Here is a 72,089-nt window from a genome sequence, read left to right as displayed (position 1 = left end):
TTCTAAGATATTTCTTTTATTGTAAAATTTATATGTAATAGATTTTTTTTAAGCAAAAGGCTTCAAGATATACTAAAAAACACTTTTTTTTTAATTTATTGCTTCTGCCACCCAATTCTTACCTTGACAAGTATATATGGTCTAAACCCTGTGTAGCATATGATTCACCTAGCTTTCTCACCTTCATACTTTGCTCCTAGTTCAGGATTATTAACTCAAACCATTTTTCAGTTTGCCCAATTATAAGACATATGCTTAGACAAAACATTGATACATCGAATCCCCACAAAACTCCCAAGTAGATTATGCTTTGATGAGAATAATACTAGAATTGGTGACTTCTTGAGAAGCCCTTGTGTGGTACTCCTTTTAGATATTTTTAAAAGAAAAAAATACAAAGCATGCTTAAAAATGCATAATTGCTCAAAAAGAGTGTCATCCTCTGACATATGGGATAGAGGAACAAAACATGTGGATCCTAAGCGTTAACTGATGCATGTGGATGGCTAAAACCAATCTTGGTTCCAAGTGAAAATGTGAAGATTTTTTTTTTTTTTTGAAAGAAGATGGCTAGGATTGAATGCAGGACGCATATGATGAAAGCTGTTTTTGATGGCATATTCAGTCATACTCTTTTACAAAGTAAGGGGGACCGTACAAGCTACAATTATCCATCAATCAACTCTTTGGATATGGCTGGCATATTGTCTCTTCTTTGAGATACCGTCTTCTTTATTTTCTTTGCATTTTCTTTTTGTAAAGCAACAAATCGGTGATAAATAGCTTTTTATTTCTATGGACAAGTTGGGCATGTTATCTGTTATGGCTTCCTCATATCACAATGACCTATGACCTCTTGACAAATAATCAACGCTACCTTAAAGTCTTTTACTGGTAGCACCAGTAAAGGTATTTTCCTGGTGGAAGATTTTACTGCACCAGTGAAAGGTTTTTATTGGCTCTTATATTATGCTAGTAAAAAGGTTTCACGGGCACAAAAGCTGCACCAGTGAAAGTGTAATTTACTGATAAAATGTAAATTGCGCTAGTAAAAGCTTTGCCGACAACACTTTTATTGGGACAGTTATGAGGCTAATGAAGGGTTTTACTGGCACAAACACTGCACTAGTAAAACTGAAATTTCCTGTAGTGCAGCCAACCTCTTGATCTGCTTATTAAGGTACTCACGTAGCCCCATGTATTAAAAAACTTCTAGCTTTAGGGTTTCCTGATCCATGCAAGTTTCTTAGTTCATAAACTGAGACGGAGCCCGTTGGTCAGAACAACAATTCTTGTCCTACTGGATCTTGTGATCTTTTTTTGTTTTTATAAAGACAAGGAACCCTCACTAACTACCACATCACTCAATGGACCTTCTTCTCTCGGCGAGATAAACTCTAGAGGTGGGGTTACCTACACCTAAGCCCTAACACAACCCATCAATTAAAGACACCCACACACCTCGTGGGAGTTGAAACATGAGACGAATTGGTCAGCACCTTCTTCCAGGCTCTCTACAACTGGAGTGATCTTGTGTTTATTTCATGACGTCATGACTTTTTTTTTATATGAAATCAGGTCAAGACCTTAAAAGTAGATCCACCAACTAGAGAGGCACGACTCATATCCTGAATCTGATCCAAATCCAATAGTTATGACGTGAAAGATGGCAGAGTTTATAGATTCTTTATCCCATAGGGGTAAATCCAGATAAGAAAGTACCCCAGCAAGGGCCTGGTGGTGTCTTGATATTTATGTATGCTTTCATTTTTACTTCTTCCTTGGTTGGGGAGTAGGATCCAATTTGGCCCACAACCAAAAGAAGATAAGAAGATACACGCCCTTCTAAAAGGAAGAAACCTTAGATAGTGATGAGACTTTTTTATCCTTTCTCTCTCTAATAATGCACTGGAATTGGAAGGATTGGAAAACGCAGAGAAGGAGCGTGCCCACGCACGGTGCAGACCTTAAATGGTTATTACTGTGTGGACCTCGCGAAGGCATCCAGTTGCAAGGACATGACATCACATGGTGACCTTGCATGCATGCCCTAAAAAGAATGAAGGTGCATTTTTAGGTCCTCATTAAGTAATTCACGTGTTTGAAGCATGTTTTTAACTTGTTTCTCAATTTCATTTTTTTTGCACTTGGGCGTACCGGTAAGATCTTATGTTGGTCGCGGTCTGTACAGGTAAGAGAAATAATGTTCTTGAGTACTTTTGGGAGAAGGCTTTTTAGGCTCCATAAAGACATCTTTGTCAGAATTAGTCTTGCCAAATATGAAGCTAAGGGTTCTTCACATTCTTGTGGTCCCTCGAGGGTGTGTAGAGTGAAGATTTGGGAGCCTTGCCTAGTCACCTTTTTCATTTGCATGATTTTATCCTCTTGGAGAGGAGTTTCCTTAGAGACACTAATCTCAACTTTTCTATTATCCTCATGGCTTTGAAGTCCCATGGTTGAATACAAGGCTTTGCAATATCCAAGACCAAGTCCACTCCATTCATGCATCCACAGTAAAGTTTTGCTTTTAGTTATCTACCACTAGACTCTGACATTTGCTTTGGCATTTGAGTTTTTCCTCACTCATTTGACTGTTTGTGCACATAAGAAATTGTGTGTGAAGTTCTGACCAATGAGTATCATGATTGGATAACTTTTGATTTTGCCTTATATCCTCATGGATTGGTGTTGTCTCGGACCGAGCCTTTGAAATGGCCCATGTGCAAAACGGAGCTCTACTGAGTGAAAAATGTATCGAGTGTAGGAATGCATGATATGTGTTGGCTTTATCGGTGACGTGCAGTAAAAACACGACACGCGATAGGCAACGATATCGTCATTAGTGCATCGCTGTGTGGCGACACAGACGTGAAGTATTGTTTGGTTAAGCAATGCCAGCGGATTCGAGGATGTTGCTTATGGAGATTTGGTTAAGGACCTCTTAGCTTGCAGGACTTTTTCACACGTAGTGTTTGGATGCATGGAGCTGCGTGCGGGTTAGGGCTAATTCTCCTAGAGATCACCTTATATGATTTCATCTGAGTATGGTGACTCAGGGCTAGGCGAGTGAATTTCTAAGCGACGACGAATGAGTTTGGGTGGTGCTCTTCGCTATTGTGTTCAATTCAACACATGAAAAAGTATTGGTGTGTGGCCTTTGGCCGTTAGGCTGGCCAGACTGGGCAGTCTTATGTGTCGCAGGTTTGCAAAATATTCTATACCAGTGTCAAATTTGTATCAAAGCAGAAAGATTCACAGAGACCTTATTGTTCATTGAGTGCAACGCTGAATGAGACAATGATGATTTATCTTGGTTATGCAAAGTTGTGCAGCCGAAGTGTTATTAACTGAGCACAAAAGCAAGATGTTGACAGGGTGGTATGGGTCATGTTGTTGATGGTAAGCAGAAGTGTAAGTTTGTTATTCAGTTAGCTAAGAGAACGTGGATAATCTAAAAACTTTTACCAATTGTGTGTTAGGTTTGCAGGTGGAAGGTGGAATTTGCCTTGTACATGTAGATAATGCATGTTGAATTCGACTGAATGGATTTTCATCTTTGGGTATGAGAGACTCAATCAAACTTTTATATTCTCTTCTAAGATTGCGGGTTAGCGGAGTGCCCATCCTAAGCAGAATGCTCGCTATTTTGGTCCCTTGAGTTGGCATTTCTTTTGTGGATTATGTGTTATTAACTGAGCACAAAAGCAAGAGGTTGACAGGGTGGTACGGGTCATCTTGTTGATGGTAAGCAGAAGTGTAAGGTTGTTATTTAGTTAGCTAAGAGAACGTGGATAATCTAAAAATTTCTACCAGTTGTGCGTTAGGCTTGCAGGTGGAACGTGGCATTTGCCTTGTATATGCAGATAATGCATGTTGGATTCGACTAAATGAATTTACATCTTTGGGTATGGGAGACTCAATCGAACTTTTATATTCTCTTCCAAGATTGTGGGTTAGCGAAGTGCCCATCTTGAGCAGAATGCTCGGTATTTTGGTCCCATGAGTTGGCATTTTCTTTGTGGATTATGTGTGCAAAAAAAGGTATTTGTGACTCATCGGTTTGGTTCTTAAGTTAACGTTTTGTTGGCTCTGGATGAGAGTTGCAACGTTGAGTCGTGTTGCCCCTGGTGTGGATGAGTGCCTAGGAAGACGCTTTGAATGTCCGCTTTGAGGTGATACACAAGTAAGTGTCCCCCACTTGAAGACTAGTTTAAATCATTGAAAAATCTCAAGTTGGTGCTTTAAGGGAGTTGATATCTTTGGGACACGCGTTGGTGGTCGTCCTTCTCTACGAGGACCACGACGGGCTTTGAATTGCCCTTGTTGGGGTCAAAAGGCACGCCGGCCGCCTAAGAACACCCATATTATTCATCTCTCTCTCTCTCTCTGGAGAACCTTGCCCTTCACCGATCTATTTTCAGGTGAACTCGGTTGGGATTTGGATCTGTTTCCTAGTGAGTGCAGAGTTTGACCATACTCCACCCGCTGATCATAATCTCTGCAGTGTCCTCTCTTTTTTCCACTTTTCAGCTTATCTTGGCGAGTGCAGGGTTGTAACAGGAGTCACTATTTTTCGATCAAAACTTTTGTTTACATGGGCTCTCATCAACATTGGAAGGAATCATGTCGAGCAACAAATGAAGAACAAACAAAAATGAAAAATCAACTTACGTCAACAGGCTACAATCAACAATAAAATAATTCAACAATATACAAAGAGGAATGCCGTTTAACAAGATATAGTGGACATCTGATAAATCAAGAACGACCCATCAAATATCTCTCAATATTTCTAACCCTCGAGGCATCAAAAGAAAAACTCATGTTGGAAATAAGAGAAAGCCAACAGATTTTGTGAAAAACTGTTAAAAACGTGAAGATCTTAGTGACAATATCTATAGCTCCCTGTCGAACAAAACGCGCCAGAGAGAGAGAGAGAGAGAGAGAGAGAGTTGGGGCTTCTATTCGACGGGAATTTAATGCAGAGGGCTGATGAGTGGAATCTAGCGGGCATATTTCCACTGCTATGGTTTGGATATCTAATAACCGGCTAGTTTAAAAAAAAAGATATCTAAGAACAAGCTGAGAGATGTCACGTTGATGTGAACCAGAGTTGGTGTTTGCAGTGCAAAACTCTATCAGTACTCTCCCTTACACATGGAGGATAGTTTCCTGTTTGGTTTAGGTCCTACGCCAAAGGATGCTTACCACGGTTAATGAACTCTCCACTTCTTGAACTTGAAAGTAGGGATATGCAAACGGATCAAATTCAGTATGCCATGGCTGTTCCGACTCGATCCATATCCAGCTTTCCTATGTATTTAGTTGATCTGGATCTGATTCATTTGCATCCCTACTTGAAAGCATTCATCATATCCACCTAGCCAGGTGCAAAGAGCCCTTGTGGATGACTACAAGAACACTTGCAATTGATTCATGAGAGAGATTTTTTGTCTCAATCCATATTGCTCTTATGGCCCCAAAATAGTGGTGGGTGTTGTGTAACTAGGTCAGTTCGGGTCTTATCATATCTGATTCCGAATCAGGTCCAAAAGTTAGACTCAAACCTGAACCAAACTAATTTGGCGTTTCGAACTTAACAAGACACATTTTATGGTTCTAGAATAATTTTGTAACAAGATAAAAAAATTAGTTTTGAAAATATTTTAATTTAATAGAATATTAACCTTAAAATCAATTTTTTTGTCTAAAATGGGTTTATGCAATGAAATGAAGAGTTTACACTAATCAAACTTATAGATTTTGATATGGTAGAGAAAAATAAATTTACCTTAACTAATCAAGTTAGGTTTAAATGTTTTATTTTGTTTTTTCTTCAATTTCCTTATTATCAAATTTTTTTGTACCTTATTTTTATTTAACTTTGGTTTGGTTCGAATCGGACTCAACCTGTTACCGAGTAAAAAGGGGAGAGGTCGGGCCATTAGGGCGCCCAACCCCTCTTATCCTTTTTATTCTCTTCCTAACCTGAAAACCCCTTCCCTTCTTCTCCTCCTCCCTCTTCCCTAACTCCATCTTTGTCGTCGACCTGTGCCGCCGTCGTGAGCTTCGTCTGTGGTGCCACCTCCTTCCTCTTTTCTTCTTTCCCTTCCCTCTTCTTTTCCTTTTTTCTCTTGTATTTTCTTCAGCTCGGGTGCAGGTCGAGAACACCACAAGGCTTGGTCGTTGTTGCCGGGATCCACCGCAGCGGTTCTCATTTGTAAGCATCAGGATTTCCTTTTGCCCTTCTTTTTTCAACTGTGCAGACGGTGCCAACGTCGAGAGGCTGCCATATTTTGACCCAGTCGAGCCCCATCTTTTGTCGAAACTTCTCGTCCATGTCATGGAGGTACGCTCTTCAGTAGTTTGAGTTGGTTTGGGCATTTTAATGAATTTGTATGATTCTGATTATTGAAGGCCCTCCTCGTTTTCCCTGTGCTTCATGTTTATCACATAGGCCCCTGCCTATGTACGGAATTCTCTTTTTTAGCATTATTGAGTCAGCATTTGCCAATTTCTGCTTCTTTTCTTGTCTTTTATTGAGGGTATATGTGTTCTCTATAAATGGGTGTTTTTACCTCAACCGAGCGACCCTAATCAGGGTTTTGCAAATCACACATGGGTGTTTGCTCAGTAACCCAAGGCCAACCGATCGTGTTCAATTCTTTATTTTTTCTTCCCTTATGCTGTTAATGGGCTGAAATACATATATGTGTTTGATTGGATTTTTATTCACTGATTCTTCCTTTTTTTATGTTGGCCGATTCTTACTGTTTTTATGGCCTAGCCTACGCACCTGATTCTCGACATAGGGAATTGTGCAGGGCTGCCATGGTGCTGCAACATGTATATTTATCTTTTTAGCAACCGCTTTGTGTGGGTTTTTTCCATTTTGGATCATATTTCCAAAGGAATATGAAATCTCCTTTGAAATTGAGTGCCTTGGTTTTCATGCCATCATAAGGGGGCGATGTTTTGAATTGCATGCAGTCATGGGATTAATTACTCCACACGACTGTCCAATTTTGTGAGCATGCTACTTTTTTATTTTCGTAAATTGGGTTACCAAATCACGTTTTAAATTTTGTTGTCATACGCTTGAGCAAAGTTCGATAAGTGTTCATGGGGTGTGTGTTTTTATTTTCGTAAATTGGGTTACCAAATCACGTTTTAAATTTTGTTGTCATACGCTTGAGCAAAGTTCGATAAGTGTTCATGGGGTGTGTGTGTAGTTGTGGCGCTCTCTCCTTGTAGGAGAGACGATTAGATAGATCATGTCATGTGGCAGTTCCACTAGACTTTCAGAATCTTGAGTTCCATTTTACTTTTCATCGCATCGAAAAGGTAGGATTCCTAACCTAAAATTTCAGAATGTTATTCATGTTGTATGATAGAAATCTAAAAGTTAGTTTGCACGTACACTGAATTCATAGCACAGTCATATTATTAGAAAATGTTAGAATTATATTGTATTGTCTCTATAAATATGCATTGCAGATGCGTAGTTGAGCTAATTTCATGATACTTAATGCTAAGCATCGCATGCGGCTAAAAATGTTATTAAAAAAAATACAAATACAAAAGCATGCAAATCATGTAACTACCTGTGGTAAGTAAGTGGTGCAAGCGCATCACAGGTTAATTACTTTTTTGAATGCAACACTGTCCTGTTCACACACTGTTATCATGCAAAATTTTACTTTTGCACTTTAACTGACCTTTTAAAAAGTTTTTAGAAAACTCGCCTCCATTTTGAGAAATATGGGAAAACTTGAGAGAGGGAATTCGTCCGTCGGTAAGAGGTTCAACCATTCCTTGCGTCTTTACCAGGAGTAATTGAACCAAGGATCAAACAATATGCCTTATTTTGTTCAGTTGTTTAAGAAATTATTCTAAATCCTAGAATGCAGAATTAAATCATACATATGACATGATTTAGAAAATTTTGTTAAAAAACATGATGCATGCAGAAATTACTTTGAAAATGCTTTGAAAAACATATATTTTAAGAAATCAAATTTCTGAAAGAAAGAACCAGATGATTGGGTGTGTGGCCCTATGATGCAACCTAAGTCTAAATGATGCATGGATGTAGTTTTATCAAAATTCTTTTTGAAATATTTGAGAAAGAAAGAGAAAAACTTTTATAAATCTATTTTATTTTAAACATTTATTTTGAAATAAAATAAGGTTTTTGTGCCTTATAGAATTTGAATAAGATAAATTTGCCACATATCTATGACTATGGCAACAAATATGTTTTAAATATATCCTATTAAATGCTAATAAGAGAGATTAGAAAATACTTGAAAAGCTTTTGAAAATATGTAATGATTTTAGAAAATATCCTAAGAGTGTAGGCTTTTGTAACTTAAAAGAAATTAATAAATTTGAATTTCATTAGTATTCTGACTATAGTCACAAATATGAATTCCACTAAGTTTATTAACTTCTTAGAAGAAGGTGCGCGTGTCATTCGTGCTTCACCAATATGGAATTTTAGAATATGCATATGCATGACAAACTATAGCAATTAATAATAAGAAATTTAAATTATATGCTTATGAAATCCTAAACTATGCATAAAAGTAAATTTTCACTAATTTTTATCTTTAATTAAAATTTATAGTGAGAATTAAATAATAAAAGAAATAAAAGAAAGAGGAAAGAAAATAAAATCTTGAGCTTTCTTGCAAAATTAGCAAACATGTTAGTAAAAAAACATAGGCTTTTCTAGATTTATCCAACAATATCTAGAAATTGAGATATTTTTATCCTGAAATAAGCCTTTTCTATGCATTCATAAAAAAGTTCTTTAAATAAAATAAATAAAAATGCATGATTTAATAAACTATAAAACTAAACTAATTATAAAATAAAAAAACTAGAATTAAAGGCAAAAAGACTAAAAATACCCTTGAAGATTGATATTAATTGCAAAATAGTGTTAAAAATCAGGGTTTCAGAAAATACTTTTAAAATATGCCTAATTCAAATACCAAACGAACTCGAAATGATGCCAAATCGGGTGGAGGGTACTCTGACATGATCAAGAAAATAATCAGATGCTAAAATCATAAAACTATTTATAAAAATGATAAAATAAGCAAAAAAAGATCGAATTTACCTATATTTTTTGCAGAACTCGGCCATGCAAGAAATCATTTCTTGGAAAATAGCAAGATAAAATTTTAAATAACCTTAAAAAAGTTTAGAAATTGACATGAACATTGTTAATAACAAAAAAAATTAGCATGCAATCGAAATATAAATTTAATAAACATGCAAGAAAAGAATATTGAATTAAAAAGTAGTAAAGCATTGCATAACAGGCTATTTTGTACCTATCATAATTTCAGGCTGTAATAAAATAGTAGACGGTCATGAAAATTTATAAATTTTCCAGAGACAAACTAGACATGACAATGAAAAGATATCTTTTTATAGATCAGAAAAACAATCTTCGGTTAGGGAGATATGATTCTGGCAAGATGCTTCTGATTCTGCACAATTCCTGATGATGCAAAAAAAAATAGATTCTGGTTTTTGACTAAAATAAAATAGCAAACGATCAGAAAAAATCACCAAAAACACACAAAAAAACTAGGCATGCAGACTGATAGGTCACTTTTTATGGATCAAAGAGATCATTTTCGGTTAGGAAGATATAACTCCAGCAAGATGATCCTGGATCTGAACAATGCTTGACGATTCAAGAAGAATAGGTTCTGGTTTTGGGATTAAAATAAAATAGCAGTCAACCGTAAAAAATCATCAAATTTAACCAGAATAAAGTAGACATGCAGACAAAGAAGCCACTTTTTACGGATATGAAAAACAATCTTCGGTTAGGAAGATATGAATATGGCAAGTTGACCCAAATTCTGCACAACGTTTTGATGGTGCAGAAAATAAGTTTTGGTTCTTGATTTTAAAAATGAATCAGCATATGCCCAAAAATCATGACATTTTGTCAAATTCATGTAAGCATATGAATATACCACTAATAAAAAATTTAGATTAAAACAATGAAAATATGATCATAAAATAATGATGTTAATGCGAGGCCAAAATCAAGATTTATGCATGACTGTTAAACGAGATTAAAAACCTAATCTAAACATGCATAAAGAAAAGAAAACACAAAAGCTGGATGATCTTGATGTTGTATGGATAAAAACAATAACGTAAATCTAAATCTAAGATGCATAAAATAAATAAAGAAATAAAAATAATGAATGCATGAGATTGATTTTTAATGTAGCCAATTAGAAGGAAGAACTCGGTTTATGAAAAACTGAGTTTCAATCTTTTTTTTATATAAAAAAGAAAATAAGACGCAGAATCTATGTTAATAATCAACAAAGAAAATAAAAGAGAGGGAGAGGGTATACTTGAGATTCCTCCTTTGATGCTGCAACCGAAGAAAAGGAAAAAAAACAAAAAAAAAAAGATAGAAGAAGAAGGGGTGGTACTTTGGGGAAGAAGGAGGGAGCCAAAACAAAGAAGAGGGAGAGTTGAGGGCTTCTTAGTTGTTGTGCTTGATTGTATGGCATGCTGGATGTCCCCCCTTGGGCCTTCATTTATAGGAAAATTCTGGAAAAGATAGGGCTCTAGGGAGTTCTTAATTAGAAAACTAATTAGGAAAATTAAGGCGGGTGATTTTCTCAAAGGAGTCCTATTTGAAATATATGTTTTTGACTTTTCTTATTTCAACCTAATTAAAACTTTAAACAAGGAAATCCAAATATGGCACCACCTAGATAGAGTCCACATTTGATTTTAAAGCAAAATAAGAGGTTAAAAATAGAAGGATAAAATCAAGGGATAAAAAGTGAAAATAAAGTCCTAAATCAACTAGTTTTCTAAAATAACAAAAATATGAAAATCAAATGAAAGAAATGACCAAGAAGTGACGCCACCTAGGTGGGTCCTATGTGACTTGAACTGGATCTAGATCCTTTTTCAACTCAATAAGAATCCAAACCAAAATCTAATTTGGATTCGAATCTGATAAAAACATCCTCACTTGTTTCAAAAAATGAAGCCTTTCAAAACATCAAATGTAAAACACTAGGCTTAGATTATAAAATTTAAACTTTGAGCATGGATTTGAAAATAAAGATTTAAATTTGGATCTAGATCTGAAACTTTGAATAATAAAAAGAAATGGATCTAGACCTCGAATGAGGGATGAAATGAAGAGACTGAGTCCCAAATGGGGAGTATGATGATCAGACTCTGGGTATGAACACTAAAATAGATTGGATAGAAAGATCTAGGTCCAGGATAGAAATTGGATATTGGGCATTGGATCTAGTACTAGATCAATGAATTGGATCTCAGATATATACAAGATATCAGACACCAAAATTGATTTAAGTTTGAGCTAGAAATGACCCTAGCTCAATAATCGACAAGACTGCTCCTCTAAATGGCTCAGAGGGTGGGCCCAGTGGCAGAGTGAGTTCAGAAATGGATTTGGAAAATTTGGGGTGTTTACACACACTCACTTAGTTGTGGATATCTAGGACCGTTGACGATTGTAGTTCGAAGATCATGTTGGACATGGTTGTATTTAGCGAGATATTAGAGTGTGTTTGTCGCAGTAAAATTTGTATCATGAAAACATGCCTAAAATAAATGTATCATGCTTGCGAATAAGATTATATTTTTCTGTATATCTTGTTAATGTGTGCAAGTATGATGTGATGTGTGTTGCACATGAAATAGTGAAATTATCTATGCATGCATAATAGCTCATGTGAGTGCATCTTGTGTTAAGCATGTTGAGATTAAATCGTGCATGAAATCATGTTAGAATTGAATCATACATGTGAGCATGTATAGTTGAATCATGACATGATAGAGTCATGCATGAAAGTAAATATAAATTTGTAATGAACATGCATGAGAGCATATAAATTTGAATTATGCAAGTGACATAGATTTTGATATCAGACATTAGAGCATGTAAATTTGAATTATGCAAGTGGCATAGACTTTGATATCATGCACGAGAGCATGTAAATTTGAATTATGCAAGTGACATAGATTTTAATATCATGCATGAGGGCATGTAAGTTTAAGTTATGCAAGTGGAATAGACTTTTGAATTCATGCATGAGGGCATGAGAGGGTTATCTTATGAGAATATAATGCTTAGCTTTAACCTATAACTTAATAATAAAGATAACCCCGGACCATGGGTCAATTTGAGGCACTAGCAAGTCCAGGCTCTCTGAGATGGTTGAATATGTTTTGATCTTGTGTCCTCTCGAAAGAGAGAAGGGCGATACAAGCCTTGTGAGACATGTGTTTTGTAGGGTTGAAAGCATATCTTGTCTCCGTCTCACGAAGGTTAGGGAATAGGTCTACCAATAAGTTCTAGGTGGTAGGACCACAACTCTGTAGAGTTAGGAATACATGACCAATTTTTTGTCGGTAATTTTGGTTTGGCTTAGGCCAAGACCTGGAACCATGGGTCTATCCTCCCACCGCTGTATTGCAGGGTTGAATCGCTCGAGAAAAAACTAGTTAAGTCATAGGAAGAAAATAAAAATGCATTGAATAATTAATACTCGTATGGTTGTTTCTGGATGTCTATACCCTCTATTATACTAGATGGGTTCGAATAAGCAAGAGAATCAATTAATTAGATTTTCTAGGATAACTGTTTTCATATGCATAATCATACATTGTGAACATGTGAAGACTTTTAAGGTTTTGCATGATTATTATATATGAATTTGTTATATGTGAATGAAAATACATGTTTATATTTGGTCAGGTGATTTGACCTATTAATACAAGCCAAGAACTTGATTGATGCACGTGAGGTGCTTGTATGTATAGCACATAGGAAAGGTCGTGATAGGACATGTTCTATTATTATATTTGAATGCAAAGTGCATAAATGTTCTAATAAATGACATGTGAATCTATAATTGAAATAATGCATGCCTTAGTCATAAGTTGGACATGAGCATGTTTCTTTTGAGGTCGAGATAGGACATGTTCTATTATTATATTTGAATGCAAAGTGCATAAATGTTCTAATAAATGACATGTGAATCTATAATTGAAATAATGCATGCCTTAGTCATAAGTTGGACATGAGCATGTTTCTTTTGAGCATAAAGAAAGTGAATGATAACATTGTATAATAGATTGCATTTTTACTTTACTTTGGAGTATGCCATAAATTGTTAGTTTCATACATTTATGCAAATGATTATCATATATATGAATGGTTATGAAATTGAATGTCATGAATTAAAATGAGAATGATTTTGAGTTTCTCTGCATACAAGTGATGTGATTATGAATGCCATGTAATGAATGATGGTTTATGTGGTTGAATATCATGTTCTTATTATGATGTAAATTTCCTTGACTCTCACTTTTTAAATGATGAAAATTACACTAGATTGCATTATTTCAACTTGAATTTCATTCTTCAAGTTTAGTTTTGGTTTTCTACGAGCATGTGGATGATGCCCTATAATATTTACAGATAACCTCGTAGAGGATTGAAGTGAAGTGCAAGTTGTTGTGTGACTGCTTACCTACTACAGTCTCTAGAAGACTTAGACATTTTGGGAGAGTTATAAACTTATCAAAATTTATTTTTTATGTTTGGATCTTTAAACTTGAAGAATTGTAATATTTTGGAATGAGAAGAATGTTAAATTTTGCACTTTTCATTTATGCAATGATTATGCTTGTGATTTAAAAATTTTGAATTCTAAAATAACTCCTCAATTGTCTTAAACCTTAGATAAGTTTTGTCTTCCGTATTTTTTGTATTTTTTTTACATGCAAGCATTCTTAGAGTAATAAACTCAATCGAGATACATTTATGGATGATTCTGTACCGGATATGATATTACGAGGCTAATATACACTCGCGTTATACACTCACGTTTGCACTCACACTACAAGAAAATAGGTTGTTAGCGACGGACGTTAGCGACGGAAAGATTCCGTCGCTAGTTAGCGACGGATTGGCGAGCGACAAATATTCGTCGCTATTATCACTGAATCTTAAGAAAGTAGCGACGGAAGATAGTCCGTCGCCTAGTCCGTCGCTAATTAGCGACGGATGTTGCGACAGATTGTTTTGTCGGTACGATCGCACCATTTACCGACGACGTTAGCGACGGAAACTAGTCCGTCGCTAACTAGCGACGGATGTGGCGACAGAATATAATCCGTCGCTATTTTCGTGAATTTGATTTTACGTTGGCTTAGCGACGGAATTAATCCGTCGCTAAGCCGTCGCTAACTTTCGAATAACCCTAATCCCAACCAGGTTTTCCTTTTCTTCTTTCGCTGCTCCTGCGCCGGTCCCGCTCCCGCCGTTCGCCGGTCCCGCTCCCGCCGTTCGCCGGTCCCGCCGTTCGCCGGTCCCACCGTCCGCCGGTCCCACCATCCGCTGGTCCCACCGTTCGCCGCCCGGAGAAAGGTAACGCCCTCCCCCTCCCGTTTCCGGCAAGGGGTTAACCCCCTGCGTGCCGTTTCCGGCAGGGGGTTAACCCCCTCCCGGTTCACACAGGGGGTTAACCCCCTCCCGGTTCACACAGGGGGTTAACCCCCTGCCGTTTCCGGCAGGGGGTTAACCCCCGTTTTCACACAGGGGGTTAACCCCCTACCGTTTCTGGCAGGGGGTTAACCCCCTCCCGGTTCACATAGGGGGTTAACCCCCTGCCGTTTCTGGCAGGGGGTTAACCTCCTCCCGGTTCACACAGGGGGTTAACCCCCTGTCGTTTCCGGCAGGGGGTTAACCCCCGTTTTGACGTAAGGGGTTAACCCCCTGCCGTTTTCGGCAGGGGGTTAACCCCCTTCCGGTTCACGCAGGGGGTTAACCCCCATTTTCACGCAGGGGGTTAACCCCCTGCCATTTCCGGCAGGGGGTTAACCCCCTCCCGGTTCACAGGGGGTTAACCCCCTCCCGTTTCCGGCAGGGGGTTAACCCCCTCCCGGTTCACAGGGGGTTAACCCCCTCCCGTTTCCGGCAGGGGGTTAACCCCCTTCCGGAAAACGGAGGGGGTTAACCCCCGCGTTTTTCGGCAGAGGGTTAACCCCCGCGTTTTCCGGAAGGGGGTTAACCCCCTGCATTTTTCGGCAGAGGACCCTTGCCCCTTGCCTTTCCGGTAGGGGGTCGACCCGGGCAGGGGGTCGACCCCCTGTCGGAACAGCAGGGGAGTCGACCCCTTGTCAGAACAGTTTTTTTTCCGTGGTGACTTCATTTTAAAAAATTGTTTTTTTGTGCAGATTTCTCAACGGAACCAACTCGTGCTCGGCCACCTGTGGTAAGTAAATGACAAAAACAATGCAAATCGGGTAAATACCCGTGGTGAGTAAGTGATGCAAACGTATCACATGTTATTTAATTTATTGAATGCAGCACTTTATTGTTCACACACTCACTTAGTTGTTGATATCTAGGACTGCTTTGTTGGAGTTCGGAGATCATGCTGAGCATGATTTTAATGTAGAAATATGGAAGTGTTCTTATTTTTGGAGTACGGAGTCCATGCTAAGCATGGTAGTAGTTAGTGAGATATTGAAGTGTGTTTGCTGCAGGTACATGTTTGCCATTTATTTGATATGAATGATTATGATGTATTGCAATATTTGATGTAATTGTATCCATGCTTGCATGTAGTTACTTTCAATTTGATTTTGACTTCCATGTTAAATTTTATAATAAAAGCATGCTTCAAATGATTGTATCATGTCATTAATAGTTTGCACATGAAAATATTAAGTTATCAATGCATGCATCAAAATTCTTGTTATTGTTTGACATAGTATATTGCATGATAAATTTGATATTTTCTTCATCGTCGCATTCTGATTGTTTTTTTCTTAATTCGTTAGGATACTATTCGTAACATCATACGACAGAATGACTGCAAACCGTGAATGGATGTACCGTAGGATAGTGGACAATGAGTTATCGCATGAATATATGGATGGTGTCGATAGTTTTATTGAATTTGCAACGGCGAGTGTCAGTACGGTAGATCCCACAGGTCGGATTAGGTGTCCCTGCAAGATTTGTAAGAATAATCGATTTGTAGAACCTCATGGCGTTAGACATCACCTATACAGGAAGGGTTTTGTGAGTGATTATCAGAACTGGGCGTTTCATGGAGAAGAATTTAGAAACGATTTTGATGCACGGGTGAATGTGGTGCACGATAATCCATATACGAATTTGATATTTGATGCTGCAGGAACAGAACTGGGTTCTGCTATGAGTTCTAGTGATGTAAGAACTGTCGTAGATGAAGAATCACCAAACGATGCAGCTAGTAGATTTTATGATTTACTTAAAGATGTTGATGAGCCACTTTGGAACGGTTGTGAGAGTCACACTATCTTGTCTGCAGTTCTTCAACTAATGAATTTGAAGTCCGAGTATAATTTGAGTCAATCATGTTTTGACCGTTTGTGCATGATTGTGAAGAGTATGTTGCCTAAAGATGAGAAATTGCCACAAAATTTCTATCGTGCGAAAGTTATGGTCAACGCTCTAGGTATGGGTTACAAAAAGATTGATGCTTGTCCAAATCACTGCATGTTGTATTTCAAGGAGCAGGAAAACGACATATCATGCCCGTCATGTGGGCATCCTCGGTTCAAGCCAAAGACAAGAGGCAATGGTAGCACGAGATCAAAGGAAGTTTCATACAAGTCGCTCCGCTACTTTCCTATCACTCCTAGATTGCAGCGATTGTATATGTCTTCAAAGACAGCTAAACACATGAGATGGCATGCAAATAAAGTTCGACACGATGAAAACAAGATCACGCATCCTGTTGACGCTGAAGCTTGGAAGCACTTTGATCGTACTCATCAGAACTTCGCAATGGAAGTGCGAAATGTTAGACTCGGTCTATGTACAGATGGATTTAATCCATTTGGGGGTAGATCAACTCCATACTCATGCTGGCCAGTATTTGTAACTCCATACAACCTTCCACCAAGCTTGTGTATGAAACGTCCAAATCTTTTCTTGTCTCTGTTGATCCCTGGTCCGACCTCACCTGGCCAAAATCTTGATGTATATCTAAGGCCATTGATTGATGAATTAAAAGTACTGTGGGATGACGGTGTTACCACGTATGATGCCCACAAAAAACAAAATTTCAACATGAAGGCCGCTGTTCTATGGACAATCAGTGACTTCCCTGCATATGGTATGTTATCTGGTTGGAGCACACATGGGAGGTTGGCTTGTCCGTACTGCATGGAGGATTCCAAAGCTTTTAGATTGAGGCATGGAAGGAAGCCTTGCTGGTTTGATTGCCATCGTCGATTTCTACCCAGCGATCATCCGTTCCGACGTCAAAAGAATGCATTTACAGCAGGCACAACTGAAATGGAAGGTCCATCCTCAAGATTGTCTGGCATAGAGATTTTAAGAAGATTGCGATACTTTCCAAATGTATTAACAGATGCCCGCAGTCCTACACCCTTCCGTGGATTTGGGAAGGAACACAATTGGACGAAAAAATCTATTTTTTGGGAACTACCGTATTGGCCGACCCTATTGATACGACATAATTTGGATGTGATGCATGTAGAGAAAAATGTGTTTGATAATGTGTTCAATACAGTAATGAATATTAAAGGAAAAACGAAGGATAATCCGAAGGCCCGTATGGATTTAAAATTAATATGTAAAAGACCAGAATTGGAACTCAAAGAGTATAATGGCAAAGTACTGAAACCAAAGGCGAAGTACGTGCTCGGACCTGATCAAATAAAACATGTATGTCAATGGTTGAGACAACTGAGATTTCCAGATGGATATGTCTCTAACATTGCTCGGGCTGTGAAGATTGACGATGGACAGTTATATGGGTTGAAGAGCCATGATTGTCATATCTTTATGCAACGATTGATACCCCTAGCATTCCATGATATGTTAGACAAACCTATATGGGGGGTATTGTCTGAGTTGAGCGGATTTTTCAGAACATTGTGCGCATCGGAGGTCATTGTATCAGATGTAAAGAATCTCGAGGACTCTGTCATCACCACTGTTTGTCTGTTAGAAAAGATATTTACGCCAGCATTTTTCGATGTTATGGAACATTTGATCATACATCTGCCATATGAACTAAGGGTTGGTGGCCCTGTGCAATATCGATGGATGTACCCATTTGAAAGGTATATGTTTTTTTATATTTGTCTCTTTAATGACAGATATTTAAAATTTGAAATGTATATTCTTGTCAGATGCATGTTCGACCTAAAAAAAAAGGTTCGTAATAAAGCAAGAGTAGAAGGCTCTATTTGTGAGGCGTACACTTTAGAAGAGATTTCAAATTTCTCATCTATGTACTTCGAACCTCATATTTCAACACGTTACACATGCCCGCCCCGTAACGATGATGGAGAACAAGTAACTGTAGCTGACAAGCTGTCGATATTTCAACGACTTGGGCATGCATTTGGTAGTTGCCGATCAAGGCTATTGACAGATCGAGAGCAAGATGCAGCACACATCTATATTCTTTTTAATTGTTCAGCGATCGACCCATACATCGAGTAAGTATATGTATATGCAACTCAATTATAAATCCTTTTATGTTCTATATGTGGATACATGGCTCGGTAATATAAGTATTTGTGGTTTGCAGACGATTTGATCTGGAGTTGCAAAGCAAAGTTTCACATCTCACTAATGCAGAAGTACAAAAAGAACGTGAAACTAAGTTTGTGGAGTGGTTGAAACAGTTGGTAAAGAAGCTAACATAAATTTTGTACTTATAAACAACACTAAGTTACTTAATTGATCGTGATCACAATAATTGTTTATGTCTGTGCGTAGGTTCGCCATGGTGATGTTAAAGATCAAGGAATATGTGATTTAGAAAATGGTCCGACCAAAGTTGTGCAATGCTACAACGGGTATATCGTAAATGGTTATCGATTCCATACAAAAGACTACGGTATAAACAAATCAACGATAAATAGTGGCGTGTGTGTCAAGGGTAGCAGCTACGGTGAAAATGAACATGATTACTACGGTGTTATAGAGGAAATAATGGAGTTGACTTACTTAGGCATGAATAACAGGGTTACGGTATTCAAGTGTCATTGGTTTGATCCAACTGCAACAAGACTCGACAAAGCTTCAGGCATTGTGGAGGTGAATCATAAATCCAGGTTTGGAACATATGAACCATTCATATTAGCCTCGCAAGCTCAACAAGTTTATTATACTTCATATCCGAGTATAAAAAAGTCAGATAGAAATGAATGGTGGGCAGTTTGCAAGGTGAAATCCAAACTATACCCCGAGTATGATCAGTTACAAGAAGATGAGTTAGCTGAAGACAGTGATTACTATCAATCAGATGATGTCTGTGACTTCGCTTATGGTCACGATGTTGCGCATGATATGCATGTCATATCTCCATTGGCTGATGAAACATTCATAGAAGAATGTGATCCAAATGATGTACCAAGTGGATGGGCAAACAATGAAGAAGAAGAAGAAGAAGAAGAAGAAGAAGAAGAAGAAGAAGAAGAAGAAGAAGAAGAAGAAAGTCAAACTAGTGACGAGGAAGAATTCTCAAGCTAGTGAAAAAAATCTTATACTACAAACCTCTATTTAAATGCATTGTAATACTTGATGTGAGTTGTATTGCAATACTTGGTGTGAATGATTAAAAATTTTATTTCAATGTATTGTAATACTTGATACGAATGATTCGAATGCATTGTAATTTATCTGAATGTATTATAATTTATGCAATTAACGAATGATTTGAATTAGTGCAATACTTGATGTCAATGATTTGAATTATTTGAATGCATTGCAATGCTTGATGTGAATGACTTGAATGCATTGTAATACTTGATGTGAATTATTTGAATGTATTGTATGACATATGTTATTTGTTAGAATATGGTTCGTGGAGGTTATAGTGGTCGCTCATCCAGTAGTAGCCAGGCTCAACCTTCATCTTCACGGGCTCCTGTGATAGGTATATCATATAACTAATTAGATGCTTGATTAGTTCAAATGCACATTCTGAGAACTTGGTGTGTATTTTTTTACAGATGATGTTGCGCCTGTATACGACCCACCTACACCAGTTGATCGCACAAGTCAACAGCCAACACAGGAAACAGGGTCTTCACAGGCTGGCACAAGAAGACTCATTCGAATAGTGTATATCGATAATCGACCGTAAGTATTTTGTTTTCAATTATTGCATATCTTTTAAATATTTTATATTGATATTTACTGTGTAACAATTCATGTGCAGCACGAGGTTTGAGCCACAAGAAGTAGTACGGGAGATTAGGAATTCACTTCTTCAACATCTACCAGGACCAGTTGCTCAATGGAAAGAGTACCCAAAGGAGGTATTAGACAGATTGTGGTCCTCATTCATGGTATACAGTTGTTCCTCATAGTTAATGTGTTTCATATTTAATTTATTTAAGCAATGTCTACTAACTTTCTGAAAATATTTGTAGGCTTCGAATCGCTTTGCAACTACGGTGGAAGAAAATGATGCAAGGAAGGTGTGGCAGAAGGTGGCTGCCAATCGATTTGCAGACATGCTGCACACTATGAAGACTGCAGCAAAAAAAGCATCTGGCGTAGTAGATGATCCATTACTGTGGAAGGGCCATGGTCCTATTACTATCAGGAGAGATTACTGGGATGAAATGTGCGATATGTGGGCGGGAGATGCATTTAAAAATCGCTCTGCGAAGGCTTCACAAAATCGATCGAAGATGCCCGAAGCCCATCTACACACAGGTGGATCTAAGACATTTGGGAGCCACCTAAAGAAAATGGTAACTCATCAATATATAATATTAATTTTATAAGTATAGTTGCAAATTTGTGTACTAAATCTTTTGTCATTTAACTTCGCAGGAAGCAGAAAAAGGAGGCAGTGTACCATATAAGGATGTGTTTGTAGAAACACATAAACGGAAGACCACGGGAGTCTTCGTATCAGAGAAGGCGAGAACGACAACGGTATGTATTAATTCTATTAATAATCATTGCAATATATATGCAAGTCATCATAATGTTATCATTAATTATTAATGAATACTTTAAACATTATTTTGTAGGAGGCATATGAGCAACAAATGGTAGAGCGATATGGTGAAGACGCTACTCAGCATCCATCATTTGATCCTACAGCATGGGTGACTGCAGCAGGTGAACCCAAAAAAGGTCGCGTGTTCGGGTTTGGGAGTAATATGAACACTTCACCAGTTATTGGTTCTTCCAGTTACGGCTCACCAACTTCTTGCGCCGACATAAGCTCCAAGCAGCCGACTATTCTTTCCGGTGATGATGTACGCGAGATCATTAATGAATCACTGAATAACTACTTCCAATACACCGTCGCCCCCTTTCTCCGAAATGAGATCAAGGCCGCTGTTCAGGATAGGGGATCTTCGATTCCAGGTCCCTCTCAGGTATAATCACATATATAGTTTTTTTGACTATCTTAAAGCACATCTGAGCATGGTAGAATCACATATAGAGTTTTTCTAGATGCCTTAGAACACATATGAACATGCTATAATCACATATTCAATTTTTTTACTACCTTAGCACACATATGAGCATGATAGAATCACATATATATATATTTAACTTTTTGTCTGTCTTAGAGCACATATGAGCATGATAGAATCACATATAAAGTTTTTTTGATTGCATTAGAACACATAAGCATGCTATAATCACATATTCAGTTTTTTTACTGCCTAAGAACACATATGAGCATATTATAATCACATATTCTGTTTTTTGACTGCCTTAGCACACATATGAACATGCTATAATAACATATAGAGTTTTTTAACTGCCTTAGAACACATATGAACATGTTATATATCATTTATGATAGAATCACATATAAAATTTTTGGCTTTGCCTGCCTTAGAGCACATATGAGCATGCTATATTCACATATTCAATTTTTTTACTGCCTTAGCACACATACGAGCATGATCGAATCACATATATAGTTTTTTGCTTGCCTTAAAGCACATCTGAGCATGGTAGAATCACATATAGAGTTTTTTTATATGCCTTAGAACACATATGAACATGCTATAATCACATATTCAATTTTTTGACTGCCTTAGCACACATATGAGCATGATAGAATCACATATAGAGTTTTTTTATTGCCTTAGATCACACATGAGCACATGATAGAATCACATATAGTGTGTAATTTATTTCATTATATTTTGTTTATCAATACTGACTGTTCTTTTCTTGTGTAGGCTGCTAGCGATAATCAGGGTAGTGGAGCTGAAGGGACAGATAAAGACAATGAACAAGAAGACGCACAAAATCTTGGCGATGATTAGAGGACTGTGTTGAAGAAGTTCTATTTTTTTTATTTTTCCTAATTGTAATTGTTGAATTGTAAATAATTAAACTTCTTAGTTTTAAGGTGGAACGATTAATTATTATAGATACTTGTTATATGAATTTTTTTGTGTGGTTTGTTTTTTATTTACAGGAAATATAAATTGTACAGGAAATATAAATTGTACAGTTCTCCGTAATTAATTTTTAAATAAATTTTTTTTGATTTTTTTTCGTTTTTGCGACGGATGATTCCGTCGCTATTCATATTAATCTAGCGACGGCTTAGCGACGGAATTAAATCCGTCGCCACGCCGTGGTCGCCGTTTAGTACCGGCGGATTGGCGACGGAATATAGCGCTCGTTATTCCGTCGCAATTAGCGACGGACTTGGCGACGGAATAATTCCGTCGCCAGTTAGCGTCGAAATATTCGCGACGTAAGCATACTGTCGCCGCGTTGTCGCTAATCCGTCGCTAACATGGTTAGCGACGGATTAGCGACGGATTAGCGACGAAAGGTGGTCGTCGCTAATCTACTGCTCTGTTGTAGTGTCAGGTCGGTCGCCTAGTATTTGGAACAATTGAAATGTGCTCAAAGATAAACTTGTTGACATATTACTTTTGAGAACCATGTGAATTATTTATAATGAATAAAAAGTTTTAAATTTTTCTCAAAATTTTGGGTTTGAAAAAGTTTTAAAAGGTTGGATTTTTTAGGGATGTTACAAACACAACAGTAAGTTATTTTTATTGGTTTCTGTCTAATAATGTTACACCTAACAAGATGAACATCACCTAAGAACTCACTAAATGTAGAGGATGATGCAGTGTTCGGGCAGAGTATTTTGCAAGGAACTTACCCTTGTTTATTTATTTCATATGAAAGCCCACGGGCCCTACCAATGTTTTCCTGCGGGCATTTTTTTTGGTCACTCTGAAAAGGAAGATCATTTCATACAAAATGGACTTCTTACCCTTGTTTTGGGCTGAATTAAATGCCCATTTTATGTGATGGGAGTTTTGGGTTGTTCCTAAGGTTTCTTGGACAATTATTTTTTTTATCTAAAGACACCCTTTATGTGGTTCCTGGACAAGTGTGTCGGAGACAGAAAACTTCACCTATAGGGCTGTTGCTACTTGTCCCTTCATTTTTTTTGAAACGCAAGCTTGGGTTAGGCAGACCCTTACCAAGTTCATTTAATTAGAAATTTTCAGTACAGTGATTCACATATCACCTCAACCAATCGGGGGTTGTCCATACAACATTTTTGGATCCTTGCGTTTGCTAATTTTGCTAGATGTCTTGCTATACAATTTGAATTAAACTTTGATCTCTGTACATTTAACCTATCAAACCCCATAAAAAATTTGTCCCACCTATTGCGGAATGTTTTGAGACCGATTTTTATCTTTCAAAAACTTGTTTGTTATAGCTACTAGATCAGCCCTCCCAAATTCGAAAGCAACCTTGGAACATTGGCCTACCAAAGACAGAATCATTGGCCAACCACAACATTCCTTATCATTCAAGCTTGTATTTTTGGAGAAACATCCTGCTGCAACAAAGCATCCTGTATGATATCCAAACCTCCATGCATTCTGATAATTCTCACATCTGTACCCAGCCCGATTGAGACGGAAACCAACATGCCAAACGCCTCCACCGTGTTGCTTTTCAAGTGTTTCATGGGGGGACAGGAGCAGGTCTAAGGACCTTCGATGCCGTTTATCATGGAAATGGAGTAAACCAGAAACCCATCTAAAGGATGATATTTACCTAGATAGGCCTCACAAATTTTTTTGATGCCATTAGCATTTGTTGATGAATGGCATTAATGATGTAAATTTGGAATGCTGAAAATTGCCTAAAAAAATAAGTAATCAGTGGCGTTCAAAATGAACAGTATCCACGTGCCTTGGGACAGTTTTTTCTGTCTAAGGCTCCCTGGACGTCACCCTGACACAATCTCATCCATTGACCCACCACCCTTATCTTATTAGGGAAAAGCCAAAAAACATGAAACAGGTGGGCCTCTCAAAGACTTTCTTTCAACTGTTCAATTCTCATGGAGCTCGATTTCCTTTGTTACCTTAAGTAGGGGTGGACCTCAGGCCAAGCCCGGCCCACTATTGGATCGGGATGACTGGGCCATTGGCTCGTTTACTAATGGGTCAGGTTTTGGCCCAGTTTTTAACGAGCTCGGGTTTGAAGAGAAGCCCATAGCTTAGCCCATTGGCCCAACGGGTCAATGTGAAGCCGGCTTAGTCCAGCCCGGCCCGGCCTGGCCCAATCTTAAAATGCACAAATGCTTGACTGAAATTATAGGTTAATGAAAGAATAGCAAGTTCCCACGCAACTGATTCCTAATTAGTGCAACTAATTAAGTAAATAATAATAGTTATTCAAGTTACTATGTAATAATTATTTTGTAATATTTTTATATTATTAAAAAAATAAATAAATAACTCAGGCACATCGGCCCAGGCCAGTATGTAACGGGTCAGGTTTTATCCCGGTACCTAATGGGCCTGGGCCTAAAATCATGGCCCAAACCCGGCCTATGGCGGGCTGGGTCGGCTTGACCCAGCAGGCAGCCAGGTCGGTTGCCCACTCCTAACCTCTCTCTCTCTCTCTCTCTCTCTCTCTCTCTCTCTCTCTCATTGCACAGATAATGTAATCCACTGCCTAACCCCAAAACACTTTTGAGGCCTATTATTAACCCGTGTTCTGCGGTAAGATGTTTGTTTTTTTAAAGCAAACTGGGGTTAGGCAGACCCCTACCAGTTATACACTCGTTTTCTGCTCTTTTTTTTGTTGCTCTTTTTTTTGTTGCTCTATTTCTAAAATATATTAAATACGTTTCTTTCAAAAAAAAAAAAAAATACTTTTTTGGGGATTATCGTGGCACCTCTCAACTTGTAACAGGTTGTCTCTACTATAGTTACCGGAAGCTTCTGGTTACATGAGAAAACTCACTTCTCCCGAAAGTTCCCTTCATAAAAGAGAAACTCATCATCACTTTCTCAAAAGAAGGGAAGCTTTGAAAAACCTGCTTTCAACATATAATAAGCTTCGTTTCTTCTTTGTTTCTCAAATCGATTTTCTTTCACTTTCTTAGGGCCTGTTTTCATAGCACAAAAAGCTAAAGGTTTCTGCGAAAATGCACGGTATTCCAAGCATTTTCATAAAGCTCACGATGGTTATGCAAACAGAGAAACCTTCTTCCGTGCAGGAGGCCCCAAATTAAACACCTCCTATGCGATTTTTTTTACAAATAAAATGGTGATCAATTCGTTATTAATAATGTTTATATTTCTTTCATGGACTGCATTTTTTGTGTTATGTACATAGAACTGTCCTGCATGAGTTTTATAGGTCTGATCACTTAGGAAAATCTATGACAATAGAATTGTATTATTTTCCTAGCATACCCGGTTCTTGGGTCGGATCTCTGATGAAAAAAAAATGATGTATGCGTTTGATGATTTAAATTGTAACCGCAGCAACCCTTCCAGTGAGGGGGGTTGGACTTGATTTCCGCAAAAGAGAGCTCCACAATAACGCTTCCAGTGGAGCTCTCTTCCGTGACACAAATGCACCCTTAATGTTGCCCTCTCGCTTCTTGTCACTTCCTACTCACTCTTCCCTCACTTCTTATATATTTTTTATATTAAAATAATTATAATTTTGAATAACAAACATGCATGTTGGTTTTTATATCCGTTTATATTTGTATTCATGTCATCTATTATTTACTTTCATCTGTGCTTCATAGCTTCATATTATTGCTTTCTATGTGTTTTTATTTTTATTTTTTGTACACTGGCATAAGTGCTTCGTAACTATAAGTAGCTTCTCATTTCATACTACTTTTTTAAGACTCTCTTCCATCCTTCCACTTCACGCATTGCTTCTCATATTCTCGTTAATTATCCAAAAAAAAAAATCCATACTCATATTATGAAGGATATACTTAGTTTCATAACTCTAAGGCGTACATCATCTGACAACACTGCCATAATTTTATTTCTCACATAAAAGCACAAAGAAAAGTAAAAAACATTGACAAAAGCAATAGCACGATGCCAAGGCAGCATCACGAATCACAACACAGAAACAGTACTCCCCAAGTTCCATTTATTCCATGCCCAAAAGGCTACTGTAGGAAGAAGAAGAGCTACTAGTTTTCAACTGGGCATGGCTTCTCACAATAGCATCGCCTTCGGAAGCCCCCGCAGTCTCCACTAGAGAAGCCTTCAGTCTCGCAGACGTTTGCACAGTTTCTGTCACTGAAACACAGACCGTGGAACTTCCCACTTGGTGTTGAACAGGTCCTTGCCTCGACCTTTTCCACCCGCCCTGCTCAATTCGGTTAGAAAAGAATTAGATGTTGCCAATGCCTTCAAATTAATCTAGATATATACTTGTAGAATCAATGTTCCCTTCCTTGTTCAGTTTCACATGGAAAAATAGTTGTTTACTGGCGAATGTACGTGTAGGAATTTTGGATCGGGATGTGCGCAGTGAGGGATAAATATTCCTCCTCCTTAGGTGTAGCCGTTTACAATCCAATCTTTATTATATTTTAATATATGTTTAATATATTTTAAATCATTTCAATACACAAGTTTTGTGCTTTTCATGAGTTACGAGCCTACCAATTTGTGGCTCTTGGGATTCTAATTGTGAGACAGTTATGGTTAAAGAATCAATTCAGTCTAAGAGAGAGAGAGAGAGAGAGGTGTGTACCGAAGGCCAGTAGAAGCAAGGCGAGCAGAAGGAAGGCAGGGAGAAGGCTTCTACTGCTCTTGGAGGACGCCATTGTTTTCTATGGAGAACACCCCCTCCCTTACACCCCTACTTATAGGAAAGATGACATCTTTCATGGGCAAAACTGTAATTTAATAGTGAGAAAAAAGTGGACGTTTTATATCAAATAATTACATAAACGCCATTCCATGGCAACATTGCTTTAGGATGTCCAGTGTCTAGACTAACCAAATTAGGTCCACACAAAAAATGCATACTGATGCCATTGTGCGAGTGAATGCTTTCTTCACAAGACACGTACACGCACTCGGACTCCATGCAGGGCGCATGTATGCATGTTTAGTCTAAACCTAGTTACCGGAAGCTTTTAATAAAAACTTCACTTTCTATAAATCCATTGTTGAAATGGGCCCATTTATAACCTATTTACCGTATGAATGCATGAACAGGGAGATGAAATCGGCAAATTATACGACAACATCATCCTCATGAGGACATTGTTGAAATCGGCCCATTTATAACTAGGGGTGCCAACCGATCGGGTTTGGTTCAGTCCATATGAGACTAAACCCAGATTTGATTTGAGATGCTGGTACCAGGTTTGGACTCAAATCTAATCGCACCTATCATAAGGGAAACCATACCTGGATCCTTTATAGATTACACGAACCAGACCCGGTAACATAGTATTCCTTTTATCTTTTCTACGTTGAAATACTGTGGAGCTTAATCGCAACTTGGGTCAGGAGCTGTTCTGGTATGAAATTTCACAAACCATACCCAATTCCATAAATTAATCGAACCCTTTGAGTTTGATCCAGATTCTAATCAGACCTCCTTATTTATCACCAAACCCTGACCTTATAGGATTTGGTATGGGTCGGGTCCAAGTCAAAATGCGACCCATTGACACCCTTATTTATAATGTCATTGCCCCTCCCCGATGCCATTTTGATATCCATCACTTCTCCCAAACCATCATCCAATTTACAGAGATGACTGGGATTCCATGAATCCCCCATTGCCGCTCCCAACTAGGCCTCCCAAACAGAGTCTAAAATTCACTTTGAAGCATGAAACCATACTCTATTCAAGCCCAAAAATTGTAGTTGAATCTCACTTCCTCCAACATAAAATTGTAAGTTTTTGTTGATGCTGGAAATACATTCTATATTTAAAAAATTGTGTTTTTTTTCTAAGATATTTCTTTTATTGTAAAATTTATATGTAATAGATTTTTTTAAGCAAAAGGCTTCAAGATATACTAAAAAACACTTTTTTTTAATTTATTGCTTCTGCCACCCAATTCTTACCTTGACAAGTATATATGGTCCAAACCCTGTGTAGCATACACTACAAGAAACCTGCGGATTAGCGACGACCTAAATCCGTTTCTAATCCGACGCTAATCCGTCACTAAACAGTTCAGCGATAGATTAGCGTCGGATTAGACGGATAACTTTCATCGCAAAATTTTTGACACTAAGTAGTGTCATAACTTATCCATCGCTACTTTCGTTGCTAATTTGCGACGGATTAGGGACGAACATGATCCATCGCGAGTCCTTCCCTATTTTAAATTAGCGATGGACATGATCCATCGCGAGTCCTTCGCTATTTTAAATTAGCGATGGATAATATTCGTCGATAATCCGTCGTTAAATTTTAAAAAAAAATGCTCTCTGTCGGCGCGTTCTCTGGTAAGGAGCAATTTTTTTTACACAGAACCGGCGCGTTCCGGCATCGGGACACTCTTCCGCAGCGAGCCAGACATGGCTGGAGAAGAGACGCGGGCAGCCGCAGGAAGGAGACCGACAAGCTCCGTGTCGACGGCCAGAGGACCATCTAACAGAAATTGGCGGGGTCGGCGTTGATGAATGTCATCGGCGTCTTCTTCGACACCCGGGACTTTCTCTTGGAGATCCGTCCGGTGGGCAGAGGGGCGATGGTGGTTCGACGGGCGGGAGGGAGGAGGGGGCCGTCCATCTCGGAGCTGGTGGCACTCGTGGTGGTGAGGGCGTTCAGCTTGGGAAGGGAGGCGAGGGAGTCGGAGTTACAGATTTCAAGCTGGAGCGTCCGAGTGAGGGCGTCGGTCACACGGCTTATGAATTTCTCTGAAAACCAGGAATCGACGGTCAGCGAAGGCCGGAAGGCCCACGTGTCAAGACTTGAGCAGTTTTGGGACGCCATTGATTTCTTCTCTCTTCCTTTCCTTTCCCTTCAGAAACACTACAAGAAAATCGTGGATTAGCGATGGTCTCTATCCATCGCTAATCCGTCGCTAAGCCGTCGCTAAACAGTTTAGCGACGGATTAGCGATGGATAGAGACCATCGCGAATTTTTGCTCGCTAATTAGCGAAAAAACTTATCTGTCGTTAATTCCGTCGCTAATTTGCGACAGATTAGCGACGGATAATGTCCGTCGCTAAGCTGTCGCTAAATTTTAAAAAAAAAAAAAAAAAACGATCCCTGTCGGGCGGTATTTCGGCAGCAATAAGTCGGACTTATACCACACCCGACAGGCATTGCACAGAACCAGTGCTCTCCAGCGTCGCCGTCCTCCGTGAACCGGCGTCATCGTCCTCCGTGAACCAATGCTCTCCGGCATCGTCGTCCTCCGTGAACCAGTGTTGTCATCCTTCGTGAACCGGCGTCGCCGTCCTCCGTGAACCGGCCTCCCGCACCGATGCCTCGAGGTTAAAGTGGTTCGATTCTCCCTCCGACTTCACCCCGGACGGAAGGACGATCGCAGAGGAGAAAGACAGCATTCGGTCTTCAATATTGTCGTTCCTTGACAGTCTAGAGGTCGGCCACTTCTTCTCATCCACTGCAGTTGTTGGCACCGCCATCTTCGGCTCCAACAAGCTGCCAAAAGCTGAGGTTCCGGCCACCGCTTTTGCGTCTGCCTCGTCGCCGTCCTCCGTGAAATGGCATCCTCCGTGAGACGGCGTCGCCGTCCTCCAGCGTCCTCCGGCATCGCCGTCCTCCAGCGTCCTCTGACGTCGTCGTCCTCCGGCGTCGCCATCCTTCGTGAAACTGCCTCGTCGCCGTCATGCTCTCCGACGTCGCCGTCCTCCGAAGAAGTCGGTTTAAATCGAGCGCGGTCGATTTAAATTTCGAACGTGGAGAGAGGGAAAATTTCGCGCTCTGTTAAATCAAAAATTAGCGAGGGATTTAGCAAGGGAATTTTCTCGTCGCTAATCCGTCGCTAATTAGAGAAGGATTAGCGATGGAAAAATTCTCTCGCTAAAATGTTTTTCTTGTATTGAGAATTAGCGATAAAAAAATCATTGTCGTTAATCTGTCGCTAATTAGCGACGGTTAGCGATGAAACAACTTTCATCGCTAATTAGCGACGGCTTAGCGATGAAACAACTTTCATCGCTAATCTGTCGCTAATTAGCGACAGATTCATGAAAAAAGTTTTCTCTAGCTAATCTGTCGCAAAGTTGCGACAGAAAAAATCCGTCGCAAATTTCCATCGCTAATTAACATTTTTCTTGTAGTGAAAGTTCACGGCCAGAGTTCCAAAAAAAATCTCGAAATGCACCTATGCTTTCTTCTTGATAAGTAGATCGCAGTTCAGAGTTCGAACGGAGGGAGGGAAAATGGAGGGAGGAAAACTTTCGAACGGGGGGGAGGGAAAATTTCGCGTCTCAGGTGTCGAAAATTAGCGATGGAATTAGCGAGGGAATTTTTTCATCCCTAATCCGTCGCTAATTAGTGACAGATTAGGGACGGAAAAATTCTCTCGCTAATTCCGTCGCTAATTAGAATTTTTTGTAGTGTTTTGGCGACAGAAAAATATTATTGTTAATCCATCGCCAATTAGCGCCGGATTTAGCGAGGGAGATATTCTCATCACTAATTTTGTAAATATTTCGAATGTTAGCGATAAATAGTTTTCTCTCGCTAATCCGTCGCTAATTTGCGATGGAAAAAATCTGTCGCAAATTGCCGTCGCTAATTAAGAATTTTCTTGTAGTGATATGATTCACCTAGCTTTCTCACCTTCATACTTTGCTCCTAGTTCAGGATTATTAACTCAAACCATTTTTCAGTTTGCCCAATTATAAGACATATGATTAGACAAAACATTGATACATCGAATCCCCACAAAACTCCCAAGTATATATGCTTTGATGAGAATAATACTAGAATTGGTGACTTCTTGAGAAGCCCGTGTGTGGCACTCCTTTTAGATATTTTTAAAAGAAAAAAATACAAAACATGCTTAAAAATGCATAATTGCTCAAAAAGAGTCTCATCCTCTGACATATGAGATAGAGGAACGCATGTGGATCCTAAGCGTTAACTGATGCATGTGGATGGCTAAAACCAATCTTGGTTCCAAGCGAAAATGTGAAGATTTTTTTTTTTTTTTAAAGATGGCTAGGATTGAATGCAGGCTGCATATGATGAAAGCTGTTTTTTATGGCGTATTCAGTCATACTCTTTTACAAAGTAAAGGGGGACCGTACAAGCTACAATTATCCATCAATCAACTCGTTGGATATGGCTGGCATATTGTCTCTTCTTTGAGCTACCGTCTTCTTTATTTTCTTTGCATTTTCTTTTTGTAAAGCAACAAATCGGTGAAAAATAGCTTTTTATTTCTATGGACAAGTTGGGCATGTTATCTGTTATGGCTTCGTCGTATCACAATGACCTATGACCTCTTGACAAATAATCAACGCTACCTTAAAGTCTTTTACTGGTAGCACCAGTAAAGGTATTTTCCTGGTGGAAGATTTTACTGCACCAGTGAAAGGTTTTTATTGGCTCTTATATTATGCTAGTAAAAAGGTTTCACGGGCACAAATTAAAGCTGCACCAGTGAAAGTGTAATTTACTGATAAAATGTAAATTGCGCTAGTAAAAGCTTTACCGACAACACTTTTATTGGGACAGTTATGAGGCTAATGAAGGTTTACTGGCACAAAAACTGCACTAGTAAAACTGAAATTTCCTGTAATGCAGCCAACCTCTTGATCTGCTTATTAAGGTACTCACGTAGCCCCATGTATTAAAAAACTTCTAGCTTTAGGGTTTCCTGATCCATGCAAGTTTCTTAGTTCATAAACTGCGACGGAGCCCGTTGGTCAGAACAACAATTCTTGTCCTACTGGATCTTGTGATCTTTTTTTGTTTTTATAAAGACAAGGAACCCTCACTAACTACCACATCACTCAATGGACCTTCTTCTCTCGGCGAGATAAACTCTAGAGGTGGGGTTACCTACACCTAAGCCCTAACACAACCCATCAATTAAAGACACCCACACACCTCGTGGGAGTTGAAACATGAGACGAATTGGTCAGCACCTTCTTCCAGGCTCTCTACAACTGGAGTGATCTTGTGTTTATTTCATGACGTCATGACTTTTTTTTATATGAAATCAGGTCAAGACCTTAAAAGTAGATCCACCAACTAGAGAGGCACGACTCATATCCTGAATCTGATCCAAATCCAATAGTTATGACGTGAAAGATGGCAGAGTTTATAGATTCTTTATCCCATAGGGGTAAATCCAGATAAGAAAGTACCCCAGCAAGGGCCTGGTGGTGTCTTGATATTTATGTATGCTTTCATTTTTACTTCTTCCTTGGTTGGGGAGTAGGATCCAATTTGGCCCACAACCAAAAGAAGATAAGAAGATACACGCCCTTCTAAAAGGAAGAAGCCTTAGATAGTGATGAAGCTTTTTTATCATTTCTCTCTCTCTAATAATGCACTGGAATTGGAAGGATTTGGAAACGCAGAGAAGGAGTGTGCCCACGCACGGTGCAGACCTTAAATGGTTATTACTGTGTGGACCTCGCGAAGGCATCCAGTTGCAAGGACATGGCATCACATGGTGCCCTTGCATGCATGCCCTAAAAAGAATGGAGGGTGGTGTATGTTCTCCCCCGATGATTCACTGAATCCCACGTTTGTGTTTGGGGGTCTGAATGAGAACCACGTATACAAGCACATGGGGCTCGTATTCCCGTGTATGTTGACATCACTTAGCATTAGAGTATGGTGTGGTTGCAAAGACTTAAGTACTCTTTCTTGCTATTCTTCTCATAAAACGACGGTTTGAGAAAATGATAAAAATGCCCCTCATTCAAAAAAGAAAAAACAAACGGTTCAAAAAAAGGACAAACATGTCCTCCATCCAGAAAGTCGAGGATGATGTTGATTCTTTAAAGTCTACACAGCAAAACGAACCTTAATCGTTTTGCCGATGGTGATCCGACGAAACGATGGTGAGCCGACGATCCGATGGTGAGCCGACGATCCGATGGTCATCCGGCAAAACGAACCTGAGCCATCGAAAATATATGTTTGACCTTTTCATCGTCATCTTCTTCTTCTTTCTTCTCTGTAAAACCCTCTCTCTCTAGAGAAGAAATCAAGGGAGGCAAAGAGTTCTCCCTGGAGAAGGCCATGAACATCAACTCTCTCACTCTCTCTCCCTTCTCTTTCTACTTCTGTGCACATCCAGCAGATGATCCTACATTGCTCCATCAAACACCGACTGACCTGCACACTGACTGTAGCATCGTTCAACTTGATGAGATGTGGAGCCTGATTCATAGTTTTTGCCCTTACAGGAGGGGGTTTGAGGGCTCCTCCCAGCGTGGGTAGCATCATTCAACTTGATGAGTTGTGGAGCCTGATTTAGAGTTTTTGCCCTTACAAAAGAAGGGTCCGGGGGCTCCCTCCCGGCGCGGGTCCTGCTGCGCGGTCAGCTGGCGGGGGTCTAGGGGGGACCAAATTTTTTTGGAGTCTTATATAATTTTTTTATTTTCTTTCCCTCTTTTAACTATCGAAAAAGAGCAATAAAGTGTTTTGTTTAATCGTGTGGCTCATGTTTCCTTCGGTTGTTTCTTGCTTGAAGTTTTCGTAACACCCCTTCCCACGATTTTTCTATTTTTTTTGTTTCTTTCCCACAATTTTTTCAATGACTCCCCTACAGCGATTTTTAGTATTGTCGGGTCTCCAAGAGCCCCACAACGATTTATAGTGTTGTCCGGTCTTCCAACAGCGATTTATAGTACACTACAAGAAAATAGGGGATTAGCGACGGAAACATTTCGTCGCTAATTAGCGACGGCTTAACGAGAGAAACAAATCCGTCGCTAAGAACCGTAATATTTATGAAAATATCGACGGAATAGCTTCCGTCGCACAATCCGTCGCAAATTAACGACGGCTTAGCGACAAAATGTTTGGTTGTAATAACCGCGTATTTTAGCGACGGATTTGGCGAGGGAAAGTGTGTCATCGCTATTGAGCAACGGATTTAGCGACGGAATATTTTCGTCGCTACGTAGTTATATTAATTTCTGACGGCTTTGCGACGGATTTAGGCCGTCGCTAAATCCGTTGCTAAAATACGCGTAAATCCCTAATCAGAGCCCTCTTTCTCTTTTCTGTTCCGCTGTTCCCGCCGGCCGCCCTCTCCCTTCTGTCGCCCCATATCTCGCCTGTTGGCGTCTCTCCGGCCCCCACCGCCCGCCGCCCGTCGCTCCCCGACCTGCCGCTCTGCCCGTTGCCCCCGGTCCGCCGCCCCCCGACCGGCGTCTCCCAGGTTTTTCCGATAAAATACCTTTTTTATATAAAAGGGGCGGATGCCCCTTTTAGTTTTTCCGACAGGGGGTCGGCCCCCCTGCCTCGTTAGTATTTTTCGGCAGGGGGGCCATAAAACGCCATGGCTAGTACCCTTGACCCCATGGCCTATACTGAGTTCGGCTTATGCAAAGGAGATAATTGCCACAAGAATTGAATCCAAACTGCCTGTCTAGCAGCTGGTTCCGTTCCAACTCCGCTAACCGCTAGGGTCATTGACTATTGATTCATACAATGATGGCATCCATCGCGGAACTGCCTTTCTTGAGCTTCAAAGAATTTTGTTGAGCTCTGGCTGAGAACCAAACAACCCATCCATGGTGGTTGGATGACATTCATTGCATTAAGGAATGACAGCTGAGGGGGATCCTGGCGGTATCATAAAGAGGGCCTCGTTAACAACTAGGCCCATGCACCCTTGTGCCCTAGGCATGCCAGGCAAACCTGCATAAGAACTTGTAGCACAGGAAGCCTTCTAATCTTTTTCCTTGTTTCCCTCCTTTTTTGAGGACTTCTTTTTACGTCCAACACTTGGGTGACTTCACGTTACGCTTCCAATTCTTTCATTCAAACATGGTTGCTATACAGTATTCAATCAGTCAAACCTTACAAGATGGATCCATTTACTACATGATTTCTATATCAAAGCAAAAGCAACAAAAAGCTTATGTTTTCACACCAAGCCACTGACCGTTCTCTTCCAGAAATGGTCTTTAATATCATTTAATAGTTGAGAACATGTAAATAAAGCTAACAAAACATCTCAACTATATACATATATATATTATGAAACATTAAATATTTCAAAAATAAACTATATCAGTTATATATTATGGAGAGAAGATGGCCAAACACATCACAAATATGATACTTGATGTGAATGATTTGAATGCATTGAAATACTTGGTGCGAATGATTTGAATGCATTGCAATGCTTGATGTGAATGACTTGAATGCATTGTAATACTTGATGTGAATTATTTGAATGTATTGTATGACATATGTTATTTGTTAGAATATGGTTCGTGGAGGTTATAGTGGTCGCTCATCCAGTAGTAGCCAGGCTCAGCCTTCATCTTCACAGGCTCCTGTGATAGGTATATCATATAACTAATTGGATGCTTGATTAGTTCAAATGCGCATTCTGAGAATTTCTAATATATTTTTTTACAGATGATGTTGCGTTTGTACACGACCCACCTACACCAGTTGATCACACAAGTCAACAGCCAACACAGGAAACAGGGTCTTCTCAGGCTGGCACAAGAAGACTCATTCAAATAGTGTATATCGATAATCGACCGTAAGTATTTTGTTTTCAATTATTGCATATCTTATAAATATTTTATATTGATATTTACTGTGTAACAATTCATGTGCAGCACGAGGTTTGAGTCACAAGAAGTAGTACGGGAGATTAGGAATTCACTTCTTCAACATCTACTAGGACCGGTTGCTCAATGGAAAGAGTACCCAAAGGAGGTGTTAGACAGATTGTGGTCCTCATTCATGGTATACAGTTGTTCATCATAGTTAATGTGTTTCATATTTAATTTATTTAAGTAATGTCTACTAACTTTCTGAAAATATTTATAGGCTTCGAATCGCTTCGCAACTACGGTGGAAGAAAATGATGCAAGGAATGTGTGGCAGAAGGTGGCTGTCAATCGATTTGCAGACATGCTGCACACTATGAAGACTGCAGCAAAAAAAGCATTTGGCGTAGTAGATGACCCATTACTGTGGAAGAGCCATGGCCCTATTACTATCAGGAGAGATTACTGGGATGAAATGTGCGATAAATGGGTGGGAGATGCATTTAGAAATCGCTCTGCGAAGGTTGCACAAAATCGATCGAAGATGCCCAAAGCCCATCTACACACAGGTGGATCTAAGACATTTGGGAGTCACCTGAAGAAAATGGTAACTCATCAATATATAATATTAATTTTATAAGTATTGTTGCAAACTTGTGTACTAAATCTTTTGTCATTTAACTTCGCAGGAAGCAGAAAAAGGAGGCAGTGTACCATATAAGGATGTGTTTGTTGAAACACATAAACGGAAGACCACGGGAGTCTTCGTATCAGAGAAGGCGAGAACGACAACGGTATGTATTTATTCTATTAATAATCATTGCAATATATATGCAAGTTATCATAATGTTATCATTAATTATTAATGAATACTTTAAACATTATTTTGTAGGAGGCATATGAGCAACAGATGGTAGAGCGATATGGCGATGACGCTACTCAGCATCCATCATTTGATCCTACAGCATGGGTGACTGCAGCAGGTGAACCCAAAAAAGGTCGCGTGTTCAGGTTTGGGAGTAATATGATCACTTCACCAGTTATTGCTTCTTCCAGTTACGGCTCACCGACTTCTTGCACCGACATAAGCTCCAAGCAACAGACTATTCTTTCTGGTGATGATGTACGCCAGATCGTTACGGAATCACTAAATAACTACTTCCATGACACTATCGCCCCCTTTCTTCGAAATGAGATCAAGGCCGCTGTTCTGGAAAGAGGATCTTCGATTCCAGGTCTCTCTCAGGTATAATCACATATTCAGTTTTTTGTCTGCCTTAGAACACATATGAGCATAATCGAATCACATATATAACTTTTTGTCTGCCTTAGAGCACATATGAGCATGCAATAATCACATATTCAATTTTTTGACTACCTAAGAACACATATGAGCATGATAGAATTACATATAAAGTTTTTTGCCTGCCTTAGAACACATATGAGCATGCTATAATCACATATTCAGTTTTTTGACTGCCTAAGAACACATATGAGCATGTTATAATCACATATTCTGTTTTTTGACTGCCTTAGCACACATATGAGCATGATAGAATCACATATAGAGTTTTTTTATTGCCTTAGAGCACATATGAGCATGCTATAATAACATATAGAGTTTTTTTATTGCTTTAGAGCACATATGAGCATGCTATAATCACATATAAAGTTTTTTGGCCTGCCTTAGAACACATATGAGCATAATCGAATCACATATATAACTTTTTGCCTGCCTTAGAGCACATATGAGCATAATAGAATAACATATAGAGTTTTTTGTCTGCCTTAGAGCACATATGAGCATGCTATAATAACATATAGAGTTTTTTTATTGTCTTAAAGCACATATGAGCATATTATAATCACATATAAAGTTTTTTTATTGCCTTAGAGCACATATGAGCATGCTATAATCACATATAAAGTTTTTTTATTGCCTTAGAGCACATATGAGCATGCTATAATAACATATAGAGTTTTTTTATTGCCTTAGAGCACATATGAGCATGCTATATGCACATATAAAGTTTTTTTGCCTGCCTTAGAACACATATGAGCATAATCAAATCACATATATAACTTTTTGCCTGCCTTAGCACACATATGAGCATGATAGAATCATATATAGAGTTTTTTGCCTGCCTTAGAGCACATATAAGCATGCTATAATAACATATAGAGTTTTTTTATTGCCTTGGAGCACATATGAGCATGCTATAATCACATATAAATTTTTTTGTCTGCCTTAGAGCACATATGAGCATGCTATAATCACATATTCAGTTTTTTGACTACCTAAGAACACATATGAGCATGATAGAATCACATATAAAGTTTTTTTTACTGCATTAGAACACATATGAGCATGCTATAATCACATATTCAGTTTTTTGACTTCCTAAGAACACATATAAGCATGTTATAATCACATATTCAGTTTTTTGACTGCCTTAGCACACATATGAGCATGATAGAATCACATATACAGTTTTTTTATTGCCTTAGAGCACATATGAGCATGCTATAATAACATATAGAGTTTTTTTATTTCCTTAGAGCACATATGAGCATGCTATAATCACATATAAAGTTTTTTTGCCTGCCTTAGAGCACATATGAGCATGCTATAATCACATATTCAGTTTTTTGACTGCCTAAGAACACATATGAGCATGTTATAATCACATATTCAGTTTTTTGACTACCTTAAAACACATATGAGCATGCACAAATCACATATAGAGTTTTTTTACTGCCTTAGAATATATATCATTTATGATAGAATCACATATATTTTTTTTTCCTTTGCCTGCCTTAGAACACATATGAGCATGCTATAATCACATATTCAATTTTTTGACTACCTTAGCACACATACGAGCATGATCGAATCACATATATAGTTTTTTGCTTGCCTTAAAGCACATCTGAGCATGGTAGAATCACATATAGAGTTTTTCTAGCTGCCTTAGAACACATATGAACATGCTATAATCACATATTCAATTTTTTGACTGCCTTAGCACACATATGAGCATGATAGAATCACATATATAACTTTTTGCCTGCCTTAGAGCACATATGAGCATGATAGAATCGCATATAGAGTTTTTTTATTGCCTTAGAACACACATGAGTACATGATAGAATCATATATAATGTGTAATTTATTTCATTATATTTTGTTTATCAATATTGACTGTTGTTTTCTTGTGTAGGCTGATAGCGATAATCAGCGTAGCGGAGCTGAAGGGACAGATGAAGGCAATGAACAAGAAGACGCACAAAATCTTGGCGATGATTAGAGAACTGTGTTGAAGAAGTTCTATTTTTTTATATTTCCTAATTGTTGAATTGTAAATAATTAAACTTGTTAATTTTAAGGTGGAACGATTAATTGTTGTAGATTCTTTTTATATGAATTTTTTGTGTGGTTTGTTTTTTATTTACAGGAAATATAAATTGTACAGGAAATATAAATTGTACCGTTCTCGGTATTTAATTTTCAAATAAATTTTTTTCGTGTTTGCAACGGATTAGCGACGGAACCATCCGTCGCTATTCATATAAATCTAGCGACGGACTAGCGACGGACGTAAATCCGTCGCCAAGCCGTGGTCGTCGTTTAGTACCGGCGGATTGGCGACGGAATACAGCGTTCGTTAGTCTGTCGCAATTAGCGACGGACCTGGCAACGGAATAAATCCGTCGCCAATTAGCGTCAAAAAATTCGCGATGTAAGCATACTGTCTCCTCGTCGTCGCTAATCCGTTGCTATGCCTCGTAGCGACGGATTAGCGACGGAATGTGGCTGTCGCTGATCTATTGCTTTGTTGTAGTGGTATTGTTGGGCCTTCCTACAACGATTTATAGTGTTTTCGGGTCTCCAACGAGCCCCACAACAATTTATAGTGTTATCCAGCCTTCCAACAATGATTTGTAGTATTGTAGGGCTTTCCTACAGCGATTTGTAGTATTTTTGGGTCTCAAACGAGCCACACAACGATTTATAGTGTTATCCGACCTTTCAACAGCGATTTTCGAGTCCCGAGACCCGCGCCAGGGGGAGCCCCCGGACCCCCCTCCTGTAAGGGCAAAAACTCTAAATCAGGCTCCACAATTCATCAAGTTGAATGATGCTACGCACGCTGGGAGGAGCCCCCAAACCCCTCCTATAAAGGCAAAAACTATGAATCAGGCTCCATAACTCATCAAGTTGAACGATGCTACCCACGCTGGGAGGAGCCCCTAAACCCCCATTCTGTAAGGGCAAAAACTCTGAATCAATCTCCACAACTCATCAAGTTGAACGATGCTATCCATGCTAAGAGGAGCCCCCAAACCCCCCTCCTGTAAGGGCAAAAACTCTTAATCAGGCTCCACAACTCATCAAGTTAAATGATGCTACCCACGCTAGGAGGAGCCCTCAGACCCCTCTTTTGTAAGGGTAAAAACTCTGAATCAGGCTCCACAACTCTTCAAGTTGAATAATGCTACCCACGCTGGGAGGAGCCCTCAGACCCCTCTCCTGTAAGGGTAAAAACTATGAATCAGGCTCCACAACTCATCAAATTGAATGATGCTACCCACGCTGAGAGGAGCCCCCAAACCCTCCTCCTGTAAGGGTAAAAACTCTGAATCAGACTCCACAATAGTCAATGTGCAGGTCAGTCAGTGCTTGATGGAGCAATGTAGGATCTTCTGTTGGATGTGCACAGAAGCAGAAAGATAAGGGAGAGAGAGAGTGAGAGGGTTGATGTTCATGGCTTCCTCCAGGGGAGATTTCTTTCTCGGATAATCCTGTAGTGCAGAGACTGAGTCTTAAATAATCATCTTCGGGGCACTTAAGTCTTTACAACCACACCTTTTCTAGAATCGTCATTTTTTTTTGCACCAATGGAGGGGAGGGTACTTAAGTCTTTGCAATCACATCAAACTCCAATGCTAATTAATGCTGACAAACATGGGGATACGAGACGCGCGCAAATGCTTAAATACGTGGTGCTTTTTGGGACCCCCGAGCATGAGATGCCCTATTCGGGGGGGGGACATATAACATGCATGAAGGTGCATTTTTAGGTCTTCATTATGTAATTCACATGTTTTTAGTTACTGAATCGAAGCATGTTTTTAACTTGTTTCTCAATTTCATTTTTTTGCGCTTGGGCGTACTGGTAAGATCTTATGTTGGTCGCGGCCTGGATAGATAAGAGAAATAATGCTCTTGAGTACTTTTAGGAGAAGGCTTTTTAGGCTCCATAAAGACCTCTTTGTAAGAATTAGTCTTGCCAAATATGAAGTTAAGGGGAGGGTGTGTAGAGTGAAGATTTGGGAGCCTTGCCTAGTTACCTTTTTCATTTGCATGATTTTATCCTCTTGGAGAGGAGTTGCCTTAGAGACACTAATCTCAACTTTTCTATTATCCTCATGATTTTGAAGTCCCATGGTTGAATACAAGGCTTTGCAATATCCAAGACCAAGTCCACCCCCTTCATGCATCCATAGTAAAGTTTTGGTTTTAGTTATCTATCACTAGACTCTGACATTTTCTTTGGCATTTGAGTTTTTCCTCACTCATTTGACTGTTTGTGCACATAAGAAATTGTGTGTGAAGTTCCGACCAATGAGTATCATGATTGGATAACTTTTGATTTTGCCTTATATCCTCGTTGATTGGTGTTGTCTCGGACCGAGCCTTTGAAATGGAGCATGTGCAGTGCGGAGCTCTATTGAGTGAAAAATGTATCGAGTGTAGGAATGCATGATATGTGTTGGCTTTATCGGTGATGTGCAGTGATAACACGACACGCGATAGGCAATGATATCGTTGTTAGTGGATCACTGTGTGGCAGCACAGACGTGAAGCATTGTTTGGTTAAGTAGTGCCAGCGGATCCGAGGATGTTGCTTTTAGAGATTTGGTTAAGGACCTCTCAGCTTGCAGGACTTTTCCACACATACCGTTTGGATGCACGGAGCTACGTGCGGGTTAGGGCTAATTCTCCTAGAAATCACCTTAGGTGATTCCAACTGAGTATGGTGACTCAGGGCTAGGCAAGTGAATACTTAAGCGCCGACGAATGAGTTTAGGTGGTGCTCTTCGCTATTGTGTTCAATTCAACACATGAAAAAGCATTGGTGTGTGGCCTTTGGCCATTAGGCTGGCCAGACTGGGCAGTCTTATGCATCGCAGGTTTGCAAAATATTATATACCGGTGTCAAATTTGTATCAAAGCGGAAAGATTCAGGGAGACCTCATTGTTCATTGAGTTCAACACTGAAGGAGACAATGATGATTTATCCTGGTTATGCAAAGTTGTGCAGCTGAAGTGTTATTAACTGAGCACAAAAGCAAGATGTTGACAGGGTGGTATGGGTCATCTTGTTGATGGTAAGCAGAAGTGTAAGGTTGTTATTCAAGTAACTAAGAGAACGTGGATAATCTGAAAATTTCTACCAGTTGTGCATTAGGCTTGCAGGTGGAATGTGGCATTTGCCTTGTACATGCAGATAATGCATGTTGGATTCGACTGAATGAATTTGCATCTTTGGGTATGGGAGACTCAATCGAACTTTTATATTCTCTTCCAAGATTGTGGGTTAGCGGAGTGCCCATCTTGAGCAGAATGCTCGTTATTTTAGTCCCTTGAGTTGGTATTTCCTCTGTGGATTATGTGTGCAAAAAAAGTTATTTGTGACTCATCGGTTTGGTTCTTACATTAACATTTTGTTGGTTCCAGATGAGAGTTGCAGTGTTGGGCCGTGTTGCCCCTGGTGTGGATGAGTGCCTAGGAAGACGCTTTGAATGACTGCTTTGGGGTGATACGCAAGTAGGCGTCCCCCACTTGAAGACTAGTTTGGATTGTTGAAAAATCGCAAGTTGGTGCCTTAAGAGAGTTGATATCTTTGGGACACACGTTGGTGGTCGTCCTTCTCTATGAGGACCACGACGGGCTTTGAATTGCTCTTGCTGGGGTCAAAAGGCACCCCGGCCATGAGCATGAAGATGACAAGTTTGTCGTGCGGATGAGAATGACCCGCTTGTGTATAGAATTGTACTGAGGTCTCGCGAGCGAAAAATGCTCAATATTGATGGAGCGGAAGACCGTTGTCTTAGTGATTGGAGATGTATTGAGGAATGAGACTTGGCGTGTTAAAGGTTATGGCGATGATGGATGAAAACCAAAACAAGTTGAGTAGGCTGAAGAAAAGAAGTAGACCAAAGATAAATGCAAAGAAAAGTTGACATATCAGTTAAGAGTGTGTTCTTGCCTGCACCGCTATTATCGAGGATGATAATAGTTTGGGTGGGGAAGAATGTTTCAGACCGAGACTTCAGAATGGGGCATGTGCAGTGTAGAGCTCTATTGAGTGAAAAATGCATCGAGTGTACATGAGGTATACATTGGCTTGATAAGTGACGTGTGGTGATAGCACGGCACATGATAGTCGACGGTATCGTCGTTACTGTATTGTTGTGTGGCGGCACAGACATGGAGCGTTGTTTAGTTAAGCAGTGTTGATGGATCATATGATATTTTTGGAGATTTGATTAAGGACCTCTCAATTTACAAGAGTTCTCCACGCGTAGCGTTTGAACGCATCTAAAACATATGGGTTAGGGCTAATTCTCCTAAGGATCACCTTAGTTGATTCCAACTGAGTACGGTGACTCAGGGCTAAGTGAGTGAATGCCTAGGTGTCGGCGAATGAGTTTGGGTGGTACTCTTCGCTATTGTGTTCAATCATCAATTGGTCTTCGGACTGAGGGTCGCAAGGTCTTGCTCCTTCGGTGATGAGGTTTTGCTATAGTGTACGCATGGAGTTGCAATACGCTCCATGACATGTAAGGCTAAGGCAAGTTTGTGCCCTTTTTAGAAGTAATAGTTGGTATGGGACGACAATGCATGAAGTGACATGAACTAGATAGAATACGCATTTGAAGATGCGCTTGATCAACTTTCGTTGGGCAGCTACGTACTAAGTGGTGCATAAGGCCAATGAAATGATTCAGCACATGAAAAAGTGTTGATGCATGACCTTTGGTCGTTAGGCTAGGCAGTTTGGCATGTCGCACGTTTGTAAAAAAATCTATAGCCATAACAGGTATACTTTTACCTTATAAAGTACATGGAGAGAAATTTTTACGTGTCTTCAATCTCCTATTACTCAATGTCATTTTTTACTTTCTCATCCTCTTCGCTATATATAATTTACAAGGTACATGTACATAGTTTTACATTTGTGGCGAGGTTGCCACACTTCATTATAATGATAGCATAATCATGGGGTCTACGTGCTCATTAAAGAGTATCATGTGTTTGCTAAAACTTTTGCCCACAGCAAGTAACTCACACCAAAAGAAGACAAAGAAGATGCACGTCCCTCCAGTTATAAAGAAAAAAGCCTGACAGAGCAATGAAGCTTTCTTATCCTTCCTCTCTAACAATGCATTGGAAGAGGAAATGACTGGAAAAGACAGAGAAGGAGCCTACTCATTCATGGTTCAAACCACACTGAAATGGTTATAATGGGTGGGCCTTGTGAAGGCGTCCAGTTGCAAGGACATGAAACTTTATGGTGTCCTTGCAAGCATGCCCTAAGAAAACTGAATGTGCTTTTTTTAAGTCCTAATCAAGGTTGCCATAAAGGAAAACAGAGACCGAAAACTTCTTTTTTTAATTTATAACCTAAAGAAACTGCACCCGGCATGAAAACCTCGTTGCGCTGGCTCAACCTGTCATACCTATATTTATTGTGTCAGCAGCGTAAAACTCTGAGGCTAGGACCCCTGCCTCCAGGACCTATGCTAAGAATTGGCTTCGGCAGAGGGACGACACCCATGAGAATCGAACTTTGACTGCTCATCTAGCAGCCAAGGCCCCACCCCGCTACACCAAACCCCTCTTGAGAAAGGTCAGAAATGAGAAACCAGGCTTTTCAAGCTCATGCGAAAAGAGGAACATGAAACGTTTAAGAAAAATAATATAATAAATTAGCAAAATAAAAAAACATGTATCCCACGAAAGGAAAATGTTGAGGAAACATGTTTTCCAAAATATGAGAAATACGATTTCTATAATTTTTTTCCTGTTTCTTAGACATTTCAGAAACACTCTTGTTTCCATTTTGAAAATGGTCTCCTACGAAACACATTTTTCAACCTCTTATAGCGTTTCCAGTAACCCTGGTCGTAATTAACATGTCTTTCTGCAGGCTTAAGAATGGCTATGTGGCACTCACTCACTCACACACAAAGTATGTATGCTAAAGCCTCTCTAAGAGCTTTCTAAAAGTGGGAAGCCATGGTGATTGGTGAATACTACTTGGCTATGTTGGGCAAAATACACAACACCTGCCTGATTGGCACATGTGGTAGCGGTCTGGAGAGAAGGTGCTGACCTCTTTCTCCCAGGTTTGACATCCATCGAGTATGTGGGTGCCTTTAGATAGTGAACTTCGCAAATAATTGTGTGTACCCTACCTAATTCGAGGAGGCAACGCCGATTGGTAGGCCATGTTGCCCTCCTCTACGCACCACTAATTGGAAGGACCCATCATACCTAAGCACCAACCCTCGTGCTTATCCACTTGGGCAGAAAACTTCATCATAAAATGAGAAAAATAAAAAAACTTTTTGCCAAAAAAGTGACATGGGACCAGTCCATTAATTCTGAAGTCAATCAAGATGGTTCAGTGATTCTCAACCCTTCTCTCGGTAAAAGAAAACATTGCAGCTTTCAAATCTTGATTGTTGTTTCCATTATTGGGACTTTCTTTACAATTAGGTGAAGGAAGAGAGACCATACTTGGCATACTTTCAAAGAGAAATTAAAAGTGTGGTGCCTGGATATTGGTTCTTTTGGTTAAATAGATTAGGATCCGAGTCCAGATCCAAGCCAGTTAAAAAATGTGAATATGGGACCAAGTGTCGAATATTGGTAGGTGAAGCCAGCTTATATGGCTATGTAAGAGGTGGATCAGTGTCACCAGACCATTGCGACATTACCATCATGATGAGAATGGGTCGGTCCATCCTCACACCATATGACCTGGATCCGATTCACATATGTTGACCTGAGCAAACATGCTCAATCTGAACCAACTCCAATATGAAAAGAGGCTATGCTATGTCACCACGTAAACCTAAGGAGGTGTTTGATTGTGTCCCATCGATCAAACACTGGACGCAGCGCTGCAGACTTACATTGCGCATGTTCACCTCATCTGTGGAATGGTGAAACAGTATTTCACGCCTCCTCTTGTTATGATTAGAACGGAATTGAGGGAACCACTTGAAAAAAACACATCACGTGAGTGGAGGCCCTCTCTCTCTCTCTCTCTCTCTCTCTCTCTCTCTCTCTCTCTCTCTCTCTCTCTCTCTCTCTCCTATGCAACGACTGACTATCGAGGCCAGCAATGGCCATAAGGCCAACAGTGAGGGTCCCTCTCACTCACTCTCTCCCGTTTCTTCTTTCTTCCCCCTTCGTTCCTCTCTCTCTTTCTTCCCCTTTTTTGTTCTTCGTTCTTCCTTATTCTTTGGTTAGGGTTTTTTTCTTTCTTTGATTTTTTATTAAGGTTTTTTCATTAATTAAAGTTTTTCTTTGATTTCCATTGGTTAAAGATTTTTTCTTTGATTTTTATTAATTAAGGCATTGAATCAAATATCTTTAATTAGGGCTTTTGTTATTTAATTTTATTAAAACTTTTTTTATTTGATTAGGGTTTTTTTCTTTGATTAGGGCTTTTGTTATTTAATTTTACTAAAACTTTTTTTTATTTGAATAGGGTTTTTTTTTTATTAGGGCTTTCAATCAAATATATTTAATTGGGGTTTTTATACTTAATTTCATTAATGTTTTTTTTTTCTTTGATTAAGGTTTTGAATCACATTTTTTAATTAGGGTTTTTATACTTAATTTGATTAAGGATTTTAATGTATTTGATTAGAGTTATTTTTCTTTGATCTTCTTTGATTAGAGCTTTCTATATTTAATTTTATAGTTTATTTATGGCTTTTTATTTTTATGATTTATTTTTCTTATAATTTAGGATTTTTTGGTTTATTTATGATTTATTTTCTTATATTTTAAGGTCTTACAATTTATTTATGGTTTTTGCATTTGTATATAAAAAAATATGACTTCTAATTTTTCTCAATTTACATAAAATTTAAACATTTTTTTGTACTTGGATCCAATTTGAGATCCATATCTAGGGATAAAATCTATAATTTTTTAATAAACTTTCATAATTAGATCCGATATGAAACATATTAAAGCGTTTATAGATCAAAAATATTAATTCTTATTTTTCTTAAATTACTCAAATTTTAAATATTTTTAAATTTTTAGATCAAATTTGAGATCTATATTTGAAATTAAAATCCATATTAAACATGTTTAAACACTCATATGGTTGGCCGGATCGAGTTGTATGATTCAAAACAAAGTTATTCAACCTATTATCTAAATGTGTTTAAGTTTTTCGCACAACATAAATATCAAAGCTTGACACAAAGAACACAACATCTTGTTCAATTAAATCCAACACTGGACGTATTACAGAATAAACAAAATGTATGTTTTGTCTATTATGTTATGTTGTTCCGTCCAATCCCGAACGCACTATCAAACACACCCTAAAACCTAAAAAAATGGTGAGGAAAAAGAAAAGAAGTTACATTATGCAATATGGCTACCTTTGTTTAATTTAAATGTAAACAAATAATTAACTAGCAAAAAAGTATCTTTTGACCCCATGATATGATGTGATAAGAGCTGATGTTATCAAGTTGTTATAACTGCTCCTAATTCTTTGCTTTATCATTATCCTAATATAGCTGGAGACTCTCAAATGGAAGATACATTGTTGTGCCCATTGAGAGATATATAAGGATGTTCAAGAGAGCATATAAGATATAAGAAAATATGAGGGAAACCTCAGCGTGGATGTAGGCTTGATTGTTGAACCACGTATATTCGAGAGTGTTCTGTGTGATTTATATTTCTTTTGATTATTTGACATGGTATCAGAGCAGGCAACTTGAGGCCTTATGTTCTTGCATCTGAAATCACGGTAGAAGAAGAAGAATAATCTGTCGGCGATAATTCTAGAACTGGTAATAGCACGCCACAAGGAGTTACTACCATGGGGCAGGAACCAAATCCAACGTTAAGAATTACTACCGTTCTTCTCAACGGATCGAATTATCTGACCTGTTTTAAAGCAGTGATGTTATTCCTTAGCGGCAAGTCGAAATTGGGCTACATAGACGGTAAATGCTCTCAACCTCCTGTCGATGATCCCAAGTATGATGAGTGGGTTTCATCAAACTATCTTGTATGTCTTGGATTTTAAATTTCATTGAACCATCATTGGTCGAAGGTTTTATGTTCCTTGATACTGCAAAGGAAATCCGGGATTCGTTAAATGAAGTATATGGTGAAAAAAATGATATTGCCCAAATTTACCAGTTGCATCAAGACATTTCAAAACTTGAGAAAGGTGATAAACCATTTAGTTAATATCTCAGTACGTTACGTGGGATGTGGCATGAATTGTCCATGCATCACCCCATAGTAATGGATCATCAAATCATAAAGAAAAGGATAGAAAAAGATAAAAATTTTAAAATCCTTGTAGGGCTTAGATCAGACTATGAAGGATTGTGTGAATAGATTCTCATGGCGCCAACCTTACCTAGTCTTAATTCAGTCTGCTCCATTATTCATCGAAAGGAAACCCGAAGACGTGTGATGAGTTGTGAGCTAGAAGGTTTCAAGCGAATTAAATGAAAAGATGGCATAAGCAGCTACTGGTTCCATAACAAAAACTATGAAGAAAACCTTTCAAATGACCACCAAAGATGCATGAAAGCAACAGGAAGGTGCTGGTCGCAGGCGTGTTCAGTGTAGCCACTGCAAGAAATTGGGTCGCATTAAAGAAAAGTGATGGAAAATAGTAGGTCGACCAGTGAGGAATTCACAAGGCGACGTAGCTAAGGTCAACCAGAACATCACCATAGATGACCTGGAACGTCTTCTTTAGAAATTTGGGAAGACCAATGTTGCAATGACTAAACCGGATAAGCATGGTGTCGACAGTAAACAATGTAAGGTTTCTGCCTTTTTTCTCATTTGAAGGTTCTCATAGATGGATAGTGGACAACGGGGCGTCTGACCACATGACGGGTTGTAAGTCTTGGTTATCTAATTTAAAACCCACCAATAAAGGACCCGTCTTAGTCGCCAATGGAGGACTGGTTACTATTGATTCAATAGGCGAAGATATTTTTTTTTCAAAAACAGAACCTCTCAAAGTTTTGTATATCCCTGATTTGCCGGCAAGCCTCTTATCTGTTAAAAGGATAACTCAAGAACTTGATTGTGTGGTTGTTTTCCATTCTAATTACATGGTGTTTCAGAAAAAGAGTTCGAAGACTGGGATAAAGCACATCATTATCCCGTTCCATTTCGTCATCCCTAGTGCAAGTTTTTCCTTTTTTCCATTTTGACATATCTAACTATACGAACTTGACCAACGGGTCTGGTAGGAGCAGTTAGTTCCCATCACCAATTGTGTTGGGATGTTGCAAGTTCGAACCCCAAATGGTACGGTTGTATAACTGGTAGGGGTCTGCCTAATCCCAGCTTTCTCTGTCGAAAAAAACTATACGCACTTGACAATCCTGAATTCCTCACCCGGTAAAATTTCCACGTTTTGGCCGCACTTCACAGAAAAGGTTTCGGTCCCCTATTCAGATCTACCTTGGTCCAAGCTTTTGGTCTTTTTTTCTTTTTTGGGAGAGTAAAAATGTATTTTTTTCTTTATATATACTAGATGATTGGCCCACCCATATGGCGGTGCTCTTTAAGATATAACTCAAATGAAAAAAAAAACATTTACATCATATACATTTTATGAAGATTAGAAGTAAAAAATCATGAGAACCATAAATATCTTGATAATTTTAAGACATTACAAACTAATTTCTTTTTATGACAATTAAGAGGGAGGAGAAAAATATTTTGGAGAGAAAGAGAGAAAATAATAGTTTCTTAGTTTTATGCCTGTTAGGGGAGAGAGAGAGAGAGAGTAGCTCATAATTTTTTTTTTAAATTACAATGTGTCATGTAAGTTCTTTTTTTATGAAAACTCTACGTACATGCCCATACAAATGTTAATTATATTATCAACCTACATGACAAAATTAAGGAAAAGTTATAAAGCATCCAATTTCACTTGATACCTTTGCATTTGCTTTTATAATATATAATTTTTTTATTTTTACTCAGAGAAACCACTCCAGGCGCAGAGACCGAGTTGCGCTGGCTCAGCCTGCCGTATTTAGGGTCTTTGTCCATGTTAGGATAAAACTCTGAGGGGTTACCCCTCGACCCCAAGGAGTCATCAAGCTTCGGCTTACACAGAGGGTGTTGCCCATGAGATTTGAACCTAGACTGCCTGTCAAACAATCTAGGCCCCATTCCACTACAAACCCCTTGGGTCTGCTTTTATAATATTGAGGAAGACGTGCATTCTAGAAAAAAAAAGCATGAATGCATGATCAAGACTTGCATCATTCAACAGGAGAGGAGCCTCTAAACTCTAAAATAGCAACAGTACTTGAGAGTTGAGACTTCCCAACTATAAGCAAATATATTAGTTTATGTTTGGTATCAAAACCATCTCAGTCCAATGGACGGCTTCATTCATGCAGATGTAAAAATAAAACCCAGCACTTATTTAGCAATGTGAAAGGCCTTCTAGTGCTCCTGACCATAGTGACAAAAGTTTAAAACAGGCAAAATATCGTCCGTCAAAAACTAGGAAGATTTTAAAATTTTTCATAAATCTTGCATTTTTTTTGGCAAAATCTAGGCATTAAAAAATAAATTTAAAATATAAAAAATTAATTTTTATAAGAAAATATAAATAAAACACATTTAAAAATAAAAATCTTGGGGGTTTTCACGATAAATATTAAATAAAAATGTAAATATTATGATATTTGTCACAATTTGAAAATCTCATGATAAATTATCATTTTAAACTTTCAGGCAATTTCTCACGATATTATGGCAAGATTTTTATAAATCTCACGATATTTGTGATAGAGCTCTTGTCTACAATATAATGACCCATGTGATTCCTAAGATCATGTCAAATACGCAAGCGTGCAACTTTTTCATAAAATAGTGTAGATAATCTCACCTACCCTCACCGAGGTGGAGAGGGTGGTGTATGTTCGCCCCCGATGATTCACTGAATCCCACGTCTGTGTTCGGGGCTTTGAATGAGCACCACGTATACAAGCACATGGGGCTCGTATTCCCGTGTATGTTGACATAACTTTGCATCGGACTCTGGTGTTGTTGCAAAGACTTAAGTACCCTTTCTTGCTATTCTTCTCATAAAGTGATGGTTTGAGAAAATGATAAAAATGCCCTTCATTCAAAAAAGAAAAAACAAACAGTTCAAAAAAAGGACAAACATGTCCTCCATCCAGAAAGTCGAGGATGATGTTGACTCTTCAAAGTCTTCTTCTTCTTTCTCCGTTCAAAAAAAGGACAAACATGTCCTCCATCCAGAAAGTCGAGGATGATGTTGACTCTTCAAAGTCTTCTTCTTCTTTCTCCGTAAAACACTGTAAAACCCTCTCTTTCTCTAGAGAAGAAATCAAGGGAGACAAAGAGTTCTCCCTGGAGAAGGCCATGAACATCAACCCTCTCACTCTCTCTCCCTTCTCTCTCTACTTCTGTGCACATCCAACAGACGATCCTACATTGCTCCATCGCCATCTTCTTCTTCTTCCTTCTCCATAAAACACTGTTCTCTCTCTCTAAAGAAGAAATCAAGGGAGGTAAAGAGTTCCCCTTGGAGAAGGCCATGAACATCAACCCTCTCACTCTCTCTCCCTTCTCTCTCTACTTCTGTGCCTGATTTAGAGTTTTTGCCCTTACAGGAGGAGGGTTCGGGGGCTCCCCCCGACGCGGATCCCGGGCTTTCCTACATCAATTTGTAGTATTTTCGGGTCTCCAATGAAGTGCTATAGTGATTTGCGGAAGACACTACAAATCGCAAATCGCTATAGCGATTTGTAGTGTCTTTCGTAAATCACTATAGCGATTTGTAGTGTCTTCCGCAAATCGCTATAGCGATTTGTAGTGTCTTCCGCAAATCACTATAGCGATTTGTAGTGTTATTCAGTAAGCAAATTGCTGTAAATCGCTACCCGAATTAGGACAAACTTGTCAGGGCCATATCTCCCTAACCGGAGGTCATATTCCAAATCCGTAAAAAGTGGTGTCTTCATTATTGAGTTTAGTTTATTCATGTAAATTTTTAGCGATTTATATTGTCATTTCATTCCTCATTTTAACTAAAACCAGACCCCTATTATTTTGTGTTATTTGAGTTGCACAACATCATTCTCGCTTGACATCCACATCTTGATTCTGGCATGCTCCTTGTTGGATTTTCCATTGATTTCTTCCAACCTTGCTTGGAACAAAAATATGTCTTTCTCACCACGATACCCTGTGCATTTTTGGACCACGACACCCGGGACCCGTGCCGGGGGGAGCCCCCGGACCCCCCTCCTGTAAGGGCAAAAACTCTAAATCAGGCTCCACAATGAATCAAGTTGAACGATGCTACCCACGCTGAAAGGAGCCCCCAAACCCTTCTCCTATAAGGGCAAAAACTCTAAATCAAGCTCCACAATGAATCAAGTTGAACGATGCTATCCACGCTGGGAGGAACCCCCAAACCCTCCTCCTATAAAGGCAAAAACTCTGAATCAGACTCCACAACTCATCAAGTTGAATGATGCTACCCATGCTGGGAGGAGCCCTCAGACCCCCCTTTCTGTAAGGGTAAAAACTCTGAATCAGACTCCACAACTCTTCAAGTTGAATGATGCTACCCACGTTGGGAGGAGCCCCCAGACCCCTCTCCTGTAAGGGCAAAAACTCTGAATCAGGCTCCATAACGAATCAAGTTGAATGATGCTATCCACGCTGAGAGGAGCCCACAAACCCTCCTCCTGTAAGGGTAAAAACTCTGAATCAGGATCTACAACTCATTTAGTTGAATGATGCTACCCACGCTGGGAGGAGCCCTCAAACCCTCCTCCTGTAAGGGTAAAAACTCTGAATCAGACTCCATAACAGTCAATGTGCAGGTCAGCCGGTGCTTGATGGAGCAATGTAAGATCTTCTGTTGGATGTGCATAAAAGCAGAAAGAGAAGGGAGAGAGAGAGAGTGAGAGGGTTGATGTTCATGGCCTCCTCCAGGGGAGATTTCTTTCTCAGATAATCCTGCAGTGCAGAGACTGAGTCTTAAATAATCATCTTCGGGGCACTTAAGTCTTTACAACCACTCCTTTTCAAGAATCGTCATTTGTTTTGGCACCAATGGAGGAGAGGGTACTTAACTCTTTGCAATTGCATCAAACTCCAATGCTAATTAATGCTGACAAACATGGGGATACGAGACACACATGCTTACATACGTGGTGCTCTTTGGGACCCCCGAACATGAGATGTAGCTAACTGCCCTGTTCGGGGGGGGAACATATAACCTGCTTTGACCGAGGTGGTATCCCATGTGGTAAGCGGGGTCCTGTCTAATCCCTCTTGAGATATCTTATAGGGGTTTGCCTAACCACAACTTGCCTTTCAAAAAAAAAAAAACTACCCTTATTATTACAATAATATATAAGAGGTGCCAGAAACATGCATGTAGAAAAGTGGGTGGAATTTGGAACACCTTTTTAGATGCGCACTGTCGGTCACTTGACATATATCTCTTTAATTTTGACTAAGGGACTATTTGGAATCTCAACACTAGGATGGGCGTTTATGCATTTGGTGGTCCCGAGGTAAAATCTTGGTCAAACTACCTTGGTGGCCCTGTTTGAAATCTCGACACTGGGATGGGTGTTTATGCATTTGGGATGGGAAGTAAGGCCCTTTTTCCTTTGTATCTACACTAAATCATGGATTTGGCAGCTGTCACTTCTTCAAATGCATAAACTTTGTAAGACTGCCTGTGTTAAGAAGGGGGTTTGTTCCTTCCTATATATGGCTTCTTCTCATAAAAATTGTGACATTTAATGTTGGTAATGTCAAATAATCAAAAGAAATATAAAATCACACAGAACACTCTCGAATATATGTGGTTCAACAATCAAGCCTACATCCACGATGAGGTTTCCCTCGTATATTCTTATATCTTATATGCTCTCTTGAACATCCTTATATATATCTCAATGGACACAACAACATATCTTTCATTTGAGAGTCTCCAGCTACATTAAGATAATGATAAAACAAAGAATTAGAATCTGTTATAACAACTTGATAACATCAGAACACTCCCCCTCAAGCTGGGAAGGTCAAGTCTGTCATTCTCAGCTTGGTGATGATACTTTAGAACTGATCATGAGCAAGAGCTTTAGTGAAGACATCTGCTAGTTGTTCCTCACTTCTTACAAATAGTGTTGAAATAATATTGGCCTAAACTTTTTCGTGAATAAAATGACAGTCGATCTCTATGTGTTTAGTCCTTTCGTGAAAAACAGGATTGACACTAATATGAATTGCAGCTTGATTATCACATTTGAGTTGCATTGGCTTGTTATCACAAAATCTGATGTCTTTGAGGATATTCATTACCCAAATAAGATCATAAGTTGTCGTTGCCATTGCTCGGTATTCTGCTTCTGCACTTGAGCGTGTCACCCCACTTTGCTTCTTACTTCATCAGATAACTAGATTTTTTCCAAGAAAAGTACAATATCCAGAGGTTGATCTTCTGTCAACTAGATCTCCTGCCCAATCTGCATCTGAATATTCACTTATATCAAGAGAACTATTTTTTTTAAAAGAATACCTTTTCTGGGTGAGCTTTTCAAATATTTCAAAATACGATGAGCCATCTCAAGATGAATAGTTCTCAGTTTGTGCATATGTTGACTCAAGCAATTAACTCCAAACGTAATATCTGGCCTTGTAATAGTAAGATATATGAGTTGACCAATGAGTCTCTGAAAGCTCTTGACGTCTTCTACTTGTTCAGCTTCTAGATTCCCCTCTTTTTTGTTAACTTCAACTGGAGTGTCCATAGGCTTTGCACCAAGCATTCCTGTATCTTTAAGAAGATCCAAAACATATTTTCGTTGACACAAAAACATAACTTTATCTAAATGAGCCACTTTTTTGCCTAATAAGTATCATAAACGTCCAAGATCTTTAATTTCAAAATTTTCATGTAACTTTGACTTGACTTTTTCAATCAGACTGACATTATTTTCTGTTATTATGATGTCATCCACATACACAATTGGAACCATAATTTTTTCATTATTGTGCATGACAAACATAGAGTGATCCGAACTACTTCTCTTGAAACTAATTTCTATCAAGGTTTCACTCAGTTTTGCAAACTAGGCTCGTGGAGACTGTTTCAGCCCATACAGGGACTTTTTTAGTTTGCACACAACATTTTGTTTTCTCTTAACTTCATATTTGAGAGAAAGATCCATGAAAACTTTCTCTTTTAATTCCCCATGCAGAAAAGTGTTTTTAACATCCAATTGAAATGTAGGCCAACTTTTGCTACTAGCTATGGCAAGTAAAATTCGAATAGAATTCATCTTTGCAACTGGAGCAAAGGTTTTAGTAAAATCTATCCCTTCTTCTTGGGTATATTCTTTGGCAACAAGACGAGCTTTGTACTTGTCTATTTTCCCATCACTATGATACTTTATTTTATATATCCAACGACATCAAACAAATTTTTTTTCAGAGGGAAGTTCAACAAGTTCCCATGTCTGATTTTTTTCAGGAGCATTCAACTCTTCTTTCATAGCCTCTTTCCAAACTTGGCTGGAATTGGCTTCTTCAAAAGTGTTTGGTTCTTTGCAAGCATAGACAGATAGAAGGTAGTTTACATACCGATGATGCAGATTTTCAAAAACTACATTTTGCTCAATCGGATATTGAGTGGATTCTGAAGCACAATAAGTGTAGAAATCCCTAAGATGAGCAGGACGTCTACTTTCCCTTTGAGATCATCTGAGAATAGTTACCTTATTGGTGTTGTTACCCTCTTCTTGACTAGTCTCCATGTGTATCTCAGCATGTTTATAAGCTTGATCATCTTCATTAGCATCTAGGGTCGGCAGAACATGCTTCAAACTATCAGACTCCCCCTGACGACCAACATCAAATATATGAGAAACATGATTCAAATAATATGTTTCCTTTTCAAAAAAAGGCTACATCACATGAGAAATAAATCCGTTGACCAACTGGATTATGACATTTATATCCTTTTTTAACACTGGAATAGCCCAGAAAAATACATTTTAAGGCTTTTTTTAGAAACTTGTTTCTCATATGCGCTTGAACATGAATAAAGCACTTGCAACAAAAAACACGAAGATGATTAAGAGAGTGTTTTCGATTCTTAAGAACTTCAAGAGGTATTTAATTTATTGTTCAAAGAAGAACTTGGTATCCAGTGTATAATATAGCATGCAGTGGCAATGGCATCTGTCCAAAAAACATAAGGAATATTCATATGAAACATCAAAGCTCTAGTTATATTCAACAGATGGAGATTCTTTCTCTCAGATACACCATTTTGCTGAGGAGTTCCTGAACAAGTGGTCTGTGGCAAAATCTCATTTTTACTCATAAATTTTTTCATTTCTAAATTATCAAACTCTCCCTTATTATCAGATCTAAGAGTTTTAATTTTTGCATTGAACTGAGTTTGGACCATACAATAGAACTCCTTAAACATTTTGACCATATCACTCTTTTGTTTGAGAAAGTAAATTCATGAAGTTTGAGAGTAATCATTTATGAAAAGTAGGAAATATTTATATCCCAAATATGAAGTAGTTGGGGTAGGTCCCCACACATCAATATGAACTAAATAAAAAACATTGCTAGATCATTCATCACTTATTTGAAACGACAATCTAGACTGTTTTGCATATTGACATGCATCACAAGAGTCAACACAGATGGATTTAGATCCAAAAATGCAGCTCAAATAACTAGGAATATTATGAGTTCATCTGCCCAGGGCTATTTGTGATAGTGACCAAGTTGAAGGGACATCATGAGTTCAAAACCTACAAATGCCCATCCCTTGCTGCAAGATTGAATCGGGTTGTGCTTCTTAGTGGGCAAGCGAGACCTGGTGTATCACACCAATTAGCTGGCCAGTGAGTGAGGTGTTTTTTCTCGATTATATATTAAAAAACAAAAGAAAATTGGTCCCAAGACTAGTGCAATAATCAGGGACCAACAAGTCCCCTACTTTGAAACGAATGATGGAGACATTTTTGCAAGAGTGATCTGATCTAAAGCACAATCTCTTTGTACTAAAATTCCATAGATAATTCAAAGGCTGGCCACCCCACCTTTTCATACTTGGTCAAAGAGATGAGAAGCCAATGTGCGGTCGGTGACGGGTTTTTTCTCTTGGATTATCCCAAAAATGAAAGAAGAGAATCCAAATCTGATAGGTTCTGCCTGCCGTACTTATGGTAGTTGTTCTAGCAGCGTAAAACTCTGTGGGCATACCTCTTGTCCCGATGAGCTATCTGATGACCAGTTCTCTGAGAGAGAGAGAGAGAGATCTGAATCCATCTAATGAATTAAGCACACTATAACCAACAGGGGCTCGGCTTGTGTGGCAGGAGCAGCATGTCACTTTGTGTTGGGACGTTGCAAGTTCAAATCCCTATGGTATAATTGTATAACCGATAGAGGTCTGCCTAACCTCAGCTTTCTCTGTAAAAAAAAAAAAGAATTTAACCACACTATACAATATGTTTTTTTGAAGAATTAAAGAATATTATACCTACTCATCAGCCATCAGCAGTTGTGTTTTTTTATTTTTTTAGGTACTTAATAAGAGATTCTTGGGAGCGTATTAGGAGATATGCATGCCAAATCACCAACCATCGGTGATTTGGCATCTCAAGAGTGATCAGCGGAGTAGTTATGAAAATTAGGTGGACCTCATTGTTTGCACGACCGACAATGAGAAAGCGTCATATGGCATGTGACGTGATCTAATAGTTAGATATTTTAAGCGATGCCATTTATCTCTCAGGCCGTTTCAGTTTGTTTAATCCAAACTTGTAGATGTACTTATCATTACTTATTCGCTAAAAAATTATGTTTCGGATCGAACCAATTTAATAAAAATTATTGATTTTTAGATTACCAAGATTTTGGTACCAAATTTTACATATAGAACGTGATAATCATTGATCTGGACACAACCGTGGCCAGAAAATATCTAAACCAAATGTCATTTACCAACCGGAGGCCCTGCCAATGTGCTGTTGGTGATGGAGGGGTATCTTTTGACTTAGGCAAAAAAATAAATAAATAAATAAATAAATAAAGTAGGGTCTCTTCAGCTTGAGTTGGGTTGAAGGCACATAATGTATTTGCACCGACACCATCTTCGAATAAAGTATTTTCTACGGTAGCACCGTGAATAGCGCATAGCAGAGCAGCACCCAATACTCCAGCAACTCCCATTCATCTAATCTAAAGTTTCTCATGAACGATAAAAACAACTGAAATTGTTGTAGAATTATTAGATCACAAGAAACATGGCATGCATGGTTAATCCCATATTAGAAGGTCTGAGTATCATGACCATATCTTATAATATGTTGCATTCAACTACATCTATACCGTAGTCACAAATGTTGTTATCGGGATTATCTCAGTAAAGGAAAATCTCGAGATAATTTTAAAAGTTTTGTTTTCTTAGATAAATATTGCTATAATTAAAATTTAACATATATATCATTTATATTCCAATATAAGAAAGCATTAAAAACATAAAAATATAAATATCACATTAGTAACATGATAATATCATGATAAAAACATGATATATTCAAAATAGTGAAAAAGATCACACTTTTCTTGGGATTATACTGGATTTTTGAAAATCTCATTGATAAAAATCGGGACATTTTCCAAAAATGTCTGACATCTGTGGCTATCATCCAGACCCACATCAAAATCAGACTTTGGGTGGTTCCCACCAGATCCAGTCCAAATTCCACTCTCTATGATTGTGACGACCATGATAATTTTCAAAAAGAGACGAGTGATTTTCAATCAATAAAAACTATTTTTTTATATTTTAATATATAAAAATGATTTTTCGAATTATTATTAAAAAGTAATAAAATTATTTAAATATTAAAACAATGGCTGTATGAATCTGTGTTCGAATCAGCACGTCCGTGTCAACAGGGACATGTAGACAAAATGGCTTGTCCTTGTGACCCTCTCCCTCAAGGGAGCTTGCATGTTTAAGTGTACAAAGAAGAGAAAAGAAAACATCTTCATTAAAGATGCTGAGAAGAAGAGTTCGTTTTCAGGAGTTACTGCAATGAACACAACCCCAAAAGATACAGGAAAAAAATGAACACAAGAACTGGTACTACTTGCAGTTGTATATCCTGGATGCCTGAACATTATTTTCCAGCGGTGAAAGAGGCTGCCTCGGCGAATCAGGTCCATCAAAATCAATTGCTCTTTCGGTAGCACTACTCATTCTTGGGCTCCCTTTTCTCTTGCTCTACAAAAGCGTATCGAAGTTTCAACAATTCAATACAAATGAGAAAATGTGATAGTTCAGATTCTTCAGAATCCAACTAACAGACAAAATGAATGGAAACTGGAGACACCAAGAAGTGGCTGAAGTAATATTTCCATTAGTAGCAAGAATGCAGATCAATTATCATCAAAAAATTTGTTAAGATCTTCAAAAGGAGAAGTCAGTACAGGTCAAGATGTAGTCATGATTCTTGATTGCAATGCAGCCTTTGTCAATGAAGATACCTAAAATTTCACAGTTTTTGTATGGATTACTTCTAGGACCTGTCTGTTTCATTTCTAGCCTTTCATGGGAAAGTGCATGGATTTCTAAAAAATCCTGCATGGAAGGATTTGCACATGAAAATCAGTAGCTGGTGGGGAAAACTGGGGCCCACTTGTGCCAGCATGGCATTTTCTGACCATAATGATTCGATGTTTGTATGGATTACCTTTAGGATTTGTCTGTTTCATTTCTAGCCTTTCATGGAAAAGGGCATGGATTTCTAAAAAATCCTGCATGGAAGGATTTGCACATGAAAATCAGTAGCTGGTGGGGAAAACTGGGGCCTACTTGTGCCAGCATGGCATTTTCTGACCATAATGATTCGATGTTTGTTCACTTATACTGGGAAAGGAAGGGAAGAGGATTCCAGCTCAGAAATTTCCCATAAAAATTGCATGAAACAAATGGGTTAATAAATAATCAGAAGGATGCAAGTTCTCCCAAGTTGTAGTGAATATATGCCTTACTAACTGGTAATCATATTTTTGGTGCTGATTCAAAACATTGATCCAATCCAAAAACAGTAACCAAGAGTTTTATGTAATGTTTAAAAAAAATATATACATTGAGATTTCATATTAAACTCAAATATCCAGTTAAAATTAGGTCATTCTGTCCATATTCTTTCTTGTTCTCAATTCATAATAATAATAATAATAATAATAGTGACCTATGTCACAGGGACTCGGCAAAACAGGTGCCGCACCCGCGTCGACGCGACGCGACGCGGGATCGCGTGCGGGTGCGGCACCGGGTGCGGTCAACACGACCCTGGGTGCGGTCAACGCACCCAGGGTCATTTTTGTCCAAATTTTTGGGCGAATTTTTTTTTCCCCCACCCCGATGAAAAGGAGGAGGATTAGGGCAAAAAAATTTTTTTGCCCTAATCTCTCCTCTCTCTCCCCCTGAGCTCGAGCTCTCCCATCGCCGCCCCAGCTCCGCCGCCCCCAGCGTCGCCGCCCCCAGCGCCGCCGCCCCCAGCTCCGCCTCCCAGACTCCTCCTCTCGGCTCCTCCTCTCGGCTCGCAGGTATGTCTCTCGTCTTCTTGGGTCGGCTGGGGAGGGGCCGAGCACCCCCCCCCCCCCCCCCTCTCTCGGTCTCTTGTTGGGTCGGCAGGGGAGGGGCTGAGCCTCCCCTGCTCCCTCATTTTTCGGCACAGGAGGGGCCGAGCCCCTCCCCCATCCTTTTTTTTTTGGGGTCGACAGGGGAGGGGCCGAGCCCCTCCCCCATCTTTTTTTTTTTTTTGGGTAGACAGGGGAGGGGCCGAACCCCTCCCCCATCTTTTTTTTTTGGGGGTCGACAGGGGAGGGGCCGAGCCCCTCCCCCATCATTTTTTTTTTGGGTCGACAGGGGAGGGGCCGAGCCCCTCCCCCATCTTTTTTTTTTTGGGTCGACAGGGGAGGGGCCGAGCCCCTCCCCCATCAGTTTTTTTTTTTTGGGTCGACAGGGGAGGGGCCGAGCCCCTCCCCCATCTTTTTTTTTTGTTTGGGTCGACAGGGGAGGGGCCGAGCCCCTCCCCCATCTTTTTTTTTTGGGGGTCGACAGGGGAGGGGCCGAGCCCCTCCCCCATCAGTTTTTTTTTTTTGGGGGTCGACAGGGGAGGGGCCGAGCCCTTCCCCCATCTTTTTTTTTTTTTGGGTCGACAGGGGAGGGGCCGAGCCCCTCCCCCATCAGCTTTTTTTTTTTTTGGGTTGACAGGGGAGGGGCCGAGCCCCTCCCCCATCTGTTTTTTTTTTTTTTGGGGGTCGACAGGGGAGGGGCTGAGCCCCTCCCCCATCTTTTTTTTTTGGGGGTCGACAGGGGAGGGGCCGAGCCCCTCCCCCATCAGTTTTTTTTTTTGGGGTTGACAGGGGAGGGGCCGAGCCCCTCCCCCATCTGTTTTTTTTTTTTTGGGGGTCGACAGGGGAGGGGCTGAGCCCCTCCCCCATCTTTTTTTCTTGGGGGTCGACAGGGGAGGGGCCGAGCCCCTCCCCCATCAGTTTTTTTTTTTGGGTCGACAGGGGAGGGGCTGAGCCCCTCCCCCATCTGTTTTTTTTTTTTTGAATTGAATTGAAAATTGTAATGTATTTTTTTTTTGTGTTTTCAGGATAAAAATGACGGATAAAGGGAAAGGACTTGCGTCATCCTCATCCCAACATGTGAGTTCTGCTGCTAGTTTTGCTGATAGTTGCAGTGGGATTGATGATGTGGGGCCACTATGGATACATGTAGATAAACTTGCAAAAACTGGAGAAGGAGGTGGTGGGAACAAAAGATTTCGATGCAAGCTCTGCGAAAAAGATTTTGTTGGGTCTTACACAAGAGTGAAGGCTCATTTGTTGAAGATACCAGGACATGGCATTTCAGCTTGCAGAAAAGTTGATGAGTCAATGCGAAGGCAATACAAGAAAATACAAGAAGAATATGAGAAGAGAAAGGCAATGGCCGATTCTTCTGCAGTCAGTGTGCCATTTGCAAGCCATCAAGAAGATGCTGAAAAAAAAAGAAAAGTCAATCTAGGAGGTAGAGGAACGATACAAGCAGCATTCAATACATATGGAAGAGAAGAGTTGGATAGAAAAGTTGGGAGGTATTTTTATTCTGGTTCACTCCCATTTAATGCGGCTAGAAATCCTTATTGGAAGGATTTAGTAACATCCTTGGCAAATTGTAATTTGAGTGGTTATGTGCCTCCAAGTTCAGAAAAAATACGAACCACACTTCTTGCAGAAGAGAGGGCAAACGTGGAGAGGTTGCTAGAAATTAAAAAATATTCATGGGAGCAAAATGGAGTTTCCATTGTGTCTGATGGATGGACAGATATTCAAAGGCGTCCATTAATCAATTTCATTGCTTGTTCGCTTAGTGGCCCAATATTCTTGAAAGCAGTTGATGCATCTGGGGAATATAAAAATGCAGAGTATTTGAAGGGATTGTTTATAGAAGTGATAAAAGAAGTGGGTGATCAGAAAGTGGTACAAATCATTACAGACAACGCTCCGGTTTGTAAAAGTGCAGCGTTGAGTTTGGAGAGTGAGTACCCTCATATTTTTTGGACTCCCTGTGTAGCACACAGCTTAAATCTAGCCCTAAAGAGCATATGCAACCCCAAAGAAGAAGAAAATTCACAAGCATATGCTTTATGTTCATGGATTGAAGATTTAGAAAGAAATGTCAAAAGCATTAGGAATTTTGTTGTTAACCACCATCGTGCTAATGCTATATTTAATAGGCATTCTGATTTGAAATTGTTGAAGGTCGCTGAAACACGTTTTGCGTCCATCATTGTGATGATGAAGAGGATTAAAAGAGTGAAGAATGCTTTGATTAACATGGTGACTGATGAAAATTGGACATTCTATCGTGTTGATGATGATATGAAGGCTCAAGAAATTAAGAAATTCATTCTTGATGATGAGTTTTGGGACAGAGTGGTATACTTCCTTCAATTTACGCAACCTATTTGGGAAATGTTAAGAGAAGTTGATAAGGATGAGCCCATGCTTCACAGAGTTTATGAAATGTGGGATAATATGATTGAAAAAATACAAGCTATAGTTTTCATGCATGAAGAAAAAAATCCTGCATTGGATGATTCAGATTTTTTTAATCATATTCATTCAATTTTAGTCAGAAGATGGGATAAGAGCAACACTCCTTTGCATTGCATGGCACATTCTCTTAATCCAAAATATTATGCAAATAAGTGGCGGGCTGGTGGTATTGGTCGTGTCCCTCCAAATTTAGACCCAGAGCTATCAAGACATAGAAATATGTGTATGACAAGACTTTTTCCAGAAGCACATCTTCTACATCAAGTCACACAAGAGTTTGGAAAATTTTCATCTTCGAGATTATATGCACCGGCATTATTCGCGAGAGAAGAAGATAATATAGATCCTATCACATGGTGGTCAACATTTGGATCGGAAACACCTCTTCTGCAACGTCTTGCATTAAGATTGCTATCGCAGCCTGCTAGTTCATCTTGTTGTGAAAGAAATTGGAGCACATATTCTCAAATCCACAACATGAAGAGAAATAAACTCACCAGCAAGCGTGCAGAGGATTTAGTATATGTTCATTCAAATCTTCGATTACTTTCGCGAAGCAATGATGAATACAGGTACTAATTTGCTCTCTTAGTTATTTGATTATTTCTTAGTTTTCATTTAAATATATTTGTATTGTATTTATCATTTTCAATTTGGGTTTATAATGCAGACAAGGAACATCCAAATTTTGGGATGTAAACCCAGAAGAGTGTGACTTCGAGGGAGAACATGAATTCAACGTAACAAACATGGATTTAGCTGAGCCCAGTATTCCTTCTAATGATGCATTTGATGATGAAGAAGAAAATTATTAGCATTCATTACTTCATCAGGATATACTTTGGTATGTAATTTAGTTCTTTTATGCATACTTATTTGATTGATATTTAGGTCGATTTATGTAATTGCTTTACTTATTTGATTGATAATTTGATATTTAGGTAATTTGATATTTAGGTTGATATACTACATGCATGATAAATCATATTATGAGTTTATGACAATGTTTACTGTTAAATGTTAAAACTGTTAAAACTTCAAAATTATATATATATATATATATAAATTTTTTTTTTACATTTTTGCCCCTGCCGCACCCCCGCACCCGGGTTTTTTGGAAGTGCCGAATCCCCGCACCCGCACCCGCACCCGCACCCGCTCCCGCACCCGCACCCATGTGACATAGATAGTGACCAAAAATGCATCCACAAGACAGTAAGAGCTAATTCTCTGATCAAAAGTTAGCAACAATTCAAAAAATCTACTTACTTTTGCAGAATTGCTGCATGGAGAACCTTGTTGGCTTCTTTCTCTGTAACACCGCCTTAACAATTTCTTGTTCTCCTCATCCAGAAGCCTGTTTTCTTCAAATAACACTGAAACCTGAAACGTAGAACTTGACTTCAATATAACTTCCATAATAGAAACAATGTGTGCATGAGAGAGAGAGAGAGAGATCCATGCCACTCCTGCTCTGTGAAGGTTAATTCTTAGGTGATCCTTGTCTTGATGAAGAGATTCAACTACTGCAGCCAATGCTACTATGTATCACATTGATGGCTTCAGCCTAGAAGGATCATTATAAAATTGATGAACAGAAAAATGTCAATATAGAGTTGCTTGCTTTATGTACTTGATAGCAAAGTAGAATACTGCCCACAAAAAAGGATCTCTCCAATTGTTAAATGTCAAATTTACAGTTTCCATTCAAATATTAAAATGTTCAAAAATACATAACAATCTGGAATAGGATGGCTTACTTTTCCCAGAGTTGGATCATCCTCCAATATGGCTCTTCTCCTGCATGTGCCTCCAAAAATGAGCGCCCTTCCACAACAACTTCTTCCAGCTCCCGATTGTCTTTGCTGAGGGTTGACTCAACCAAAGAATTGAGTAAGTTCTCCTCCAGACTGTCGCCATTGAAAAGTGTATTATCCTTTGACATTTTATGGTCAAATCTATCAGTTCCATGTGTTTGTAATTTGGTGTTGAGAATTAAAATATATTAATCTATATACACTACCTTATACAATATCAGCAAATCATTTTTCAGCTAATATATTAAGGCAACAAGAAGATAACAGTAAACAACAAGGCGGATTTTGAAAGCCAAGAAGAAAAAAAGTGACGAGAAAGGATATTTCATGCAATCATTTATCAACTGCTGAAGAGTGAAAATCAGGAATACATTGTTTCTAGGGAAATAGACACTACATTTGCTGGAAAAATCTACAACTATTTTTCAGAAAAATCCTCCATAATGGTAGAAATATTCAAATCTATGTCACAGGGATTCGGCCAACTAGGTGCCGCATCCGCATCGACGGTGTGGCACCCGGTGCGGTCAGCGTACGGTCAATGCACCCAGGGTCATATATGTCCAACTTTTGGACTTAAAAAAAAGAAAAGAAAAAATCACCCAATGAAATGGGCTTGAGGATTAGGGCAAAACAGTTTTGCTCTCTCCTCTGTCCCCAACACTGCTGAGTTGCGACACCCTAATGCCGGAGAGTGCGACGCTTCCTCTCCATCTCCAAGGTATGTATTCTCTCTCTCATTCTCTCCTTCAATCTCTCTCTCCACTCGTCTCTCAATCTCTCAGCTACCTCTCTCCCTATTTTTTTCCCCATTTTCATATTGCGTGCCTTTCTCTCTCAACTCAATCTCTTTCCCCCTTACTGTGTACCTCTCTCTCTCTCTCAATCTCGGCTAAACAAGCTCATTTTTGAAAAAAAAATTTACCCATTTTAAGGAAAACTCAGTTCGGCTGGCTCGTTTTCTTAAAAATCTATCTTTTAAGAGTTTACATGTAAAAACTATATAATATAAACATTATACATAATATACATAGATATATTATACATAATATGTCTGTTGGAACGTTGCAAGTTCGAATCCTAATCATATGGCCCGTATGGGGGTCTGTCAAAAAAATTCTTGCTGCTTTAAGAAGCCATTTTGCAAAACATGCTAGCCGAACTGAGTTTTCACAAACCCAGCCAAGCCGAACCAAGTTTTTCCTATGACATATGGTTGCTTATAATGTGTATTATTTGTTGATGACTTGATGTTGGGTAATTTGATTGTAATTACTGATTTTGTTACTTAAAATTTGGTTGAATGCTCATATTTTTATTACTAACTTACTTCTTTTGCCCTCCCGCACCCCCGCACCCAAGTCTTTTTAAAGTGCCGCATCGCCGCACCCGCACCCATGTGACATAGATTCAAATACGTGATTTTTTATGAGAAATGATTTTCATCTTGTTCGACAATATTGTTGATAATCCACTGCTTATCAAATATCATGTGATCAAGGCTCCCAAAGTCGAATGGAATTAAAAATATTTATATCCCCCAGAAATTTGATAAAGCGGAAATTGAAAGGTATACTTGGTACACGCGTGCGCACACACACAAAGGTGCTAATATTGTGTTTCCTTATACTTCTATATACGCCCAAATCAAGTCTTAACTACATAAGATCAACTTTAAGGGCCATGATTTGCTACTCCTTCCAATCCAAACACAACAATTTTGCAAATGTGTCCTTCATAAAACAATTGATATGAAGGAATCCTTATCTCAAAACAAACTCAATTTATTGGAATATAATATTGTCCATATTAGGGTTACCAGAAGCACCTATAGGAGTGAGGAAGTCTGCTTCCTCAAAATGCACTTTATAAGCGCGAAATGCAACGCTTCTGAAATGTGTGGGGAAGCACAAGTTTTAAATGGCAGTGCACTTTCCATTTAGGGGAAGTGTGCTTCCCCTTTAATGGGAAGCAAGCTTCCAGTTTTAGCCTTTAAAAATGTAAATTTTACCAAAAAAATAAAAGCAATACTATTTTTTTCTTTTTTTCTGTTTTTTCCTTCTTTTTTCCTTTTTTCTTCCTTTTTGTGTTTTTCCTTGTTTTTTCCTTTTTTCTGTTTTTTTCTTCTTGTTTTTCCTTCTTTTTTACTTTTTTTTCTTCCTATTTTTCTTTCTTCTTCTTGTTTTTTTTCTTCTTATTCCTACTTCTCTCTCTCAGTCTTCTTGTTTTTGCTATAGTTTATGTTTTACAGTTATATATATAGCTGATAATCTTGTTTTTCAGTTATTATAATATGTATGTTATATATTTTGTGTTCGTGTTATATATATATTTATGTGTATATAATTCATATATAATATGTTTGACTGTTTCTGAGTTCTATTTCCGGTTGACTATTTTTTGAGTTATGTTTCTTAGTTATATTTAAGAGTTATATTTTTGAGTTATATAATTTATATTTCTGGTTTACTGCTTCTGAGTTATATAACTTATATTTTTGGTTGTCTGTTTCTGAGTTATATTTATGGTTGACTATTTCTGAGTTATATAATATAAATCTTATATTTTGGTAAATTAGAACAAATGTAATTATATTTTCTCTTTCCTTTTGATTCTTATTTGCTTCCTACTCGAACTCTAGGTCGCTTCCTTCTTCGTTCCCCCTTTGAATCGTGGTTCGCTTCCTAGGTCGCTTACGGTTCGCTTCCCTTCTCACTTCTGAGATGATTCCCGATTCGTTTTTAAGTAATCCCACGCGCTTCCTAACATTTTAGAAGTGCCTCGCTTCCCGCTCCCGCTTTCTCGACTAACAACTCCGGTCCATATTAGCTAATTTTTTTCTTAATTCATTAATTTTTATTTTTTTTATTACTTGTCAACATTTTCAAAGATCTTCCATTTCCTTCTTCAGGATTCCACTTTCCAAAATAGCCAAAATCTTCTGGATAAAAGAATTGCTTACAAGAAACTGTGTTGCCTAACAATGTAGGAAACTTATACATCCACATTTGTATTAAAAGGAAATCATGCACCTTTTCATTGCTTGTGTAATAATTACACATAAACTAGTGAGTAGGGATAGCAGTGGACCGGGGCGGGGGACAAGGACTCCACCCCCGCTTCGTCTCAAAATTTTGTGGTACATCCCTGCACGAGTTTTGATTTTAACCTCCATCCCCGGTGTGTTCCCCGTTTTATGCGTTCCATCCCTGCTCCAAATTGGGTGAGGCCCGTTTTCCCGGTCCTTCCATTGTTGCCACCTTATACCTTTAGCCGCTGCCGCCTTTCGCTGTTAAAGGAAGGGGAGGAGAAAAATGGGAGCTCAGGTGGCTCGTTAGAGAAAAGAGAGGAAAGAGAGGAGAGATTCGAGAAAGGGTTTTATTTTAAGGTTAGAAATATATACATATAAGATTTTATAATATGTATAAGGTATAATAGTAATTTTCTTAATGGGGATCGGGGGCGGGGCGGGGTAAGAGTAAGTTCATTCCCGCCTCCATCCCCACACGGGTTTTGATTTTAACCTCCATCCCAGGTCCATTCCCCGTTTCATGTCCTCCATCCCCGGTCCAAACGGGCTGAGGCGGGTCGGGGCACCATTTTCCCCAAGTCCACTGCCATCCCTACCAGTGAGCATGATCAGTGGGTATATTCATCCACCCATTAAATAAAATGAAGCCTTAACAGAAACCTTGGTAAATTTAATTTCGACACAAACATTTTGATTCTTCTACCATGCCTTTTAGGAGAGCAAGAAAGTGTATTTTTTGTATGGTATGATTTGAGTTTTAACTCAACCAAAGTGTTATTTTCATTTTGAGTTTAACTCAACCAAACTCACACGACTGCACTGGCAACTTTAATTTCACAAAAAGGATAGCATAATTGTCGTGTTATATACAATTAATACAAAATGATAAAACACCAATCACAATATACCGTCCAATAAGAGAAAATGTTATTGAAGTTCCAATTCAACACATGGCTCCTTGGGATTTCAGATAGAAAAAATAATGTGGATTCTTTTGTGTGTACCTTCAACTGTGAACATTGACCGCAAACAAAGCTGTTGTCTTCGCTTGCATTTTCGAGTTCAACAATCTTGTGCCTAAGCAACTGCAGCTCCTCGGTTACCCTGGTTTTTTTCATCTGGAAACCATAAAAACTAAATCAAGTGAATCCCAAATTCCATCAAGGAAGAGAAGTATCTAAAACTGTGAAAATATGTATAGAAGAGACAAATTTCAAGTATTACTAAAATTACAGTAAATTAACCGGAAAATGAAAAGAAGAGGAGGAAGAACTAGAAAGCTTGGAACGCACCGTCAGTATCTCGATTTCTCGCTTAGACTGGTTCAATTCTTCTGATAGTCTCCTAGAGGCATCCTCTGTCACCAGAGCTCGAACCTCTGCTGCTTTTGCTCTCTCATCTGCATCATTCCCAAAATCCATGAGAGCCTCTCTGTCATGATCATACAGCGAACATTCCTTATTCAGCCTTGCAATCTGCATTGTTAGGTCGATCACCTCCGAATGCAACCGTTGATTTTGCTCGATTGACTTTCTCAATGCTTGTGCATTCATGGCTGCTTCAGACTGTAGACAAAAATATCTCTTACAAAGGCTAAATCTCTTTATTCATGATGGACAACAAAACTATAAGATGCACAAACTATATAAAGAAAGGGGAAAAAAGAAAACCCACAATTGTTCAAATACAAGTAAGCCAAACAGTAAGTATTTGAAACTGATAGAATTACCAAAGAAAAACATATGGAAATACAGGGAAAAAAAGAGGCTAGCAAAGAAAGTAGAAGAAAAAAAAATATCAGAAGAAAAAGAAATCAAACAGAACAAAGCAAACCATAATTTTGGAACAAAGATACGTAACATAAATAAATCTTTCAAAAAAAGAAAAGACAATCATTCGCAGGACTAAATCTTGGCATATATAGACAAGAAAACAGACCAAAAGAATTATTAAAAAATTGGATGACTGAAACAAAAAAGGGGAAGATAAAATAATGGAAAAGAAGGAGATCGCTCACCTTCGCTTGCTCAATCTTCTTGTTTTGGTCATTCACCAGATCCTGCAACTCGAAAACCTGGCACTGAAGCACCCTTCTTGACTCTTCCATGCGAAGAGCGCGTTCTCTATCGATTCTTGAATATAATTGTCCATCACAAAAGAGAGATCCATCTCTTTCATGACTGGAGTTCCTTCAGAAAAAACACCCAGCGAAAACAATGAAATCCTAACAGCGAATGGGTCGAATTTCGATCCAAGACAGAACAAAAACCCAAAAAACTGAAAATACCCTTTGACTTTACGAAAATGAACAAGATCCATTTGAATGTAGGTCTATAACCCGACCCGGAACTTTGGTTCTGGGTTAATTGGTTCCGGTTTGGACTCGGGTTTGGGTCTGGAGATAGCCATGGACTTCAGCGGGACCTGATATGAGCACGCTTCTTTACGTCTCAAGTTGTAAATGGTAAGGCGGGAACCTAAATGGACTCAGCATCCCAATTTAGGTTTGTGCAACCAATGGCAGATCCAGTAGATTAGTTAAGTGGATCAGGTAGCAATTAAAGAAACCTGACTAAACCGACCCGAATTTGAGATTTGTTGGAGTGGGTTGATTGAAATTTAGAACAACAGAGAAACAGGGTTGGTCGTGAGTCAAAAAAAAGCTTAGAAACCCAAATCCAATTGGTTCTATGGCGTATGAACCCGAACCGACCCAAACCTAAACCCATCTACTACCTGAACCGATATTAGAAGCCGAAGCATTTTACACCTGACCCAGTTTGGGCATTTTAGTTTAAATTATATATACTGACTGATCCAAAACACAAGCACGTTTCAATAGAAATTCTTGTTGTGATCCTCACAAACTTTTAAGTACAAGTTTTTATGGTACAATTTATTAATATGTAAAACTTATTCAAAGAAAATCTTCGACTACAATATTTCTAGATTTTAGTTGTTTATAGAACTTTTTCATATCGAATCAAACCCATTACAAGAATGCAATTTTTTTATGAACCAATTTATGCCCGATCAGTTATAGACTCAACCTATTTCGTACATGAGCCCATAAAGACCCAACCAAGTTCATACTTCGAAACCAAATTCAAACCAGTTTTGTACATGTTTGGTCTGCGTTTAACTTTTAGACCTGATTTAAAAGTGGGTCTGATAAAACCAAGTTTTTTAAAGGCGTAAGGCGTAATGAGGCATTTCTGAAAAGTATAAACAAGGCGTAAGCCTCAATGTTTTTTGACATCTATAGCTTAAATCATCAAAAATTAACATATTGAAGAATATTCATTTTGACATCTCCCATATGAAAGTGTGCCACTTTCTCACCATTCCTTCAAAAAAAAAGGGAAAAAAGAGGAGCCTGATTCAAGGGTGGGAACGTGCTTTCCACAGTAGGAATACAAATGAATTTTTGTAGGAAAAACACCATTTCTTCCACACATGGTTTGTTCAAAACAAGCTGTGAAAACGGGCCATTTTCCCATTCTTTAGTGGATAAACGAACGGGCCCCTAAAGATATCCACGAAGCCCTTAGGGTGTGTTATGCCCTTAACATCCAGCATGTTCGCAAAAAGGCATAGGATGGCTTCGAATAACATCAACAAAATATAGTGCTTATCTAGAAAAAAAAAACATCGACAAAGCATACACAA

At 38.9% G+C, this 72,089-nt stretch overlaps 4 protein-coding genes across 4 annotated transcripts; 2 read left to right on the top strand and 2 right to left on the bottom strand.

The window, feature by feature from the left end:
• Positions 1 to 21,248: 21,248 nt before the first annotated feature.
• On the top strand, positions 21,249 to 22,533 carry LOC149817910 (uncharacterized). The gene is made up of 2 exons (XM_089985915.1): positions 21,249 to 21,477; positions 22,300 to 22,533. The coding sequence occupies exons 1-2, from the start codon at positions 21,256 to 21,258 to the stop codon at positions 22,384 to 22,386; spliced, it is 309 nt and encodes a 102-aa protein (XP_089842041.1). The 5' UTR covers positions 21,249 to 21,255; the 3' UTR covers positions 22,387 to 22,533.
• A 3,813-nt stretch (positions 22,534 to 26,346) lies between these two features.
• On the bottom strand, positions 26,347 to 27,226 carry LOC149817909 (defensin Tk-AMP-D1.1-like). The gene is made up of 2 exons (XM_089984240.1): positions 27,140 to 27,226; positions 26,347 to 26,749 (listed from the first exon to the last, which is right to left on the bottom strand). Exons 1-2 carry the CDS (start codon positions 27,210 to 27,212, stop codon positions 26,571 to 26,573), a joined length of 252 nt encoding a protein of 83 aa, XP_089840366.1. The 5' UTR covers positions 27,213 to 27,226; the 3' UTR covers positions 26,347 to 26,570.
• Positions 27,227 to 59,534: 32,308 nt separating this feature from the next.
• LOC149817907 (uncharacterized) lies at positions 59,535 to 70,589 on the bottom strand. Its single transcript, XM_089986112.1, has 9 exons — positions 70,495 to 70,589; positions 70,109 to 70,136; positions 69,713 to 70,021; positions 69,425 to 69,538; positions 65,333 to 65,437; positions 65,206 to 65,224; positions 65,040 to 65,113; positions 64,842 to 64,973; positions 59,535 to 59,736 (listed from the first exon to the last, which is right to left on the bottom strand). Exons 1-9 carry the CDS (start codon positions 70,587 to 70,589, stop codon positions 59,599 to 59,601), a joined length of 1,014 nt encoding a protein of 337 aa, XP_089842238.1. The 3' UTR covers positions 59,535 to 59,598.
• LOC149817908 (putative transcriptional regulator tpeD) lies at positions 62,082 to 64,613 on the top strand. Its single transcript, XM_089984239.1, has 2 exons — positions 62,082 to 64,144; positions 64,243 to 64,613. Exons 1-2 carry the CDS (start codon positions 62,133 to 62,135, stop codon positions 64,385 to 64,387), a joined length of 2,157 nt encoding a protein of 718 aa, XP_089840365.1. The 5' UTR covers positions 62,082 to 62,132; the 3' UTR covers positions 64,388 to 64,613.
• Positions 70,590 to 72,089: the final 1,500 nt, after the last annotated feature.

This window comes from Nuphar pumila, chromosome 13 (genome assembly GCF_984573655.1).
Source record: "Nuphar pumila chromosome 13, dmNupPumi1.hap1.1, whole genome shotgun sequence".
NCBI classification, from domain to species: Eukaryota; Viridiplantae; Streptophyta; class Magnoliopsida; order Nymphaeales; family Nymphaeaceae; genus Nuphar; species Nuphar pumila.
This window is presented reverse-complemented; position numbering and strand designations above follow the sequence as displayed.

Excerpts from the sequence above, each read along its gene's own strand:
- LOC149817910 (XM_089985915.1), top strand. The coding sequence starts at position 21,256 with ATGAACACTTCACCAGTTATTGGTTCTTCCAGTTACGGCTCACCAACT. Across the intron at positions 21,478-22,299 it reads CGATTCCAGGTCCCTCTCAG|GCTGCTAGCGATAATCAGGG; the intron begins GTATAATCACAT and ends TTTCTTGTGTAG.
- LOC149817909 (XM_089984240.1), bottom strand. The coding sequence starts at position 27,212 with ATGGCGTCCTCCAAGAGCAGTAGAAGCCTTCTCCCTGCCTTCCTTCTG. Across the intron at positions 26,750-27,139 it reads CTTGCTTCTACTGGCCTTCG|GGCGGGTGGAAAAGGTCGAG; the intron begins GTACACACCTCT and ends CGAATTGAGCAG.
- LOC149817908 (XM_089984239.1), top strand. The coding sequence starts at position 62,133 with ATGACGGATAAAGGGAAAGGACTTGCGTCATCCTCATCCCAACATGTG. Across the intron at positions 64,145-64,242 it reads CGAAGCAATGATGAATACAG|ACAAGGAACATCCAAATTTT; the intron begins GTACTAATTTGC and ends TTTATAATGCAG.
- LOC149817907 (XM_089986112.1), bottom strand. The coding sequence starts at position 70,589 with ATGGATCTCTCTTTTGTGATGGACAATTATATTCAAGAATCGATAGAG. Across the intron at positions 70,137-70,494 it reads GAAGGGTGCTTCAGTGCCAG|TTTCAAATACTTACTGTTTG; the intron begins GTTTTCGAGTTG and ends TAATTCTATCAG. Across the intron at positions 70,022-70,108 it reads ACTTACTGTTTGGCTTACTT|AGATTTAGCCTTTGTAAGAG; the intron begins GTATTTGAACAA and ends TCATGAATAAAG.